Source organism: Juglans microcarpa x Juglans regia, chromosome 3D (assembly GCF_004785595.1).
Source record: "Juglans microcarpa x Juglans regia isolate MS1-56 chromosome 3D, Jm3101_v1.0, whole genome shotgun sequence".
NCBI classification, from domain to species: Eukaryota; Viridiplantae; Streptophyta; class Magnoliopsida; order Fagales; family Juglandaceae; genus Juglans; species Juglans microcarpa x Juglans regia.
This window is the reverse complement of record NC_054598.1, coordinates 16,129,444-16,201,532: the sequence shown is the minus strand read 5'-3', so window position 1 is coordinate 16,201,532 and position 72,089 is coordinate 16,129,444. Positions and strand designations below refer to the sequence as shown.

At 38.3% G+C, this 72,089-nt stretch overlaps 1 protein-coding gene and 1 long non-coding RNA gene across 3 annotated transcripts; one reads left to right on the top strand and one right to left on the bottom strand.

Moving 5' to 3' along the window:
• Positions 1–32,643: 32,643 nt before the first annotated feature.
• LOC121254036 lies at positions 32,644–33,984 on the top strand. The gene is made up of 2 exons (XR_005938553.1): positions 32,644–33,039; positions 33,138–33,984. It is a non-coding gene; the product is annotated as an uncharacterized LOC121254036 (long non-coding RNA).
• A 788-nt stretch (positions 33,985–34,772) lies between these two features.
• Positions 34,773–67,414, bottom strand: LOC121254873 (squamous cell carcinoma antigen recognized by T-cells 3-like). 2 transcript variants are annotated; one of them, XM_041155059.1, is made up of 16 exons: positions 67,065–67,414; positions 66,849–66,982; positions 66,483–66,540; positions 65,061–65,276; positions 56,895–57,170; positions 56,512–56,646; positions 56,305–56,430; positions 50,626–50,670; positions 50,366–50,473; positions 49,025–49,167; positions 48,807–48,930; positions 48,472–48,546; positions 47,517–47,864; positions 47,346–47,438; positions 36,155–36,311; positions 34,773–35,261 (listed from the first exon to the last, which is right to left on the bottom strand). In XM_041155059.1, the coding sequence occupies exons 1-16, from the start codon at positions 67,326–67,328 to the stop codon at positions 35,002–35,004; spliced, it is 2,562 nt and encodes an 853-aa protein (XP_041010993.1). In that variant the 5' UTR covers positions 67,329–67,414; the 3' UTR covers positions 34,773–35,001. The 2 variants fall into 2 exon arrangements, with proteins under 2 accessions (XP_041010993.1, XP_041010995.1); XM_041155061.1 differs by lacking the exon at positions 65,061–65,276.
• Positions 67,415–72,089: the final 4,675 nt, after the last annotated feature.

Below are 72,089 nucleotides of genomic sequence, written 5' to 3'. Positions count from 1 at the left end.
TGTTGTTCAACTCGAGCCTAAGAAAATTCTGGAAAGGAGAATGAAGAAGGTAGGGGGCCATGCTGCTACTAAGGTATTGATTAAATGGGTGGGTGCTGAGATGGAGGATAATTCTTGGGAGTTGTTATACAAGTTGAGGTTTGTCTATCCTCATTTGATAGGCACTGTTTTGTGATGGTCACGGATGCCTTGGGGCCAAGGCCAGGAAGAGGTGGAGATTGTCACGGGTGCTTGGGGGCTGGTCCTTGAAAAGAAGGAAAGGTTATAATGTGAAGAGAAGGGTGAAGGCTATGCTGGTTGACAGAGGTTGAATGAAACCAGGAGGGAATGAAGTAACGGTTGTAACTACCTTTAGAATAAAAAGGGAAGTTTGGTGTTTAAGTGATACGATGCGCATTGTAATAATAGGTATAGTGTCGTTTTGTTTGTAGAGTTGTGTGTTTTGAGGCCTTAAGTGAAACGGTGAGTTTTGCTTTAAGAGTTGTAATGTGCGTTTTACATTTTAGTCGTGGTCATTTTAGGGTCATCTTCATGCTCTGCGTGTATAAAAGCAGTGCAACTCGTGTGTAAAAGGCATTGATTGATCATTGGAGTTTAATACAATTTGGAGGTTGGGAATTCCTAGAAAATTTCTTGCCAAGATTCACAAATGGAATCTTGCATTTGAGAATAATTTTGTCTACTAGTATGAATTAGTCTTAAGTGAATTCTGTGCATTCAATTGCTGAGGATCCAGTAGTGTTCTTGCTAGCAGGTACATTACAAGCTCCGTCACGCTGAAGCTCCCTCTCCCACCAATACCTCAACCTTATCGAAGAAAATAATCCCACCACTCATGACACCAAGAGATTGAGGACGGATCAGAAAACTGAATGTGAATGGTCTCCCCTGCCCCAGAAAATAATAGAAAACAAGTTATGAAAAGTAATTCTTCGAACAGTGCTCAATCAGATACCACTACAGTCACTTATGCTCTTGGAAAACTTTAAATGGAGGATTTAAATCACCCACATGGTTCCATGTGTTTTGCGCAGTAATTGCTTGTCTGCCTCATCAAAATGAATGCAACCCATGTGCATCTGCTGCTTTTCCCCCATTCCCAGTCGACCCAAATACCCATTTTGACATATTTTCTAATATCTTGATACTAAAGTCCAATTTATAGAGATTGACATGATATTTTTCAAAAAATTTTGAAATGCGTATCTTTATAAAATAAAATTTATACATTTTTCTATCATTTTCATACATACTCATGCATTACATTGATAGTGATGAAACTTGAGCACCCGAGTGCCGCAGTTTGGTTATGCAACCCAAAACCAAATGTAGCATCTCGATAGATTCTGAGATGCAGGGGAAAACAAGGAATTAATCCAACTGGGGTGGGAGGATGGTGATGGACCACTTCAGAGATTACTCCATTTTGTAAATGAAATTCCCCTGTTGATTTCTTAGTTGGGGGAGGGAGAGGGAGAGGGAGCTTCGGCTTGAGGGAGCTTTAAACAGAAGACGATTTTGCAGGGGCTACCTTCTATCGGCGTCGAGCGCAGATGGGGGAGGGAGAGGGAGCTTTGGCTTTGTGCGTTTTTTTTTTTTTTTTTTTTTTTGGGCTTCATGCGTCTTGCAGATTGGGGAGGGAGAGGGGAGAAAGGAGGGGGAGACGTTTTGGCGTATATGCGGCTATAATGAGAATTTCTATAGAATGCCTACATGTCATTGTTTTATTGGTCGGTGTGTAAATGGGTTTCAAAACCATTCAGCCTGAAGCACAACTCTTATCCAAAAGAAAATGGATGGTGATTGAGCCACCGACAATCGGTACCGAATTGGGTGTTGACTTTCAATTTTTTTCTTTTTCTTTTTTGTTTTTTAGTCATTTATGTTAGTATTTTTAAAAAAAAAGTATAAAAAAATAATACACACAAATACTTTAAAAAAAAAATTGATACACTTTGTCAGAGTATCATTTTCCTAAAAAAAATGTATTTAGCTTTGGACATATATCAATAGAATGCTTAGGCTATCGAGGATCTTCCTTTTTTTTTTTAATTTAATGGTTAATGAAGTATTTTTTTAATTAATATGTGATTTTTTTAATTTTTAAGGAATTTAAAAAGAAGTTTAAAAGAAAAAACAAAAAAACTTGCTTACTCAGTGAGATCCTCAGTAGCTGTAGCAGCTTAAATATTATTATTGTCACTAAAAAATAAACAATAATAACACTAGGAGTCTTCCACGAGCTGTGTCACATCACTCAAAGCAGTAGTTGCTGAATTGTGGTCTATTTGTTAACTTTGCCTTCACACTGAACCTGGTGTGAAGGTTTTCTCATGATCTTTATTTGTTATATTAAGAAAAGTCATTTAATTAGTTGAGGTCCCTAGATTTGCATTTGATACCACAAAGGCAAGGTCGATGCAATTTTTTTGAGTTGCATGAAGATGTACAAACTAGTCGTGATAGACATGATATGATTTCTTTCATTGGGATTTGTAATTATCAATGTTTACCCATGGATGTATGTAATTTTTAATCATGGATGTAATCTACTACCATTAAGTTTTGAGTTAGGACACTTTTGTTATGCTCAGACGGTAAAAGATGCAAGGTAGATTTGAAGCCATTATTTTGCACAACTGAGGGGGTCGACCATTGGTGATCGTAAGGTGTGATGACTGTTTCGTTTTGCATTGCTCACTTTGGGGCCAGCTTTGTTGTTCCCGCATTGCTCATCTAGGGGCGAGAGTTGCTATTCCTCGGGTTTTTGTTTGGATGAGAGAACTGTTCCTTCCTTTCGATGCTCGCCTGAGCGGCAACGACATTTGCTCGATACTTGTCGATTTTTTTTCCAAAACCTTCACTTGTTATTTTATATTAATGTTAGTTTGATTAGAATTTTTGGCCCAATATTTGACTAGCTAGAGTCTTGAAGGGATCACTTGGGCCTAATAGCCTAGGCATCCAAGCCCAGTAGAGGCCCAAAGGGTCAGGTGGTCATTGACCAAGGAAGGGCAATTAGGGAATTAGAAAAAAAAACCCTAACTAGGGTTTAGGGCAATGTGGTGCCAACTTTAGGAAGGGTTGTTTTGCTCTTTCCCTAGGAATCCCATCATTTGAAACCTAGGGAAAATGCATTCTTGATAAGCACCTCGTTGCCACTTGGCAACCATGCATGAGGACTTCTAAAAGAAGCCAAAGGGAGAGAGGAGTATGGAAGGGTCGGCACATCTAGGGCACACGCCCCACTCACTCACTCACTCACTCACATGCCACTTGGCCCATATGCAAGTTCATTCTTTAGGTGCAATGAACCTAGACTCAAAAGTAGGAGAAAGGGAAGAGGCGCATGGGAAATACGCACAAGTTTCCAAGAGGCCTTAGGGTTTCGGCCAAGGGGCTTTATGCTTACCTAAGGGAGACCAACCAACACTTAGCCAAGTGTCATGCATGCTAAGTGTTGGGACTTTCTAGAAGAAGGTGATGATGAGGAAGATGAAGGGTTTGCATGGGAAAGGGGCACACCCACTCATCGAGATTCTAGAAGAATCCTTGTGGGAAGAGAGGAAGATAAAGGGACAGCAAAGGGGCACAAACACACACACGCCACTTGCCACATGGCAACCCAATCCTAGGATATGGTTTAGGGCATGAGCACTTCATGTGTCATAGAGTCTTTTGGTCTTCTAAAAAAACAATGATCAAAAGGGAAATAGAAGGTTTCGGCCAAGAAGAAAAAGGTCTTGCTGCATGGCGCCAATGCACAGAGGCTTTAGGTTTCTAATGTCATAAAAGAATGATAGGGGAGAGAGAGAGAGAGAGAGAGAGAGAGAGAGAGAGAGAGAGAGAGAGGGAAAACACGAAGTATATAAGGGCTTTCTTTTAGGGGTCGGTGCCTACACCCCCAAAGAAGACACCCAAAGGTCATTTTGGTATTTTGCATGAACTTCTCACCTCCATTTTCTCTCTAGCTCGTCCACCATAAAACAAGCATTTCTCTTCCATTTTCTCTCCAATCAAATGCTATCTATACTCTACAATCTCCACCCATACAACCATAGGGTGGAAAAGAGGAGCAAGGAGCTCACGTTGAGAGGAGACTTACACTATAACAACCACTACATCTCTACACATTCCTTTCATTGAAAGACATACGTTCACGGGGATTCTCTTAGCAAAGAAATAGTTCAGTTTGAGTGGAGGGAAGACACACTCCATCCTGAGGCTTGAAGGAGATTGGAGGATTTCATTTGATTATTTTTAAAACTATGAAGGAGTTAGGGTTTTCCTCAAGAGGAAGACAAAATCACCACTAGCATGTACACGTGAGCAAGAAACCTTCGAGGGGAAGAAAGACCCACAACCACCATTTGAGTCCAAGCTAGGGTTCCATTCTCTATAGGATTTCAGCCATAAGAGCAAAGATCACACACGGCTATGCCATCCCTCACATGTCATGACCAAGCCTTGTTAGGAAACATGAACAACATTTGGAGTAGGGCAACCTCTCCTAGGCCGAGTACTTGGAGAGTCATTCTAGCCATGGAATAGGTTTCACAGCCATAAGGGACTAAACCCTAAACAAGCCACACACACTCACATACTGGAACTAGGGTTTTGAGTTGCCACAAAGTCTAATGGTTTAAACTATATTTTCAGCTAGCTTGATCGTGATACTTGTATTTTGCTTTGGATGTTTGTATATGAGGTGTGAACTTTGCATTATTGTTGACATCATGTGATCCTTGAAATGTTTGTTATATCGATTGAATAAATGGAATCTATAATATGGCATGTTTTGTATTCGGTTTTAAGTGATGTTTGTCATGCTTACATGCTTGTAATGTTTCAGCCATGAATACTTGGATGATGAAGAAACTGTCTCTTGCCATGTTGAGCATCGATTGCCATTGCCCATGTTTCATGATATGTGAATTGCATGCTCTAATACTTTCAAGTCATAACGGTAAACGCTTTGGTGTGTGATTTGATAACATGTCATGATTACATAGTACACAACACCTACATATTCAAGTTGCTCATGAAAGTAAAGAGTCCTAAGTACATGTCACATGCATTTCGGGTTGTGCATTATTTTCAAAAGAAAAGTTTGTTACATGTTTTGTCATAATCTCAAATGCTAGGATGGGGGAAAGTCCTAGTGGAACTCCTTTATCCACTCTGGAGTGCATAACATTGGAAGTGGTAACCTCTGGGGTGGCGAAGCACAATCAGTGGACCTCATATGGGTTCTTTCTAAATGACACCAGAGCGAGGTAGCACCTAACGCTAGTGGATGCCATAATATGGATGCGGTGAAGGCAAAATACAAACTGCCACATAATGATAAGAACTCTGACGTAGTCACCATCAGTCAAGTGGGCCGAGAAGTGATGTCGTAACTAGCAGGGACGGAGAACTAAATCTTGAGTAAAGCCTAGGATAAAAATTGATTGTGAAAATACTTGTTATGGTTTGATTTCGTTGAGCTATAAGATTATGAATATATGACTATGACTTAAATAGTTGTTTTTCATGTCATTAATGTGATCTTTTACTACACTATTGTTTGTGAACATAGTATCGTCTTTAGATCTGATATTCATTCTTATATATGAAAACTGTGATTTGTAAAGGTAGAATAGATTGCAGAATTAAATTTGAGAAAGTAGATAAATATAATGTCATATTTTCCAATTAGAAATTTTGTGTTATAATTATTAATTATGTATATAGTTTGAATTGAAAAGTCAGAGTATTGAATCCGGTTGATGGAAGCTCGAAACTTTACTTGTCTTTTTATCCGTGTCCTAATCTCATTCTAATTGCGTTCTTTAGGTAGAATTTTCATATTCTTGTCATATTGTTATTTAATGTTTTTCCTTAAACTTGCATCTTGTAGTGTTTCTTCCACCGACTCCTTGTAGGTCGACACCTTGAACTATACTATAGCACCGCATAATAGTTTGGGCGTAATCAAACATGCTCTGTTCCGTGAGTGTAACATAGAGACGTGCTCTTTTGCTTGCTCCATGCGATGGTGGTTTTTGTTTTAGCCTAACGAGGTCGACGGTGCTATTGGTGGGTGTGATGCAGATCGACTTCAACATGGGGGTTTGCTTTGATTTCAAGGGAGGTGGTTTGCTGCAAAGAAATATAAAAAGGGCTTCTATACGTTCAATGCCGTCAGTTACAAACTGATAATGTGCATATCCATAATTCATGAAGAGGAAGAACGTGACGCGGGTTTATTCCACTACGTTCATTCTATTAATGAATAATAGATAAAATAATAATAATAAGAACAACAACAACAAGAAGAATAATAATAATAATAATAATAATAATAATAATAACAACAACAACAATAATAACGTCAATTAAAATTATTACTAATAGAATTTGATTAAATTCATAAAATAGTAATATATGTTAAAATAAAATAGTTTTGATAATATTTTAAAATTTAAATAAATAAATAATATATTGTCTAATTTAGGCTCAACATGACACAAACATAAATACATAATAGCTCATCAACATCTAATAACTTTAGCCCATTAAACCTAATTTAAACCCAATAAGATTATCTATATTCCAACCGTAGAAATATTGGTTTGGGTCATCACAAGAATGGATTTAGGGTTTTTGCCATAAGTAAGGGATGCTACTTGTCCTTCATGCACAAGAGTCCATTAAGTTCCCAACAGAGGAAACTGTTGAAGGAGGAAGGAAGAAGGGTTTAGGCCAAGGCAAGAAAGGGCCACTTGGTGCCCATACAAGGAGAATTTCTTGTGGCTTTTCATTTTTTCAGCAAAGGTAATGAGGAGAGAGAAGAAGGGGGAACAAGAGGGCATATATATGGGGCTATTAATGGTCGGTGCCCATACACAAGGAAGAGAGGGAGATCAAGAGTCATTTGAGTTTTCAGCTTTCTCTCATCCTCTCCAGTCTTTTCTCGCCAATCCTAAGAAGACAAATACCATTTTCTCTCCACCCAAACACCATTTTCGTGCATCCAAGGGAATGAAAGCTTCAAGGAACTTTTGTGGAGATTGGCAAGGTAAGGAAGTTCCACTTATTTCATTCTTTAGTTCACATCATGAAAGCACAAGAGGAGAGGAAGTTTTGAAAGTTTCGAGTATGGGGGAATGAGACTTGTGTTCGACCTAGAGAGGGTTACCATACTTAAACTCTATTGAGTTTTGCTCTTGCCTAGGATTTTTTTTCCTTTTCTAGAACCCAAATCTTTGATGGCAAAATGAATGCACTAAGATATATTCAGCCATTTGGGTCTCACACACACAAGTTTGTTGTTTTTATACTTTGAGCACCCACGGTCATTAGGGTTTTGTCATACAAAGGAAAGACTTGTCACACTTGGCCACTAGGGTTTAAACTAAGGGAAGGAGGGACTTAGTGACACTTGGCCCCTAAGATTTCTTGTTGTGTGTATGTGAGTGCAAATCAAAAGAAAAAGTCCATGAACAAGAGAGAAATCGTAAATAGATTAATGGCCCTTGAAAAACCTGTTAGGGCTAGATGTTTAAACCCTTAGCACACGATCACACGTTTGGAGGGGGGGATGTGCCCCATGAAACAGGGGGTTCGGATTCTAGTATTTTGATTGTCAAATTCTAGTACTTAGCACATACACTTTCAGCTTGCTTGATAGTTGGTATCTTTATGTTCGGAGCTTTGTAAGTTAGCATCTGACTTACTCTTGGATAATTTTTTTTTTTAAGAGTCGAGGTCACATGTCCAGTAGTGACCTCTACTCAATTTTATTAAAAGTCCTAACTTATGGCGGATGAATACCATGAAACATAAAATCTCAAGACATAGAACAATACCGATTAAACTTACAAAAACTTCCGAAACTAAAAATTAACCAAACCAAACAAAACCACCAAAAAATCAACAAAACTCTCAAGAAAATACCCTGCAATAGCCCAGTCAACGACTCATCCATGCCATAAAATCCCTCCTAGCCTGCCTCACCTCTTCTCGCAAGAAAATCCACTGCTTGATTTCCCTCTCGAAATTGATGAACTACTTGATAGGATAAACCTTCAAGCTTGTGAAGTAGCTCATCCCAGTAGTCCCATAAATACCATAACGTACAATGATGAGCACTAAGCCAATCTACTATCACCTTCGAATCACTTTCCAAAACAATTCGACAACCACCCAATTGCTTTCACATTTTCACACCGTGTAAGAGGGCATGCATCTCGGCCTCAGTGTTAGTTCCAACACCAAAATGTTCTGAAAATGCACCAATTAGCACTCCTCGATGATCTCACACCACTTCACCACCACCACACGTACCTGGATTACCCCTACAACTACCATTCACATTTAATTTCCACCATCCAGCAGGTGGCTTTTGCCAAGCTATGAGCCGAGCATGTCTACCAGGGCGCCAACACAATAGGATGGCCAATTCCCGTAAGCATAAATCATAAAATGAATCAAGAGCGTTGTTGTCATCGATCACTATAGCTCCCATCAAACTTCGGACATATCTCCAAACGCCCACCACATTATCTTGAATCCCTTCCATCCTTGCTCTACATTGTCTTCTCCATAGACACCAAGTCAAAATGCTAGGGAGTAAGCCAATAAGAAGGCCCTTCTGCATAGACCTCTTTGCACACGAAAACCATGTTGTTACTCGACTCCACCAAGTTCCCGTTTGCATACATGGGACACCCAGTGCTACCACATCCATCCTCCACACTTGTTGAGCAACCTTACCAATTGCGAGAACATGATCCAAAGTTTCCATGTGCGGCACCCCACAACAATCACATTTCGAGGCTAGATGAACCCCATGGCTACGAATTTGGTCATCAACTGAGAGGCACCTAAACCTCGCCCTCCACATGCACACCGAGAACTTCCCAGGCAGTTAGTTGCTTATTCCAAATCCAATCCATCCAAGGGGACTGCTCTTCCTTAACCCGTATTAGCTCCCATGCACTAGCTAAAGAGAACTAGCCATTCGGGTTTGGCATCCAAATCTGAACATCCTCGCCCGTTCTACCAGCACAAACTTTCCTTACAACCTCATCAGCCAACTCTTCACCCACCCAATGCACCAGTAACTCGAAATCCCATTGGTTACCAAGCCAAACATCAATGATCTTCAAAAGAGGTTGGTCAATTGAAGTAACCAGGTCACACAGCGGCCAATCTTGCACCCATCTATCAAGCCAGACCGATGCCTGCCCTCCTTCTCCTTCACTTTTGAATGTGCACAAACCTCTGAAAAAACAAAGACAACTGATCTCCATAATCGAGTGCTTGCACTCGTAGGAACCACCAACGACAAATGCCTTCCCTTTTCCATATTTGTGCAGTATAAACCAAACCCACAAAGAACTTTTTGACTAAAGAGACCATGCCAGCTTCATATGCATGGCGCACTGCATCTCTGAGAAACTCCTCAATCCCAAACCTCCTTCACTAGTTGGTTTGCTGATCAGAGACCAAGCACACCATTTTGTCTTGCTTTGCCTCCATATTCACCCTAGAAAAAAGTGGAAAGCATAGTATTTAGCTTGGAGAGAACCACCTTTGGTACATCCATGACAACAAGAAGGTGAGAAGCCATGCTAGTTTGAACATGCCTTAACAAAACCATCCGACCCCCTTGTGATAATAATCTAGCCTTCCAAGCAGCAACTTTTACTCTGACTTTGGCCACCAGCGTATTCAAATGACAAGCCTTCAACCTCCCATCCACCAATGGAGCCCCCAGATAAGTCACAAGAAAATGGCCCTCCCTAAAACCAGTGCTCCTTAAAAACCAACGACGCCTTGCTACACTAACATATGGAGCAATAAAAAGTGCAGATTTAGCATTACTAATCCATTGCCCAAACCATTTTTCATTCACAGCAAATGTCTTCATTAAATTCTACATCGATCTCTTCGTCCCGTTTAAAAAAAAACTTGGACATCATCTGCATATGGCAAAAGTGAAATCATTGGAGCCCCCCTCGAGTGGTAGAATTTTCCAATGCATCCGTTCTCAAATTTCTGTCGAAGGAGACCAGATAATACTTCTTGCATCAAAATAAATAGATATGGTGATAGAGGATCACCCTGTCGAAGCCCTCTGTTTGACTTAAAAAACACTTTTATATGAGGCATTCATCATTATCGAATACCATGGAGAACACGCATAAATGAACCAGTCGACAAAAATTTGAGAAAAACCAAAACCCGTAAGCACTTGGAATAAAAAATCTCATTGCACCCAATCATACGCTTTCGCCATGTCAATTTTGACCATGACATTCCCTCCCCGGGTCTTCTTTTTCAAGTTATGCACCATCTCATGAGCAAGGGATATATTTTCAAAGATACTGCGCCCTGGGATGAACGCCCCTTGTTCAGGAGAAATCAGCTGCGTCAAAATACCCGTCAACCGTGATACAATGATTTTTTAGAAGATCTTGGAAGCCATTGAACAAAGACTTATAGGGCGGAATTTCTCAAAGCTTTTCGGATTCGGCACCTTCGGAATCAAAACAATGTAAGAGGAGGCATAGAATAATGGGAGCTCAGTGCCACTAAAAAAATCCCTTGCCACTTCTAGAACATCATTTTTAACTGTAGACCAACATGAGATATAGAAAGACGATCCAAACTCGTCAAGACTCGGGCTACTTTGCTGCAGAATGGAAAATACTGTTGCATGCATTTCCTCTTCCGTGGGCAACCTACACAACTCATCATTTTCAAGCAATGACACGTCCGAAGTCAGTAAGGCATGCAAATCAGGCACTTCCATTTCCGTGTCCTCCGAAAGAAACCCTCAAAAGTACTCCACAGCACCTGTATGTATTGCTTATGGAGAGCTTAGCATCGTCCCATCCTCAAGGACCATCTGCGTGATGGCTAAGCTCTGTCATCTCTGATTCACCACCGCATGAAAAAAATTTGAATTCTTATCCCCCTCCTTTAACCACTCCTTCGCTATTTGAGCCACTCGGACTTCTTCTCTCTTTTCCCACACCTCAAGCTCCATCTTGGAAATAAGATACTCAAACTCAATGTCCTCCGAGTAATTCAACTGCAGCTAGGATTCCAAGCCTTCCAGCCTATCTTCCAGCTCTTTTATATTCTGATCAACCCACCCAAACACAGCTAAATTCCATGCTCGAAGTGCAATCTTGGTACGCTTAAGTTTAGCAGCCAGTTTCACCATACCCGACCCATATACAAGTCTATCCCATACTTCCTTCACACAACTTTGAAATGAATCATGCAAACACCAATGTCACATGATATGATCAGTTTCTACCCTGAACAATTGATTCTTCATGATATGCTCAAATGATGCTTGCTGGGATTTTGGTTTAAGTGGCATGCTTAGAGCCTTGATGTATTGCTAAATGCCATATTGATTCATCATGTATTATATCCATGTATATGTATTCAAGTGTTCTAATTATTTCAAGCCATTCACATGGTGCATTCTCGGTATATTGAGTACTAACACATGACATCGTCACATGAAAAGTTGCATGGTTTCATCACAAGTTACATGTCAAATGTTTTCGGGTTGTGTATTAAAAGAAAAGATTTTTGTTACGAATACAATGCTAGGTGGGGGAATATCCTATTGGAACTCCCTTTTTTACTCCGGAGTGCTTAATTTAGAGTGGTAACTCCTGAGTTGTTGAAGTACAGTCAATGGATTTCAAATGAGTTCTTTTTAAGGATTCCAGAACGAAGTAGTTGTACCTAACAATAGTGGGGCCAACACATTGTAAATATGGTGAAGGCATTACGATCTACTTGAGCATCTCGATATATGGACGTACTCACACCCGGTCAAAGGGTTAGTAATGTGATGTGGTAACTAATAGGGAGCCCACAGTTCATAAGAGTAGCCATGAGGTGTTCATACCTTGTTATATAGAATAAGTGTGTAAGTGTTTAAGAATGAAATGGTTACATTGTTACATTGCTATATGGTTACATGGTTACAAGTTCAGTGTTTTTGAAAAAGGAATCTAGATGTGAGAAAAAAGTGTTTTGTCAAAATTGCAAGTTCATGCTCATGCATTCATACTCATGTTTACCTTATACATGCTTACATTATCTTTATGTATTTTTTTGGTTAACTTGTTGAGATTTCAAGAAATCTCACTATGGCAGTTTCCACTGCCATTCTTAATCAGAATAGTAGAAGTTGTGACAAGACCCAAAGATAGTGATGGGAAAATGCAAGCGCAATGAGACCCCCAAAGTTAAGGAAGCCCTGAAGAGTCCCGAGAGACCTGCAGACCCTTCACTAGTAAAGCAGCTCGAGGCAGTCTAAAAGTTTATTTGTGAAGTTTTAATTTTTTTTTTTAGGATATCCAGAAAATCATGGAAAAAAAAGGATTTCTAGGCTATAGCATTGTTAATGTGATGGAAACAATGTAGGATATATTTTGAGGGGTCAAGGTTTAGGACCCTATTTTAATGGATGATTAAACAATTACTTTTGGGATTAATAGTTTCTATTTTAATACCATACTAAATTGCTCAAACCTTTACTAGTTTTGAATATTTTCGCTGCGATTATTGCATACTACTAAAAACATGGTAGGTGCATTGCATATGAACTGTAATATTTGATGAATGTGTAACTTTAAGTTGCATGTCTCAATACTTCAGACAACATCCAATCCCAAGCGGGGTATGGGGGCATCGCATCAAGTCTCTACGAAGGCTTAAAGGAATGGACAAATGGAATAAGAAGACAGACAAATGACACACTTTACTAACTGGTTTTAACCAAATACAATTGACAAGCCCTCCCAATAAAAGTGAAAGCTGAGCTTCGAAGACAATGCTAACATACCCTTAGTGACCCTAATGCACATCCAAAGTGCAGGCTAAGCTTCACAACCAATGCTAATATGACCTTGTGATCAATGTGCATCCAAAAGGTCAAGCCTAGTCAAGTGCAAGTTGAGCTTCAGCAACCAAAGTACAGGCTAAGATTCAGACTCTTCTAGTTGACAAAGGCACTTGCCGAGCAACAAATCACATGCCAGGCAGCAAAGGCCTCCCGAGCTACAAGGCTCTTTTGATCTACATTTCTTGCCTGAGAAGCAAAAGCCTCCCAAGCTACAAGGGTCTTTCGATCGACATTTCTCACCAGAGTAACAAAGGCTTCCCGAGTGACAATGCTTTTTCGAGCAACAAGACACACACCGGGCAACAAAGGCCTCCCAAGCTACAAAGTTGTTCTGATTGACAAAGCTCTTCTGCACAATTATGTTCTCCCAAGCAATAGGGCACATGATCAAACAACAAAGGCCTCCCGAGCTACAAAGCTCTTCTGAGCAGCAATACTTACCCGAGCAACAAAGGAACTTGTCAAGCAACAATATACAAGGCACACCCATGCAACAACTATCTTCTCGAGTAACCAAACTCTCACATGCTGCAAAGTCCTCCCAATCAATAAAGGACCGCCCCGGGCAACCATGCTATCAGAACAACAATGCTCTTCCCAAGAAACAACTATCTTCCCAATTGAAAAAGCGCTCCGAGCAACAATAGACCACATCGAGCAACTATGCTCTTTGAGCGACAATGCTCTCCCTAGCAACAAAAGCCACCTCGAGCAGCAAGCTCTTCCGAGCAAAAAAGTTCTCCCGTGCAACAAGCTCTCCCAAGCAACAAATATCTTCCCAAGCAACAACTATATTCCTAAGCGAAAAAGCTGTCTCAAGGCCAAAAAATGGCACCTCAGCTGCCTATCTTCACCTAAAGAAGTCGCATTAGAGAGCTTGCTTGGGCTTGCTGGGTCTTCATGATCACTAAGCCAGGGTCACCCTTAGACCTCACTTGGGCACCTTTAGCCCTCGCTGTTCCCCTCAAAAAAGAAATAGATAATGGAAAATCCCAATAACTGGTCATCTCTGAGCCACACTTGGACACTCTAGACGAAATAGGTGACTGAGGTTAATGCATGCACATGCGATCAAGGTTAACACTTGTGCCTCAGCAAAGCGATTGAGCTATCCTTTCACTACCTCAGTGAGAAATGTTAGCGTATGCACAAGTGATAAGGGCTAACACTCGCACAAGGAAATCTGGCACCCCTAGAATCAAGCACTTGACCTCCACGTAAAACTAGCAATCAAGGCTAGTGCACATGCATGCGATAGGGACTAATTAGCACTCGCACCACCAACAATTGATATTAACACATGTGGATGCAACCAGGGTTAACACTTGAACAAAAAGGCAGGCTACCACAAGAGTCAAGCACTCGAGCTCCCGTGAAATAGGTGACTGAGGTTAACGCACACGCATTGTAAAGTCCCGATCCCGGAGGTCCAGAGAGTTAGCTCTTGTAACCTAAATCCAACTTCCATAACATACTTAAAATACTCCAATATTCCCAAAAAGTACAAATCCATTTATTCAAACTAAAATATATGTTCCTCTACCAGGACACCAAAAAATACCTTAATGAGATAATTTAAAAAAACAAACTCCATAAATATTTAGAAATATCTAGGACTCCAAATATCAAATAACATAACATCATAAACTTATTAAATAAGACTCTCCAATAAACTTGTACCCTCTGTCACTTATTCCTTTATGATCATCAAACCTTACTCTTGATGATGGAAACCAAGTTGGGCCTACTCTTAAAGATCATTTGCAAATTCCAGATGGGCCAATTACAAGATCAAAGGCCAAGAAGATCAAGGAAGCAATGCACAGATTGGTGCAATCCACTTAGGATGAAGCTAGCAAGAGCCCAACACTCAAGATGGGTTTGAAAGAAGGAGAACCAGTTTTGATCCACTTGATTCAAGCTGTGGAAGACATGACTTAGAGATAGGGCCTATTGTTATTGGAGACTTCAAATTTTGTTAAACGATTTATTTTATTAGTTTAGAATAAGTGGGTTTGAAGATGTCCGGCCCACACGTCTTATTTTCAATGAACTAGGATTTTCAAGAAGGCCTTATATTTTGGCCAAGGTCTTATTTGGAAAGTTACTTTTTAGGAATTAGGGTTTCAAGAGGTACTGTAGCATTACTTTAGCCATACTGTAGCCGCGGGTACTGTAGCACGACATTGTTCATCAGGGCATTTTGGGTAAAAATGAGTTTTATTTTGGCTAGGGTTTTAATTAGATTTAGTTTAAATACTCCTTGTAGCCTCATTTGAAGGTTAGACAATATTGAATGTTATTTGTGAGTTGAGTTTTCTCCTCTTGTTCTTGAGTGAACTCTTGAACTTATCAAAGGTAAATCACAACCTTTGTGGCGTTCCTCCTTTGTAATCTAGGTTCTTGAGACGGGTTCTTCAATGGGTCTAGATTTTGATATAATCTAGGTTCTTGAAACGAGTTCTCATCGAGTCTAGGTTTTTCCATCCATTGACTTGAATTTGGCTTTCTTGGGGAGTTTTCAAATTGATTGTGGGTTCAAGGGATTTCATTCCCACGGGTTCATATCACTTGACTTCTAGTTGGTTCATCAAAATTATCTGAAACATATTGTAAAGATAAGGGGTGAGTTATCAACAACTCTGTAAGTAGAGAATATATACTAGTGTATAAACATGAGCATTTATAGAGATCGGGATGCAGAACAAAACTATTTTCTCATCAAAATATCAGAGCGAAAATTCGAAAATAATTTCATTTAAAAATATCCTTTGGCATAGAATAAATGATTATCATTATCATCAGAATATTGTATCAGAATAGAGGCCATGTATAACCCCTGTTGTAGGGTTGTGCATCTGCGAATACCCAAGCAAAACATAAATCACTATGTCACCAAGGAGTGCATTCAAAACAGAGACCACTACTATAACCCGTGGTAGGGCCGTATCGACTATTATTATCTGTGGTTGCGCCGTATCCACCATTATAACCCGTGGCAGGCCCATAACTGAACAGAGTGGAAACAGAATCAAATTTAGAATCAAAGAGTCATGCCAAAGATTTTCAAAAATCACATCTTATCTAAACAGAGTATTGAACAAAATCATATCATCTTCATAATCAAAGCAGATCCATAGCATATTTACATAATTATGCACAAGTTTTCATATTTGCTCTTTTTGCATAGGTCAGAAATAAAATGTCAAAAATAAGTTCATGTCTACACCAGTCATGACAAAAATGCATTCTCTTTCATCAGAGTTCAATGTGTAATGAAGAATAAATAGCTAAGGTTATTTTCACATTTCTTTTCAAAATATACGATACACATTTTCGTAAATCTGCCTCAGTTTATTTTAATTTTATGCAAAGTCTAGTATAGGAACCCCGCTTACCTGGACTTCTTAACTTTTTTCAGAATCTTTCTCAAAAATGTCGAACAATAATTAATCGCCACCTATAAAATAATCACGTAATTCTCTTAAATTTCTAATTAATCACGTATTTCGATATTTAAGCCTAAACTTCTAAAATAACCTATGTAATTCCTCAAAATCTAAAATTATAAATCATCACTTTTCGAAATCATCAATGTTGATTTAATCGAATTCGTACCGAATAAGAGATTTAATCGAACAAGTAATAAGACAATTACGGAACTCAATAAAAAGTAATATTTAACATATCTAATATGCCAACAACGTGTTATAAATTAACAGAATACTTAGACCACTTTTTTTTTTAAAAAGCTTATAAAATACACCATGAAAAACTCCTCTCTTAAAAAATAGGTTACTTCCTTGAGTTAACAATATTATTAAAAATAGTATCTACACAAAATAATATTTTATGAGACTTAAAACAAAACCCATTTAAACATAACCCAAAAACACCTCTCATCCGAAAACATAAATCTAGGAACTACACTAAGGGTAAACAGGTAAGTACCCAACTATTAGGTTAAAAGTTTCCATATATATAGTATATATATTATGTACGTATATATAACATATAAGAATAAACCAGACGAACAAACACACAGGATTAACACCCAGTATGCAGCGGCAGGGACTTACCCAAGGGAAACCGAGGCACGTTTGGAGAGGTAAGGCGCGACGGGGCTGGCTGGAGAGACCGAGGTGGTGCGGCAGAAGAGCAGGAGTGCAGCAGAGACTCTATCGAGCTAGGCTGATGATATGAACCCGCAGGAATGAAATCCCTTGAACCCACAATCAATTTGAAAACTCCCCAAGAAAGCCAAATTCAAGTCAATGGATGGAAAAACCTAGACCCGATGAGAACTCGTTTCAAGAACCTAGATTATATCAAAATCTAGACCCGTTGAAGAACCCGTCTCAAGAACCTAGATTACAAAGGAAGAACGCCACAAAGGTTGTGATTTATCTTTGATAAGTTTAAGACTTCAATCAAGAACAAGAGGAAAAACCTCAACTCACAAATAATATTCAATATTGTCTAACCTTCAAATGAGGCTACAAGGAGTATTTAAACTAAACCTAATTAAAATCCTAGCCAAAATAAAGCCCCTTTTTACCCAAAATGCCCTAATGAACAGTGTCACGCTACAGTACTCGCGGCTACAGTACGGCTATAGTACCTCTTGAAACCCTAATTCTTAAAAAGTAACTTTCCAAATAAGCCATCGGCCAAAATACAAGGCCTTCTTGAAAACCCTAGTTCATTGAAAATAAGACGTGTGGGCCAGGCATCTTCAAGCCCACTTATTCTAAACTAATAAAATAAATCATTTAACCAAATTTGAAGTCTCCAATAACAATAGGCCCTATCTCTAAGTCATGTCTTCCACAGCTTGAATCAAGTGGATCAAAGCTGGTTCTCCTTCTTTCAAGCCCATCTTGAGTGTTGAGCTCTTGCTAGCTTCATCCCAAGTGGATTGCACCAATCCGTGCATTGCTTCCTTGATCTTCTTGGCCCTTGATCTTGTAATTGGCCCATCTGGAATTTGCAAATGATCTTTAAGAGTAGGCCCAACTTGGCTTCCATCATTCCCACTCTCCTCAAAAGGATTCGACCTCGAATCTTCACCTACATCAAAAGGAGAAAAATCAGAAACATTGAAAGTAGCAGAAACATTATACTCACCTGGAAGATCCACTTTATATGCATTGTCATTAATTTTCTCAAGAACTTGGAAAGGTCCATCTCCTCGAGGATGCAACTTCGTCCTTCTTTGGGCTGGGAATCTTTCTTTGTGCATGTGAACTCAAACCCAATCTCCCAGTTCAAAGATGACACGCCTTCACCCTTTATTGGCTTGGGAAGCAACCCTTTCATTCTTTTGGGCAATTTGAAGTCATACCCTCTCATGAAGTGACTTCACCAACTCCGCCTTCTTTTGTCCATCCAAGCTACTCCTGCTATCAACAGGTAAAGGTATCAAATCCAAAGGAGTAAGCGGATTAAATCCATAAACAATTTCAAAAGGCGAATATGAAGTAGTAGTATGCATGGTCCGATTATATGCAAACTCTATAAATGGCAGACAATACTCCTAAGTTTTTAACTTCTTCTGAACAACAGTGCGTAAAAGCTGAGTTAAAGTCCTATTAACTACTTCAGTCTGACCATCAGTCTGTGGATGACAAGTAGTGGAAAATAAGAGCTTAGTACCCAATTTCCCCTACAACACCTTCCAAAAGTAGCTAAGGAATTTAACATCCCTATCAGAAACAATACTCCTAGGTACACCATGGAGTCGCAATATCTCTCTAAAAAACAAGTCAGCTATGTTTGTGGCATCATCAGTTTTATGGCATGGAATGAAATGTGCCATCTTACTAAATCTATCCACAACCACAAAAATAGAATCTCTACCCCTTTTTGTCCTAGGCAGCCCCAAAACAAAGTCCATAGATATGTCTACCCATGGCTCACTAGGAACGGGTAAGGGTGTATACAAAACCTTAGATTTGGCCTTTCTACATGTAATGCACATTCCACAAATACGATTAACATCTCTCTTCATCTTAGGCCAAAAGAAATGTTCATGCAAAATGTCTAAAGTTTTCTTGACACCAAAGTGTCCCATTAATCCCCCACCATGTGCCTCACGCACCAATAACTCATGCATAGAACAACTTGGCACACAAAGTTTGCTTTCCTTAAATAAATAACCATCATGCTTGTAAAACTTACCAAATGCCGCTTTATCACATGCCATATACACATCAGAAAAGTCAGCGTCATCGGCATACATTTCTTTCACATATTCAAACTCAAGCATTTTAGCACTCATAGAAGTAAGAAGTACATACCTCCGGGATAGAGCATCAGCAATAATGTTTTCCTTACCTTGCTTGTAACGGATGACATAGGGAAAGGTCTCAATGTATTCCATCCATCTAGCATGCCTTTTATTCAACTTACCTTAACCCTTGAGATGCTTCAATGATTCATGATCGGTGTGGATTACAAATTCCTTTGGCCATAGGTAGTGCTGCCAAGTCTCTAATGCATGAACAAGAGCATAAAGCTCTTTATCATAAGTAGGGTACTTCAGGGATGCCCCACTTAGCTTTTCACTGAAGAAGGCTATGGGTCACCTATCCTGCATCAAAACAGCTCCAATCCCTATTCCTGAGGCATCACATTCAATCTCAAAAGCTTTGTTAAAATCAGGTAATGCTAACACAGGTGAAGAGCACAACCTTTCTTCAATAGTGGCAAAAGCATTCTCTTGATTAGCCCCCCACTGAAACCCAACATTCTTTTTAATTACCTCAATGAGTGGTGCAGCAATAGTGCTAAAGTCTTTAACAAAACGCCGATAAAAGCTAGCTAAGTCATGAAAGCTTCTTACCTCAGTGATGCTTTTTGGCATTGGCCATTCCTTGATGGCCTTGACTTTCTCTTCATCCACCTCAATACCTTTTGTACTAACAACATAACCAAGAAAAACAACTTTATCCATGCAAAAGGCACATTTCTTGAAATTAGCATACAACTTTTCACATCTCAACACATCAAACACATATCTCAAATGCTCAATATGTTCATTTAAGTCCTTGTTGTACACTAAGATATCATCAAAGTACACAACCACAAACTTGCCTATGAATGCACGTTGGACATGGTTCATTAATCTCATGAAAGTACTGGGCGCATTTTTAAGTCCAAATGGCATAACCAACCATTCATAAAACCCATACTTAGTCTTAAAAGTAGTTTTCCATTCATCACCCTCTTTCATTCTAATTTGATGGTACCCACTTTTAAGATCAATTTTACTGAAAATACATGAGCCATGCAATTCATCAAGCATATCATCCAATCTAGGAAGGGGATGGTGATACTTTACCGTGATATTGTTGACCGCCCTGCAATCAACGCACATCCACGTCCCATCCTTCTTTGGCACTAGTAGCACTGGTACTGCACAAGGGCTCATGCTCTCCCTCACGTACCCCTTGCCCATCAAATCCTCAACTTGCCTTTGAAGCTCCTTTGTCTCCTCTGGATTATTCCTATAGGCTAGTCGGTTTGGAATGGTAGCCCCGGGCACAAAATCAATCTGGTAAACCGAGAGAGATGCTCCCCCCGTGAGGGGTTGCTACGGGCTGAGGTGGCCTATGAGTGTCCAACGTCCTTTTCCGTGCAGGTGGTGACAGCTTAGAGCGACTGGCGAGGTACGATTGTCCGGTGGTAATAACTCTCTGTTTTGAGTGAGAAAAACCGAGATATGGTGCTCTGCTTTTTGGTGGTGCAAACAAAGGTGGCGTTATACACGAACAGGGTGGTGGCATACGACTGGAGTGGTGGTTTGCTGGGCAGCTTCTATGGCAGCGCTGCTGTCTTCGCGCTGCACTGCAGTGCAGTGGGTGATCTATGCAGCGGCGCCACAGAATATACCGTGTTGCGTTACGGGCTTGGCTCGTTTGTGGCAGTGGTTGGGGGTGCTGCACGGCTGTGCTGTGGGGGAGGGTTCACGGTGTAGAGGAGAAGTGGGTTACAGAAGGGAAGAGGTTGGGCAATGGGGCTATGCAGTGTGCGTGAAATGTGTAACGCAATATATATATAGTAAAACAAAAACAAAAAAAACACTAGGAAGGAACAAAGGGAGAAAACTGCAAGAAAGACGTGCATGGGGAGAAAACAGGTGCGAGGCATGCATGGCACGGAGACTAAAGGGATTTTTACGGCTTGCGTTTTGGACGGGGCTTTTTCCTTAAAAAAAAATTGGATCTCGATTCGACCTCTAAAAATATTATAACTTGTCCTACTAATTTTCAATCCAATAAAAATTCACCTAATCCAACGTATTTAAAGATTTAAACCTACTCAGCAAACCCAAAAATTATTCGATATCCATCATAAATAAAATATAAAATATTTGGGCTCGTAGTCTATCCCAACAATAATTGCAAATTTCAAGTGGGCTTTTCCTAAAAAAATTCGAACGCAAATTCCTTGCTTGGCCTGGGCGTTACATCCTCCCCCCCTTAAAAAAATTTCATCCTCGAAATTTGTTGCACTTAAGCAAGGTGTTTTCACGCTTAATTTAATCCACCACAATCATGTCGAACCTAACATTCGAAAATTCTAACTTTCCCAAGTTTTGTGCCCAGTGCCTTAAATATCTCCTAATCCTCTTACCTTCCATAATCACACACTTATTGTCAATCGTCGTACACCTCAAGGTCTAGTTCGAGAGAAAAAAAAAATGAACTTCTACAATGAAATTAAAGCCTAATAACAATCCCACATATTTTTTTTTTTAGCTAAACCTCACAAATGACTAAAAGAGAACTCCCAAAAAAAAAATATTACACATACTAACTCGTCAAACACCTAAAGCTAAAGCCTTGTAGATTTAAACTATTGGGTTTAATCCCTTTCAAAAACCTCTTCAACCAAACTTCAATATTCTAAACTATACCACTAGAAAAGTTTCATGCAAGCATGATTAATCCCAACTCAACTAAAACCAGGAAAAAAAAAAAAGAAACTTTCAAGGAGAAAAAAAAGTGGGATACTTGTGATCGCATTGTTATCATTCTCAGCATCTTCAGCTGTTAATGCAAACACTCGAGCTGGTCCCATTTACGTTGATTGTTTCCCTGTGTCGTCTGTCGGGGACCTGGAGGGTGTTGGACTTATTCTTGTCGTCTGATAGTAATGGGCATTCTCTAATGAAATGGCCAGTCTTTCGACATTGAAAACATAACCCATTTTCCTTTCTACACTCCCCAGTGTGTACGTGGTTACAAAACTTGCAGGGGTTATTTGATTGATATCCCTACACCTATCTCTGACTTGAGTTGCTACCTTCGTTTCTCTTCTTCCATGGCCTTTGATCCATACTAGAGGATCCATGTGGAGTAGCTCTCTTTCTCTATTCCTGCAACTCAGTGCTTCTCTTAAAATTTTGCTCCACTAGCATCGCTTTATGTACCAAGTCTGAAAAGTTTTGACTTTGTAGAACCATAACCCGTTCATAGATCCTGGGATTTAAACCCTCTTCAAACCTCCAGGTTTTCTTCTCTTCGTTGGGAATCAAATATGAGGCGAAGCGAGACAACTCTACAAATTTTGCAGCATACTGGTGTACCGTCATGGTCCCTTGCACCAAGTTAATAAACTCTCAGGCTCTAGCTTCCCGTTCTGCTTTCAGAAAAAAGCGGTCGAAGAAGTTTTGCTTAAAGTGAGGCCAGCTTACTTCTCCAGTTCCACCAGCTTCTCTGATGGCCTTCTCAGAGTTCCACCATCTCTTCGCTTCTTCAATCAATTTAAAAGCTGCAAACAAACTTTCTGTTGATCGGTGCACTCCAAAGCACTGAATATCTCTTCGATGTCCTTAATCCAATCCTCAGCTGCATTGGAATCGCCTCTTCAATCAAAGGTGGGAGGATGAGTGCGATTAAATTGCTCGAACGTGTAGCCCCTCTCATTGTTGTTTTCGTTCAAACCTTCAAGGTTTTGAACTCGACGATGAGCAGCCATCCTGAGATCTTAAACTCGGTTAAACATTCTAAGGAAAGAAAACAAAATATAAATACCAGTTAAAATATTTAAAACAAGTTAAAAATAAATAAATGAATCAATAAAACTTGAACTCGTTTTACCCATTCTTAGCCATATCATTAACCAACTCATATAGTTCTTCCTACCATCTATAATCGTAAACCTGACATCGCTCTAAACTCCTGTACGTCTTTAGAATCTAAATGAATCAATAAACCCGCGGGAATGGAATCCCTTAAACCCACAATCAATTTGAAAACTCACCAAGAAAGCCAAAATCAAGTCAATGGATGAAGAATCTAGACTCGATGAGAACTAGTTTCAAGAACCTATATTATACTAAAATCTAGACCCATTGAAGACAAGTCTTAAGAACCCAGATTATAAGGAGAATCACCACAAAGGTTGTGATTTACCTTTGATAAGTTCAAAAGTTCAATCAAGAACAAGAAGAGTAAAACTCAACTCACAATGAATAAATTCATCAAATTTCATAAACTTCTTAAAATGAGGCAATAAAGAGTATTTAAACCAAAACCTAATTAAGACCCTAGCCAAAATAAAGTCGCAACTTCCAAAAATACCCTAGTGAATAGTGCCGCGTCTACAGTACAACGCTACAGTAACTCGGCTACAGTATTTTTGAAACCCTATTTCGCTACAATACTTCTTAAAACCCTAGTTTAACAAAACTAATAAATTTTCCAACATGCCCTTGAATAAACCCCCCTTAAGTCTTTCTCATAATTAAACTCAATAATTCTAAACTAATAAAATAAGTCGTTTAAATTAATTAAACAAGTTGAAACCTTTCAAGAGCCCAAACCCTTTAAGTCTTGTCGTTGCCCTCTTCCATAGCTTATCAAATAAGTCAAAATTAGATCTTCATCCTTCAAGTCCATCTTGAGTGTTGGAGTCTTGCTAGGTTCATCCCAAGTGCATTGTGACAATCCTTGCATTGCCTCTTTGTTCTTCTTATCTCTTGACCTTGTAATTGACTTATCTGGAACTTCAAAAAGATCTTTAAGTCTAGGCCCACTTTGGTTCCCATCACCTATAGTCCTCAAAGTAGCTTGTCGGATCTAACATCCCTAAACCTCAAAATCCCAAAACACAATCATAAAGTCAGCAAGTGCTGAGGTTATTTTCACATTTCTTTTCAAAACATATTATGCATATTTTCGTAAATCAATCTCAATTCATTTTCATTTTATGCAAAAGTCTAGTATAGAAACCTCACTTACCTAAACTTCTTAGCTTTTTCAAAATCTTCCACAAAAATGTTGAACAATAATTCATCGTCACCTATAAAATAATCACGTAATTCTCGTAAATTTTTAATTAATCACTTATTTCGATATTTAAGCCTAAGCTTCTAAAATAACCTATTTAATTCCAAAAAACCTAAAATTATAAATCATCACTTTCTAAAATCATCAATGTTGATTTAATCGAATTCGTACCGAATAAGAGATTTAATCGAACAAGTAATAAGACAATTACGGAACTCAATAAAAAGTAATATTTAACATATCTAATATACCAACATCGTGTTATAAATTAACAGAATACTTAGACTACTTTTTTAAAAAAAATCTTATAAAATACGCCATGAAAAACTTCTCTCTTAAAAAATAGGTTACTTCCTTGAGTTAACAATATTATTAAAAATATTATCTACACAAAATAATATTTTATGAGACTTAAAACAAAACCCATTTAAAAATAACCCAAAAAGACCTTGTATATATAACTTATAAGAATAAACCAGACGAGCAAACACACGGGATTAACACCCAATATGCGGCGGCAAGGGCTTACCCAAGGGAAACCGAGGCACGCTTGGAGGGGTAAGGCGCTACGGGGCTGGCTAGAGGGACCGAGGTGGCACGGCAGAAGAGCAAGAGTGCGGTGGAGACTCCTCCGAGCTGGGCTGAGCACGAGAGAGAAAGAGAGGGAGTGGTGAGCGAGAGAGAGGGTGGAAAGAAAGGAGCAAGTAAACCGAGAGAGATGCTCATCGTGAGGGGTTGCTACGGGCTGAGGTGACCTGTGGGTATCTGGCATCCTTTTCCGTGTAGGTGGTGACAACTTAGAGCGGCTGGCGAGGTACGGTTGTCCGGTGGTAAGAACTCTCTGTTTTGAGTGAGGAAAACAGAGATATGGTGCTTTGCTTTTCGGTGGTGCAAACAAAGGTGGTGTTATACACAGAGAGGGTGGTGGCATACGACTGGAGTGGTGCTTTGCTGGGCGGCTTCTATGGCAACACTGCTGTCTTCGCACTACACTGCAGTGCAGTGGGTGATCTGTGCAGCGGCGCCACGGGATATACCGTGTTGTGTTACGGGCTTGGCACGTTTGTGGCAATGGTTAGGGGTGCTGCATGGCTGTGCTGTGGGGGAGGGCTCACGGTGTAGAGGTGAAGTGGGCTACGGAGGGGAAAAGGCGTGCATGGCATGGAGACTAAAGGCATTTTCACAGCTTGCGTTCTGGACGGGGCTTTTTTCTTAAAAAAAAATTGGATCTCGATTCAACCTCTAAAAATATTATAACTTGTCCCACTAATTTTCAGTCCAATAAAAATTTCACCTAATCCAACGTATTTAAAGATTTAAACCTATTCGGCAAACCCAAAAATTATTCGATATCCATCAAAAATAAAATATAAAAAATTTGGGCTCGTAGTCTATCCCAACAATAATTGCAAATTTCAAGTTGGCTTTTCATAAAAAATTCGGACTCGAAGTGTTACATGCATGTGATCGAGGTTAACACTTGCACCTCAACAAAGTGGTTGAGTGATAATCCCACTACTTCAATGAGAAATATTAGGAAATGCACATGCGACCGGGATTAACACTCACGCAGTCGAAGAGTCAAGCACTCGTGCCTCTCGTAAAACTAACGATCAGGGCTAACGCATCCGCATGTGACCATAACACTTGCACAAAATCTTGGCTGCCCCAAGAGTCAAGCACTTAGGCTCCCACAAAACAAGCGACCAAGGTTAACACACGCACATAAGACCGAGGTTAACACTTGCGCCTCAGCAAGTGGTCAACCAATCCTCTCATTACCTCAGTGAGAATTGTTATTGCATGCACATGCGGTCAAGGCTAACACTCTTTCCATAACTGCAGCCAGCGGGTTATCTCCTAGAACAAGCCTCTAATCTCCATCACCACCTCGTGAGGGTTGCCTTCGAGAATGAGTTGAAGGACTCGGCAACTGCATGAGATGGACCCAAGGGGTCAACAGGCTCCCTTACCGCTTAGCGCAAGTTACAACAACTAAACTCAAAGTTTAATGTCCAAACAACAACATCAATGTGAAATCACCAAGGGGGAGCAAGAAATTCACTAGCAACAATGAAACCAAAGACGGTCACCAAATATGAAAAATGTGCTTTCTGCGCTCTTCGCTCACAAACGATAAACTATTATGCTCAAATATCAGTTAAATACCCACACAAACAAAAATCTTAGAGGCCAATCCTCATGTCGTTACAAGGAATTTATAGGCCCATTCTCACTTGGCTTTACAAGGAATTTTTAAGTCTCCTCGAGGTCTGCCCTCGAGACCTTCGTTGTATCGCACAACAATAGAAAATCCAGGGCAAGTACCCATACTTTATTTTTCTATATTTTTTTGTAGACAATCTCTACCATGTTTGTCCAACACTAGGTCTTCTTCTTGGAAAAACCGACCTTAAGAATTACGAGCATATGTTGGACATGAAATGAACTGGAGTCCATCCCACTGATAACCCATTACTAAGGTTAAAAGTAAAGTTAACTGGTGAAAGTAATACAAGTCAAGTAGGGCTCAGCTACTCCAAAGAATTAATGAGAGCTCTATAAATGGAAGGGACCACTACAAATATAACGGAACAAATAACTCTACAAAGAAGGTTCTACAATCTTGAAAGACTCTCTTTCTAAGGGAGGCATCTTCCTAACCTCCCTAAAATCCTATTTGTATTCAATACTATGAGAGGCGATGAGAGACTGAAAAAAAATCACCCAAGTATAGTGGATTTCTCCCCTAAATGATCCGTGGATATAGGCTTTTACGCCAAATCACGTAAACCTCTGTGTTTCTTTCTTTACTTACAATTTGTATGCTTTATTTGCTATTTATTATCAGAATGCACCATATCAACACCCAAGCCTTTATCGGCAACCATTCGACCGTATTGTGGAGCTCTGCCCCGTCAGAAAAAATGCATCAAAATATAAAGCTTTTTATATGCATCAATATATGCATATACATATATATATAAAGCTTTTTATCCACTCCGCTGTTCATTCACCCACTTGACATGAGCACTGAGCAGTACTGATGCATTTTAGCACTCTTGAGGCTCAAGGTCAAGCAAACTGACCTCTCTTACTCGGATCCCTTCCATAGACTATATTGTTCCCTTTGGTTCTGACAGCTTTCAGAGTATGCATACACAATTCCAAAGCTTGCAAGGCATCAAAATTTATCATAAACAAACAAAAATGGAGCCACACAAACATATATACATATACATATACATATACATGTATGCATATATATATATATATATGTGTGTGTGTGTGTGTGTGTGTGTGTGTGTGTGTGTTTTATTTTTGTTGCGTATAACTTTTTTTTTTTTTATGGCGCATGCCAATTTAAGGCTGGCAATTGATTGAGTTTTAGCTAACTACTTGTGTTTCATCCAACCAACACTTAAAAATCTTTTTTTATTATTTTCTAATCAAGTATATATTATAGAATAAACTTAATTACAAAATGTTCAAGGTGGATCATTTTTACTATCAATAAATAAAAAGTATCTAGGGAGATTATCTAAAGATATGCAACCAAAAGCTTGATTGGTTGCTGCCCATTGCACCACTGAGTGCACACATCGATTTTGAGATCAATGGATTTTGGCTACTTTCCATATTTGATGATGGCGGAAGATTTGTTGAAAATTTACAATGATGGAAGAGATTTGCCAAAATCTGGATGGGTTCGAGCTTTTAATGGTTGTGATAATAGATTGGGCACCGCCTTCAATTACTGCTAAATTTTGTTGATGTTGTGATACCATTTTGGAAGCTAGAAGTGTCATTGAAGCTTCGGCTACCAGAAGGTTTGTCATTTGAATTTTTTCTGTTCTAATCTCTAGGATGTCCCCGTCGTGGTCCCTGCGTATCGTTGATGCTACTAAGAACTCATTTCTAACTGCAACGTCGAAGGAAAAGCTTTGATAATTTGGTGGTAGAGGTTTCCACACCTCTTGCTTTTTTTTTTTTTTTTTGTTTCTCTTCCCATGCTTTCTTGTATTCTTCATAGATCTGGTTCAAATGATTTTTTGTCGTCTCAATGGATAGGGAAGCATGGTTATGAACTATATCGTTTCGTTTCCTCCAGATAAAACCCGTTATAATTACCGCGAATAGTTGGAAGTGGTGTTTTTCCATGTCCCATAGTCATAACTCCTGTTCTGGGTATAAGATCACCTTTATCCAATCTGAAGTGGAGCATATGGGTAGATTTGCTAAATTTAATGGCTAGGGACTTTGTTGCCATAGTATCCGATTTATTGGGCACTCTATGAAAAAATCTAGCAAGGTTTCTTCTGCCTAATTGCACAGTAGACATTCTTCAGAGCCAAGTCGGAGAATGATTGCGCTCAATCTTGATTTGGAGGAGAGAATGTTCCAGAGTAATTTCCAAAGTAGCAACATGTGACAATCATGGATTCTTAGACTCCATAGGGGTTTGAAGAGGGCCAGTGTGGGAATTTGTTGAGCTGAGTCTTAGGTACTGATCGTTATGTGGTAAGTTGTTTTAACCGGGAATTTCTCATTGTGGTCCACAAAATATCTTTTCTTGTCTCTAAGAGATTGTCGGCAATAGAATTTTTTGAATTTTTGCTATGCTTTCTTGGTCGAATAGATTTGCATTTTTGGCATATTCCAAGACCATGGGTTTTCTATGATTATATCTCTTAAACCTTTAAGGAATGGTGGATTTGATCCATTCCTTGGATCGGATTTGGTTTGAAAGTTTCCATTAAGGGAATCCACAGTTCTGACCAGATATTAACTGAAAGTCCATTATTGATTTGGTAGCATCTTCCTTTTCTGAGTAAGTCTCTTGTCTGGAGAAAACCTTTCCATAGGTAGGAGTCTAATGATTTTGGAGTTGTATTCCAAAAATTCGAGTCTTTAAGATATTTCTCCGAGAGAATTGAGCGTCAGAGACCATTTTGTCTTTCACTTATTTTCCATCATATCTTTGCTAATAAATTTTGATTCATTTTTTTCCATCAGTCTGAGTTCGATCTCTCCTGATTTTTTTGGTTTGCAAATTGATTTCCATGATTTTAGAGTCAAGTTGTGGGTTTTGTCTTTTGGGAATCCCCAGCAAAAATTTTTGAAACCCACCAAAAATTTTTGAAACAAGTGTTGAAAGCCTTGCATACTGATTTTGGGAGTTGAAAAGAGGTCATATGGTAAGATGGGTGGTGCTTACTACTGATTTGATCAGCATTGTTCTCCCTACTTGTGATAAAAGCTTTGATTTCTAACCTTCCAGTTTTTTTTCCCACTTTACTCAGCATTTCTTTATAGTTTTCTTTTTTGTTCTTACTAAAGGAAGTTGGCAAGCCCAAATATTTCATTCTTGCCGAAGATACTTTGTAAGGAAGCCATTGAGTGATGGTTGACTTGGTTGCTAGACATGTATTCCTTGTGATGAAGATGGAGGATTTTCTCAAGTTTATTTTTTGCCCCGACCACTGTTGATACTTTGTAAAGCTTTCAAAGATAACTTGAGCATTTCTTTTCATGGCTTTCGCTAAAATGATTGTGTCATCCGCAAAGAGTAAGTGCGAGATGTGTGGACTATTTCTACTGATTTTTATTCCTTCAAGGGTACCTTGCGCTTCAGCTTCTAACAGAATTCTTGATAATGTCTCTGTGACTAGTATGAAATGAAAGGGCGACATCGGGTCACCTTATCTTAGTCCTCTTTGTGCCTTAAAGAAACCTCTTGGGGAGCCGTTCATAATGATGGAGAAGGCTGCAGTTGTTACACACACTTTTATTAGATTTATCTATCCTTGACTATATCCCAATACTTTCATTACCATAAAGAGAAATTCCTATTCAATAAGGTCGAAAGCCTTCTCCATGTCGAGCTTTATGGCCATTTAACCCTTTTTTCCTGTTTTTCTTTTGAGGTAGTGGAATAACTCATGGGCAATTATGGTATTTTCTTTTATATTGTGGCCTGGCACAAAAGTTGTCTAAAGGGGAGAGATAACATTAGCTAGTGCAGCTTTAAAGCGATTGGTCAATATTTTGGTAATGATTTTATAGTTAACATTTGTGAGACTGATTGGGCTGTATTGGCTTGGGAAATTTGGACTTTAGTTTTTGGGATGAGAACTATATTGGTGTGGTTCATATGCTTGAAGAGTTTCCTACTTCTAAAAAAATTATTCACTAATTGGATGACCTCTTTTTTTATGATGCTCCAATAATATCTATAAAAGAGGGCCATCATACTGTTTGGACCTTGCGCTTTGCGATTTGGAATTTGTTTTAAAGCTCCAAAGATTTCTTCTTTCATTTGGCATCGCATTGAGTAATTCATTGTCTTGGTCTGAAACTGTCTTCTCAAAAAGATTTTCTAGTTGCGGATTGGATGAAATATATATTGATCTAAAGTGATTAATAAATGAAGAATCAATAACAAGTAGGTCCATTGACCAGTTACCTAGTCCCAGTTTCATGGAGTCTATAGCATTTCTTCTTCTTCGGATTGTTGTTGAGAGATAGTAGAATTTTTTGTTGAGATCATTGGAAGTGAGCCAGGTAATTCTTGATTTTTGACGCCATAATATTTCTTCATTTTCTCTTTGCTTGTGGAGTCTGTGTTGCAGGAACCTTTCTTTTTCTTGGTTATGGGAAGTCATGGGGCAACTTTGTACTTCAAATAACTCTCTAAGTCTTGAATGTTATTCTGAATTCACCCGAAGTGATTTTTGTTCCATAGTTTGAGGGCATTTTTTGTTTATTTGATTTTCTTGCAGAGTACGTAGGCCAGGTTGCCCTGGTAAATTGTACTCTATGCCTCTTTGATTATGTTATGGCTAAGTGGCTCATGAATCCAAAACTCTTCAAATTTAAAAGATGAGGCTCGTTGATGCTTTGTTGTTGTGTGTAGCAAGAGTGGATTGTGGTATGATGCTAATGAAACTAAGTGTTGCAGTGTTGCATCCGAGAATAATAATCTCCATTTTTTATTTGTTATTACTCAATCTAGTCATTCCTTAATGAGCTCCTTTCTGTGTCTGTTATTAGACCACATGAATTTTAGACCTGTGAAACCGATGTCAATGAGGCCCTTTTTTTCCATTAGAGCTTTGAGGCTTCCGTTTTGGTTAAAGGGGATCAGGTGCCCACCATTCTGATTGGTTTAGGAGATCATTAAAGTCACCCATACATACCCAGGGGCCCGAAAATGCTTGGTGAATTGAGTCCAGGTGACTCCAGAAATTTGCTTTGTAATTCCATTGGGTTGGCGCATAGACATAGGTAATTAACCATAGATGATGTGGAGGATCTGAGTAAACTAAAACTGAAATAGCACGGACACCACATAAGTAGAGGCCCCCTTTTTTACATGAAGCAGAAAAATTAACAAAATGGTGGAAACCTATATTATTTACAATAGATATGATGTGTTCATCTGACACCAAAGTTTACGTCTTGGTTATAAGTCCTAATATTAGCCCTTAAATTTCTGATTGCCTTGGGTTAGGGTTAGACCCCTGCAATTCCAAGGCATTGTCTTCATTCAGCGAGGGGAGGCATTTTGAAGCTTCTCTCTGGCTTGTTTGGACTTTTTTGTAAGAGGTGGTGATGGTCTACTGTATGGTGACATACGGGCTTTCCCTTTGAGTTTTTTTTTTCTTTTCCCATGGAGCCTAACTGCATTTACAACAGAATAAGAGCCAAAGATGACTCTTTTGATGGTGGTTCATTGGTTGTGGCATTTTCATTGGTTTGGTTCTCTGACTTCTCCAAGCGTTGAGAGTTTCTCTTTGGTGGTTGAGGGGAGTCTGGGGAGGCTGAGTTACTTGTCCTTTTGGATGGGAGGATGGCTGGGTATGTTGTCTTTGCTTGGGTAGGGGGAGGTGCAAAGGCATGTGGTCAATGGGGTTATGTGCTAAGGGCGAGGGGGTTATCGTGAAATGCATGGTTGTGGGGGGTGGAGCCGAGGGCGATGGTAAGATTGGAAGGGTGGCTGAGGTGAGGTTAGGTGGTGGGCTTTGAATATTTTCATGTGGGTTGGGTTTATTGGCTAAAGCGGGGTTAGTGTTGTGTGGACTAGGTTTGGTGATGGGATGTGGGGGAGATAGGTATGTGGGTTGTAGGGGATTTGGGTTGGGTTGCTGGGTTTGAGTGGAGGATCGGATTGGGTGGGCTTAATTGATGGATTGGATTGGCTGGGCTTGGAAGATGAGTCAACCTGGCTTTCTAGTAATGGAGGGGGGTGAGCTCAATAGACATAAGGTTATGGGCCTTCTGGAGAAAAGGTTTTCATCTTGCTGGCCTATAAAGAGAGGCATTTGTTTAACAAAAGAAGAGGGTAGTGATTTGGGCTCACCTAGATGGGCTGAGGAAGTCGTGTCCCCGTATTTGGCTTGCTACACTTTAAAGCCCTGCATTGCCGAATAAATTTGTCTCCACTATGCTTTCCACGGTGTGTGCTTCCTAGCCGACAAGGAGGCAATCGATGATGTGAAACAAGATATTCTTTGCGGCGCCGCTACCATCTTTTCATCAATCTTGATCCCCGTTCTAGTTGATGAAAGGGAGATATTGCTTCAGATTGATGAGCTCTGTTGATTTGAGATGGTTGTTGGTTCAACTATGAAAAAATTGATGTTTGCTGGTGGTGAATTGAATGCATTCGATTCACTGTAGCTAAACAATGGAAGAAAGTTGGATGGCGCCGTCTAAGTGGAGTTTGATGCTTGTTGTTGGGTTGTCAACGAAGGAGGAAATAATTGGAGGAGTTCCAGAGTCTCCTCTGTGAAAGGATCGTTGTCGCAGCTGGTGGGTATATCTTGGTTTAGAAGTGATATTTGAAAATTCCTTTGTTGTTGATTGTTTGTAATTTGTAGTTCTTTCCCCTTTATGTTTCTGTCTTGAAGCATGGATGATTGGGTGTTGTATTCCAACTGGTCTACTTCTGACTCATGACTACCTTTTGTTTGATGAAATGTCTGAGTAGAGTTTGGGCTTGAGAATTCTGCTCTGAGCCATGGTTCGTAGTTGAGTTTTGTGGGAGGGGTTTTTTGATAGTTGCAGAAGATTTGGGATTGACCCAATCTTCCACATGCGTAGCAAAAGTCAAATAATCTTTCATATTTTAAGGAGACCCAGGTTTTGTGATTCCCAAATCGTGGCAGCCTGAATCCTTGTTGAAGGGGTTTTGTGACATCGATCTCAACCTTAATTCTAATGGATTTTCTGTAGGCCATACCGTAAATAGGATCCTCCTCAACTTTAATCAAATTGTCCATGGATTTGGATTTCTTAAAGTCAGGTGGTCTAAAGGTAGTCAATGGATTTGGACATTGAACATTGAGAGCCTAAGACTAATCTCTTTAAGTGTAGCTCTAGGGGACCAAGGCTTGAGGATTAGGAGATGACCTTTAAAGTTCCAAGGTGCTTGGTTAAGCACTCTTAGTTTGTCATGGGGAGACCGAAAGGTGAAAAGGAACTTGTTGGTTTTCAAATCTTCAATAAGGAATCCCTGGATGAAGTTTCACATTGCCTTGATACTTGAGTGGATTGCAAATTTGTTGAGAGGTCTATCTGCAACCAATCTGCCTACCAATACAGAATCTGATATGGCTTTTGCTATTTCTAGTGCATGTTCAAGATTTAAGTCTTGCCGTGAGAGAGCCTCTATCTGTGAGATGAGGGAATCCAAATCCATTACTTTGTTTCTAGTGATGAATTGTATGCTATGAAGGGTTGACTGAATTCTAGATTCTGGATTCTTGTGTTATTTTGTGATGTCGAAAATGAAGGCACTACAGAGTGCAGAGGAACTCTAGTGAGAGAGTTGGGTTCTCTATCCATTCGATACTTAAAAATCTTTTTCACCGAACGGTGGGTCTCTCTGCACTATAAATAAGCATTTTACAAAAACTATCATTTTAAAATATAATTATATAAATGATTTTGTGTGATTACTGATCCATTTCACGCTACAAGTGGACCACTGCGATGGAGAAAGCTCAGCTGTTACCCCGCTTACCCGGTAGATAAGATTCAGCTCCGTTAGTATCAGTGTATCACGTGTGCTTCTTGTTTTCGTTTCTTCTTTATTTCCCTTCGCTTATGGGTCACTGCTTCCCATTCGACTTATTTGGGTCTCACCCACCCTTTTTCTTAAAAAATAATCGTAAATCTACGTGATTAGCTGGACTACCTAAAACTTATTAGATATAAACAATTACTCCATGAAATTTAACAAAATCATATTTTTAACACATTATACAATAAATAAGGCCCTCGAAATATTGTAATGTTTTAAGCAACTTAATTTTCAATTCTCACCACCTTTGTTTTACTCGTGAAAAGAATGACCAACTATTCATATAACGTACAGTTTAGATATTACATTGAGATGAAAATTAAAAGTTAAATAAAATATTATTAAAATATTATTTTTTAATATTATGATTGTTTTGAGATTTGAAAAAATTGAATTATTTATTATATTTTGTGTAAAAATTTAAGAATGTTATAATGATGAGATGAGATGAAATACTCACTATCCAAACAGGGCCTAAGTTTAATTTAATAAAAATTTGGTGAAATAGTTGATGATGTTGCTTCTCTCTAGTTGGAGGTTTCTTTCACAAGTTTGCTATTGTACCCACTCTCCAAGTCCAAGACATGGACAACAATTTCATGCCCTTGCTAACTCCATTGAGCAACTGCAGAAAGTGGTAAAAATCCAAATTGTTCACTTAGCTAAATTTGTGACGCCTGGAACAAACCCTACTTTTTAATGAACATTTTCCTGAACTCATCATTAGACTTGGGTTTTTCATCTCCCTCAGTTTCTGGTTTGTTTGCAGACCAACCAAGTGGTTTAACATTTCTTGGTACTGCAAATGTGTTCTTCCCCGTAATCTCGATATTGACATTTCCACGTCTACGACTAGCAGATTGTGGTGCCCGACTAGCTTCCTTGGAGGTTTCAGCAAATGCATTCAGAGCAGATCCCCCAGTAGCATCGATTTGATTAGCAGCATCAACTGCCCATTTTTAGCTTAATGAAGTCAGGGGAGACGGCTAAAAAAATAAGAGCATAGCGAATAATAGATTATAGGATAGAAGTGAATACATAAGGCCAAACTAAATACAGGACACCAATGAGGAAAGGGAGACCCAACAATCAGATCATCACAACATTTCTAAGAAATATATAAAAGTCCGAACTGTAGTGCAGAGATGCAAGTTTTGTTAGACAAGTAGAGAGATGCAAAAATATTTACCTAATTTTTTGGTACATAAGCCATAAATTATAGTTATGCAAGTTATGGAGGTCTAACAAAAATTATAAGAATTGGAGGCCAAGTTCGACATCAAAAAGTTCAAACAACAAAATGAAGTTCACAAAACATATAACTTAAACACGATATGTCAACATCATATGTCTAGTCCAAATGTTAAAATATATTCATTATATGGAGTTAAAGAACTTTAACAACCCTCCTTCCTAGATACACTACAAACTCTATTCATCCCTGTTCTCAACCCTGCAAAAATTTTCTACATCTTTCATAATTTTTCAATTACAAATAATTTGATATGCTACTACTTTTACCATATTAACATAAATATCTTGCCCCACTGGTCCGTCTGATATTGGATAGTTGGACATTTCCATATTAAAGCAACTAATGCAAGCAATACACAACCTTTGTTATGAAGTATAAAAAACTGGGCAACTATTGAAATTGGCACAAAGTTATGTGAGCACTGCAAGGCACCTGACATTTTTTATCTGTGTTGCCGAGCAACCACTTGGACAACCATAGAATTTCACACAAAGTATTGCAAGCACACCACACAAGTCCACACACGCAAGCATGTTTTCCCTAACGTGCATGCACAAAGTAAACAAAAATAAAATCCATTAGCCTACCATGCTCCATTTGACTTTCATGGCCAGATAAATCTTTTCTGCTTTTCCTTGGATTTGAACGAGCAATGCTAAGCCTCTTTCCAAGTAACATTTGTTTGTTCTTTGCTACAGCAACAGCAAGGTGTGCATCATCGGAGAAATCCACGTAGGCTAGTCCCTTTACAAAACAATTTACGTAAATTTAAACACCACATTAAAATTTGAAGATCACCATGCTGTTGTGGATACAAGGTTTTTTTTTTTAAAAAAAAAAAAAGAATGCTAAATGTGCACCACCATTAAAGAGATCTTAATCCGATTTTAAACAGCATATTAAGTCTTGTATTCTGCACCAGGGGCAAAGCCCTTGGAGGGGTTATTAAGAGGGGGTGCTATGCTCCTGGTTACATGGAAATAATCACATAGCGCATCCTTAGGGGGCTCCCCCCCCCCCCCCCCCCCCCCCCCCCAAAAAAAAAAAAAAACTGGCCAACTCAGGCTGGCTTGTACAGTCCATTAGTTTGATTCTATCACCACAAATTCAATTGAAAAGATAGTTTTAATAAGTCCATTAAATGAAACTGGACCAAATACAGTGGATCAAACGCCAATGATTTACTCAATCCATGTGATGTGGACACATTAACGGGTCTGGGGTTTAATCGGGTATATAAGTGTGTGCATTGTTTTTTTTTTTTTTTTTTTTGGCTTTTGTGAAAGATATGAAAAAACACTTTTCTCTCCGTACACATGGAAAAAATATGTAGTTTTTTTCTATTGTCTGGTTGGTTATTTATTAATGGAGTAATTAATATTCACTGTTAGTATGATGGGATTCAAAAGAGAGATTGTGATTGAGTCTAAACTTTTCGTACTTGTGAAAGAAGGATTTCAGTTTGTGAAAGAAGGATTTCTGATAAGAATCACAGAGAGAGGATGGAAAGGAGAGAGAACTTTATTCATGGGTAAAAAAATAGTGCAATGGCTTGGAGGAGCTGTGGAGGAATGCTTGAGTGGGGAAAAGAAGGATTTTTATACAGCTACTAGGGAAGGATACCGCAGTTTTATAGCACAGAAGTGTTCAAATAGTCAAGGGCAATATATAATGGTGGTCGAGTATTGTGAGGGAGGAAGAAGTTTCCTGTTGGTACCTGAAGGTGAAGGGGGGAAGGGATGGAGGAGAGTAAGGGAGGCTCTGTTGGAGTACCCACTGGAAGGGAGAAACAGAGAGGGGTTGCATGGAGGATCTCGGTCATACAAGGAAGCCCTTGTGCAGGTGGTGCCGCTTCATGAACAAGGTGGTGGAGAAGGTGGTGCAAGGTTTGATGACAGAAAGCTGCATAGAGCCCTTCTGGGTGTACACAATGGGGGCTATGGCTGGGAGTTTGTCAGCAGCGATGATGAGGACGTGAGGCGTGTTCTGTTGGACATGCAGGGACAAATGAGGCAGCTGCAGATGAAAATGGATGAGGTGCTGAGGAGTGTTGGGTCTAAAAAGGAAAATCAAGGGGGAGAACATTGGGGAAAGGGGCTGTCTGCATCTGAAGGGCCTTCTGAGGCCCATGGGAAGAACCAGAAGCAGCCCATGGGTAATCCATTGGGGGTTGGGCCTCAGCCCAGGAAACAAGTTGGGCCTCAGCCCAAAGCCCAGTACGTAAGGAAGGCTGGCCCTAGGGTTGGTTCCAGCGACGGGAGGTCTGCCACCACGTTGCGATGCATGCTTCCAATTGAGGTGCAGCCGGCGGCAACACAAAGGATGCCGGCGATGCCGGTGGTGGCCTCCGATGAAGGCCAGCCGGTGTTGAAAAAGATCAGCGAACCTAGGTTGGTTTCCCCTATATGCACGGTGGAGGTCTTCGAGGAAGGGGATGATGGCGGTGGCCAGAAGATGCCGGTGTAATGGCTCTCTCTTTTTAGAAAAGTTTATAGAAGACTTTGTCGTGGGTGAGTTTCTGAAGAAGCAGTGGGTAGCAGTAGTAAGTATTGGGCTTAATAGCTATTTGAAGGATAACGGTTATTTGAAGAATGAAACGGTGCGTTGCATTTAAGTCTGAAGAAGGAAACGGCTACTTGAAGCAGTGCATTGTGTTTAATGATACGGGGCATTTTGGCAATTGTAAATAGCCGTTGTTTTTAGTTGATTAGTTGAATTAAACGGCTGCGTTTTACTGTGTAGCCTTATTATAAATAACAAACTCTTGTAAATGGAAGGGGAAAGAAACTATGAGGTGAATTTTCATTGTTGTAAGGAGTTTGGAGATTACTCGAAAATCTCTCTCAGGAAATCAAAAGTAGATTTCTTGGTTTGATCTTGTGTTCTTTCTATTTTTTGTTTTATTGCCTTATTGTTCTTGTTCCTGCACATTACTGGAAAGTTAATTCAGAAAGACTATAACAAGTGGTATCTAGAGTTGACGAGCCATGGAGGACGAACTATTTTTCAAGCAGCAACAAGAGGCCTTGCAGCGGCAGGTAAACGCTAATGAAAAGAGTCTTCAGGGGTTTAATAACAGCTTTAACAACTTGATAGATATGATGCTTCATTGGGTGGTAAGGCAAAACAATATTACTAATCCGTACGATTTTATGAAAAAATTAGTGAGATTAAATGTTAGGAAACGGAGGTCAGTAGTTGTTGAATACCAGGTGGACGAAGAAGAATCTAAGTCTGTTGTTGAGTGTTCTGGAGGAAATGTCGCAGTTAGTGAAGACTTAGGCTCAAAAAATAGTGGAAGAGAAGGAAGCAATTACGGCTTCAATCGACGATTCACAACCATTGATAGGAAAGGAAGATGTAGTGTTGCAGGGAATTAGTACTGGCACTGTTGATGTGCTGATGCGAGACAAATGGCTTAAACCTGATTTTGTAAATGGTCAAGGGTGGTTCTTACAACTAGTGGGGGTAGAACAAGAGGTAGCACCTGAGTCCACTCCTGAGATCATTACTAAGTTACTGAACGCATACCCAAGGGTTTTTTCTGAACCAATGGGCTTACCACCTAATAGGGCTTTTAACCATCCTATTAATCTTAAAGAAGGGGCAAACCCTATTTCTGTTAGGCCATATAGATATCCCCATTACCAGAAGGCAGAAATTGAGAAGAATGTTCAAGAATTGTTGGTTTCTGGGGTGGTGAGACCCAGCCAAAGTCCTTTCTCATCATCTGTTTTACTAGTAAAAAAAGTTGATGGTACTTGGAGGATGTGCATTGATTATCGTGCACTCAATCAAGTAACTATCAAAGATAAATTTCCAATACCTGTCATTGATGAGTTGTTAGATGAACTCTTTGGTGCACAAGTGTTTTCTAAGTTGGATTTGAGAGCTGGGTATCACCAAATCAGAGTAAGAGAGCAAGACATTCCCAAGACAGCTTTTAGAACTCATGAAGGGCACCATGAGTTCTTGGTAATGCCCTTTGGGCTTACCAATGCACCAGCAACTTTCCAAGGGCTGATGGATGACATATTCAAGCCCTTTTTGAGGAGGTTTGTATTAGTTTTCTTCGATGACATACTGGTCTATAGCAGAAATATAGAAGAGCGTGTTCATCATTTGAAATCTGTTTTGCAAGTATTAGAGCAACACACCTTGTATGCTAAGATGTCAAAGTGTAAATTTGGGGCCTCTGAAATCAAATACTTGGGCCACATCATCTCAGGTAAGGGGGTACAAGCTGACCCTTCCAAGACTTTAGCCATGGTGCAGTGGCCTAGCCCCAAAACTTTGAAATCCTTAAGAGGGTTTTTGGGTCTTACAAGCTACTACAGAAAATTCATAAGACATTATGGATCCATTGCAGCCCCATTGACCTCCTTGTTAAAAAAGAACTCATTTCATTGGGATGAAACAGCTGCAGTTGCCTTTGAAGCTTTGGAAAAAGCTGTCAGCAATCCTCCAGTTTTAAATTTACCAGATTTTTCCAAAACATTCATTATTGAATGTGATGCTTCAGGCATTGGGATGGGAGCTATCCTTATGCAAGAGGGCCACCCAATTGCCTTCTACAGCAAGGCCTTGAAAGGTAAAGCCTTATTGTTGTCCACTTATGAGAGAGAGTTGTTAGCTCTTGTCTCTGCAGTGACTCGATGGAGGCCTTACTTGCTTGGCCATACTTTCAAGGTGAAGACTGGCCAACAAGCTTTAAAGTATTTGATTGAGCAAAAGGTAGGGACTGGGGCAGAACAAAAATGGATCTCCAAGTTGATTGGATATGATTTTACAGTTGTTTGTAAGAAAGGCAAGGAAAATGTTGTAACTGATGCACTTTCTAGAAGAAATGAAGAAGAGTTAGCCATGGTTGCGTTAATATCTTTCCCTACACCTTTGTGGATAGAGGAACTTAAGAATAGTTATTCCTTGTGTCCCAAAACTTCTGAGATTCTATCTAAGTTACAACAAGGGCAAGAGGGTCCTAAACACTATTCTTTGCAGCAAGGGTTATTATTAAGGAAGGGAAGATTGGTTGTGATACCATCTTCACCTTTCCAGGCAAAAATTTTGCAATTCATTCAAAACAACCTACAGGCAGGCCATGTAGGCTACCATAGAACTCTTAAAAAGGCTAGGTTGGATTTCTTTTGGGAAGGCATGAGGCGAGATATTAAGAAACTGGTGCAAGAGTGTGAAATCTATTAAGTTAATAAACATGAAAATGTGCAATATCCTGGCTTACTACAACCATTACCTGTTTCAGATCTTCCTTGGCATGATATCTCTATAGATTTTGTGGAAGGGTTGCCATCATCCAATGGCTATTCTATGGTGTTTGTGGTTATTGACAGGTTAACAAAGTTTGCTCATTTCTTTCCTTTATCACATCCTTACACAGCCACTAAGGTTGCACAAGTTTTCTTTTCTGGAGTTTTTAAACTCTATGGATTGCCTAAATCTATAGTCTCGGATAGAGATCCAGTTTTTACCAGCTCCTTTTGGAGGCAATTGTTTCTTTTGCAGGGTACTTCATTGGATTTTAGCTCAGCCTACCATCCACAATCAAATGGACAAACTGAGGCATTGAATAAAAGCTTGGAAACTTATCTGAGATGCTATGCTGGACAGAAGCCTAAAGAATGGTCTGCCTGGTTGTCCATGGCTGAGTGGTGTTATAACACTACAACTCACTCTACTACAACTATTACTCCATTTGAAGCTCTTTAGGGATATTCCCCACCTAAGTTGCTGTCTTATGTGCCTTGTACTACTCGTAATCAAGCTATGGATCTCCAGTTGAAGTCTAGAGAGGAGATTTTATCCTTGTTGAAGGAAAACATTCATAAGGCTCAACACAGAATGAAGTTCTATGCTGACAAGAGAAGGTCTGAGAGGAGTTTTCAAGTTGGTGACTGGGTGTTTTTGAGATTACAGCCCTATAGACAAAAATCAGTTTCTTTGAGGCATAATATGAAACTTGCTCCTCGCTTTAAGGGACCTTTACAGGTTTTGGAAAAGATAGGATCTGTTGCTTATAAGTTACAGTTGTCATCTTCTTCTTCCATACATCCTGTGTTCCATGTGTCATGTTTAAAAAAGAAACTGGGTCAAGGCATTGGTCCACTGCCAACTCTTCCCCCAACTGATGCAGCTGGACAGATTCAACCAAAGCCTGAATTAATTTTAGAGAGGAGAATGAAGAAACAAGGTAATCAATCTATTACTGAGGTCCTTATCAAGTGGTTGGGAGCTCCAGTTGAGGACAGTTCTTGGGAATCCTTATCGAACCTGAGAGGCCTTTATCCACACCTAGTGGGTAAGGTTCTCTAAAAGAAATTTTTTTTTTTACTAATAATGTCTTGTGGACAAGAGTCTTAAGGGAGGCGGAATGTAATGGCTCTCTCTTTTTAGAAAAGTTTATAGAAGACTTTGTCGTGGGTGAGTTTTTGAAGAAGCAGTGGGTAGCAGTAGTAAGTATTGGGCTTAACGGCTATTTGAAGGATAACGGTTATTTGAAGAATGAAATGGTGTGTTGCGTTTAAGTCTGAAGAAGGAAACGGCTACTTGAAGCGGTGCGTTGTGTTTAATGATACGGGGCGTTTTGGCAATTGTAAATAGCCGTTGTTTTTAGTTGATTAGTTGAATTAAATGGCTGCGTTTTACTGTGTAGCCTTAGTATAAATAACAGACTCTTGTAAATGGAAGGGGACGGGAAAAAGAAACTACGAAGTGAATTTTCATTGTTGTAAGGAGTTTGGAGATTACTCGAAAATCTCTCTCAGGAAATCAAAAGTAGATTTCTTGGTTTGATCTTGTGTTCTTTCTGTTTTCTGTTTTATTGCCTTATTGTACTTGTTCCTGCACATTACTGGGAAGTTAATTCAGAAAGACCATTACAGCCGGCGGTGACACAGAAGACACCGATATGCATAGGTGAGGATGGCGGTAGCTAGAAGTTTCCGGCAGCATCACAGAAGACGCCGATATGCACGAGTAGGGGCCAGAAGTTGCCGACAGTGACACAGAAGATGCCGATATGCACGGTGGAGATGCAGAAAGTGACCGGCGAGCCCATTATGGATTCTCTGACTCTGTTGGGGGGTCATAAATCGCCGTTATGCACAGTTAATGCCGAGATGCACACTATGAACTTACCCGCACAGTTATGTGATGATTTTGAGATCGATAAAGAGGAAGGGTTGGGCTTAGATGGTTTATCACATCCCGATAGTGAGCAAGCCACTATGTTTAATGATATTTCGTTGGTGGAGGAGACTAGAGTCTCTCTCAGGCTCTAAGTGGACAGCTTGGGCTTGAGGATTTTTCGTTGATGGAGGAGACTCAAGGTCTGCTGATGGACTGCAGGGGGGTGATCCAGTTCCCTTGAGTTACATGCTGCCAGTTCATTATAATGTATTAGATTGGGTATTTCATAAGGTAAAAGAGTTACAAAAATGTGTGGGGTTGGAGTGTGAAGGCTATGAGGAGCAATTTATGGTGTTGCTTACAGCCATTGAAGTGGGACACCAAATGCACATAAAAGATGGATCAAAAAAGCAGCGTGAGTTGAAAAGATTGACTTGGTCTATGAACTCTGAGGGTAGCTCCAGAAGGGGTAGGTCAAAAGGGAAAGGGCTAGCTTTCTCTCAATGAAACCCAAAATAATATCATGGAATGTTCGCGGACTTAATGAGGCTAATAAGCGTCTTCAAGTAAGAAACTTGCTTCAGGAGTGGAAGGCGGACATTGTTTGTTTACAAGAGACTAAGATGAAAATGATTGATGGGAAAATTGTGCGAAATTTATGAAGTCGTGTTCATGTGGATTAGGTGTATATGACCTCTATTGGGGCCTCAGGAAGTGTCTTGTTGATGTGGGATAGACAAGTGGTGGAGAAAATGGAGGAGTTTATAGGGTTGTACTTGGGGGCACGCTCATTCAAGAGTGTATAAGATAATTTCTTGTGGGCTTTTGAAGGTGTCTATGGTCCTAACTTAGACAACAACAGAAGATTATTGTGGGAAGAATTAGCTGGAGTATATAGCTGGTGGAACCTCCCTTGGTGTATTGGAGGAGACTTGAATGTTACAAGATATCCAAGTGAGTGTTTGGGGAATAGAAGAATGAGGCCAACAATGTCAGAATTCTCGGAATATATCTTGGATTGAACTTGGTGGATTTGCCTCTATCAGGGGGTTCAGCCACGTGGTCCAACAATCAAACTTGGTCTCGTTTGGATCATTTCTTAATATCACTAGAATGGGAAAGTCACTTTTCGGATGTATGGCAAAAGCAAATGCATCGTCTTTGCTCGGATTATTAGCCTATGATGCTTGATTGTGGGGGTCTCTGAAGAAGGCAACAGTATTTCAAATTTGAAAACATGTGACTGACATCAGAAGGCTTTGTAGAGAGGGTGAGACAATGGTGGTCCTCGTACGAGTTTCAGGGTACCCCCAGCTTCATCTTAGCGGGTAAATTGAAAGCTCTAAAAAAGAATCTGAAGCTTTGGAATATGCAGAGTTTTGGAGATATAGGGGAGAGCAAGAAAAGCAAATTGATGGAGATCCAAGAGTTTGAGAGGTTACAAGAGACTCGGCCTCTTTCACAGGATGAGTTAGCACAAATGACTGTTGGTTGCAGACTTGGAAAGAATTATATTATTAGAAGAGACGTCATGGCATCAAAAATCAAGAGCCTTGTGGTTAAAGGAAGGTGATCGAAGTACCAAGTTTTTCCATAGAATTGCAAACTCCCATCGGAGAGAATAATATTGAGATGCTAAAATCGATGGTGTGGAAAGTAAGGAAGAGCAGGTTATCCACGATCATGTAGTAGATTTTTTTGAACAGCTTTTAACCGAGTGGGAGGGATGGCGACCTACCCTTGATGGTCTTGCTTTCGAAGCCATTGAGCCGAATGATGTATCCCGGATGGAGAGGGCTTTTAAGGAGGCAGAGGTTTTCGATGTAGCGAGGAAAATGGGTAAAGATAAGGCACCGGGGCCTGATGGTTTCTCTATGGGCTTCTTTCAAACTTATTGGGAAGTGATAAAAGAAGATCTTATGCGGGTGTTTCAGGAGCTATTCTCGGTCAGAAAATTTAAGAAAAGCCTTAACACCACTTTTATTGCTTTGATACCAAAGAAGGTGGGGGCTTAAGGTGTTTCCAAAGTTTAGTAAACAAGGTATATAAGATTATTTCCAAAGTGTTGGCAAACCTTCTAAGTGAGGTTGTAGGGAATATCATTACAAAACCCCAAAATGCTTTTGTAAAAGGGAGACAGCTTCTTGATGCAGTCCTTATCGCCAATGAATGTCTAGATAGTAGATTGAAGGCTGGCACAACATGGATCATTTGCAAGCTAGACATGGAGAAGGCATATGATCACATTAACTAGGATTTCATTCTCTACCTTCTTGGGAGGTGTGGTTTTGGGGAGAAGTGGCGGTCATGGATTCGTTGGTGCATATCAACGGTGAAATTCTCAATGCTGATAAATGGCAGCCCAATTGGTTTTTTTCATAGCACACAAGGCCTAAGACAAGGAGATCCGTTGTCGCCATTTTTGTTTGTTATTGTGATGGAGGCGCTTAGTAGGATGACCTCGGCTTTGGTTTATAATGGTTTCGTGGATGGTTTTTCGATAGGAACCATGGAGAGGAGAATCATTAACATATCTCACTTGTTGTTTACAGATGATACACTTATCTCTTTTGTGAGACTAATCAAAATCAGATTCGTGCATTGAAAGCCCTGCTTCTTTGTTTTGAAGCTATCTCTGAGTTGAAGATAAATTTCGACAAATCAGAGATGGTGCCTATTGGAGGTGTTCCTAATCTACAACAGCTGGCCAACACGTTGGGGTGTAAGATAACCACTCTTCCTATGACTTACCTAGGCCTTCCGTTGGGGGCTCCTTCGAGAGCGTCTTCTTTATGGGACAGTGGTGGAGAAAGTAGAGCGTAGATTAAAGGGATGGAAAATGATGTATTTGTCAAAAGGTGGTAGAATTACGTTGATTAAAAGCACTTTATCTAACCTACCAACTTATTTCTTATCATTGTTCCCTATACCTGCAAGTGTGACGGTTCGAATTGAGAAACTCCAACATGATTTCTTGTGGAGCGGAATGGGGGAGGAGTTTAAGTTTCACCTAGTCAAGTGGGAGAAGGTATGCCGCCCATTTCTAATGGTAGTTTGGGCATTAGAAGTTTGAGAATCTTTAATTGAGCGCTACTTGGCAAGTGGCTGTGGAGATATCATAAAGAACCAAAAGCCCTATGGAAATTGGTGATTGAGAGCAAATATGGAGGCTTATGGAGGGGATGGTGCATTAAAGAAGTAAGGGGGACGTATGGAGTGGGTTTGTGGAAACACATTAGAAGAGGATGGGAGGTCTTGACTAGACATACTAGATTACATTTGGGTGAGGGCTCCAGGATTAAATTCTAGAGAGATGGTGTGACAACAGCACTCTACAAGAGATATTCCCTTCACTGTTCAATATTGCTAGTGCTAAAGATGTCTCAGTGACAGAAGTCATGGAGATAGCAGGGGGGCAAATCTGTTGGAACATCACCTTTAGTAGGGCAACACAAGATTGGGAAATGAGCAGTTTTGAAGATTTTTACAGCCTTTTGTACTCCATAAAACTGAGCATTCAGCAAGAAGATTTAATGTGGTGGATACCCGATGGTAAAGGGGTATTCTTGGTTCGCTCTTTTTATAAGGCTCTCACACAAGAACCCAAAACTCAATTTCCATGAAGAAGGCTTTGGAGACATAAGGCGCCTCCCAAAGCAGCTTTTTTTGTGTGGACAACCTCATTGGGGAAGATTCTCACAACCGACAACTTAAGGAAACGAAAGGTAATTATTGTAGATTGGTGTTGCATGTGTAGAGTAGGGGAGAGTCTGCAAACCATCTTCTACAACATTGTGAGACAACTTGGGTATTATGGATTGAGGTGTTCAGAAGATTAGACTTGTCTTGGGTTATGCTAGAGACTGTAGTGGAAATGCTGGCCAGCTAGATAAATTTAAGAGGCATGCAACATATTAGAAGATGATCCCTATATGCATTATGTGGCATTTATGGCAGGAGCGTAATAAAACGACATTTGAGGATAAGGAGAGGTTGCAAGAGGAACTGAAAGATTTATTCTTTAGAACACTCTGTACTTGGGCCATTGATATTGACTTCAATGGCATGGACCTTCATGATTTTCTTGTCTATAATGCGCCTACATAGTGAAGGGCATGCTCTTGTTTATTGTATATGGCTATGCCTATTCTTTGATCAATAAAATTTGTTTACTTACCAAAAAAAAAGTGTTTGCATGGTCCCCAGGTTTCCTCATAAAAACTAAAAAGAATATATCCTATGTACTTGGGCTATACCCTTGGCATTTTCTTAATGAAGTATTCGATTACTTATTTAAAAAGGAGCAAATTTTTATCCCAAAACCTTTATATTCTAAAGCATCTACCCTACCTTCCAACTTACCATTAATGATCACTTCAGCATTATGAAAAAATATTAACATACACAAAGAACCTCATGCTTGCTTGATGGAATAAACTCAGCCACAAACAATGCAAAGAGATAATGGGTTAATACTAATTTTTTACGCCAAACCATGATTAAAGTAAACTCGCTCGTGATACCTCTGTAACCAAAAGCACTAGATTGAAAGGTGCATTTGCAGATTCAAAGCACATAAAGCCACACAAGAAAAATGCAAAACACAAAAAGGTAAAACAATGAGAGACATACCCTTGATTTTCCAGTGAACTTGTCATGCAGTATACGGATATCATGTACTCCACCAACATCACTGAAGAAGTTACGCAGATCTTCACAGTTTGCCTGCAAAAGTTGAACCATCAATAGCAGTGCACTGGTCCAAGATCAAGAAGAAAAGGAGGGGGGAGAATTTGTACTTGCCTTAAGGTTAATGTTTGATATGAATGCAGTGCACTGATCCTTGTATACTTTAGTTTTTCCAGTCATAGCATCTTTCATCTGTTGTTCAATTCTGCTATTTTCTTTCTCAACCTTGGCATTGATTTCTTTCACTTTATTTGGCCCGACTAAGTTTGAGTCTTGGGCTTTATCCTTCCCATACATAGCTGCATCTTTTTGCCTCTTTGCAGGAGACTGTTCTTTAATTATGTCTGAACCTGGCTTTCTCTTTTCATGAGCATCCTTCTTAAGAGGATTTTCCCTTTTGACTATTGATTTGCATTCCTGGTGTAACCTATATAACTGTAGCTCTTCCAGACGAGGGGTAACCTAAGACAGCAAATGAGAGAAAATTGTATAGCAAGAAGAGAACTCCACAGAGAGACCTATAATTTGAAAACAACAAAGGATTGACATGCGGGTTCAATGCTTCAGATATAGCCCAGATACAAAGAACTCAAACACAAAACAGGATCCATTTTGCAAAATGTGCTAGTTTAAAAGCAGAGTACGTAACCAACCAAGGGAAAGAGAAACTCTTCAAACAGTTCTCTTCAATGAAGAAAGAATCAAAATATATTTTTCAGTTCTTTAACACATCCAATTACCTTCAATATACCCAAGCTAAAGGTTCTAAGATGTTCCAGTTTCAACCCAAGAAAGGATAACTGCTTTTTCAACCAACTGAAGTGGAAAATCCCATTCAGAAGGCATACCACAATGGAAGCTGTCAATCTGTTAGGCATAAAGAATTAAGAGATTCTTTATTCTATCAAAATAAAGTAATGTGCCCTCATGAAAATTTCAGTGTAATTTGCTTTTCTTTAAGGCATTTTTAACTTAGATATACATTAATAACATTACTTCCTAACCCGAAAACAATGGCCAACACCATGTATAACATGGTACCAATAAACAGCAGCAGAGAGGAATTTACCTTTTGTACAGCATGGTCAAAATCTTCCAGTGTACCAAATTGCCTTTCAAAGCGTAACCACGAACGGCAGATGTCCTGAACGATTCTGTTTTTTAGGAAGGAGAGATATCATCTAATCCAAAATATATTACAAGAGTTGGCCAACAACAAAGCATTATTCTTTGAATACTGCTCACTATTTTTTTATGGTAATACTGCTCACTATTCGATTTTTGTATTTATGTAAAAATCTGCTACTGATATTCATGAAGATCAAAATCCATATTTAAATAGAGGAGCTGGCAAACAAACTAAGCAAAAAAGTTATGCAAAAGGTTTCTATAAAAAAATGATACCTCTGAACCAGTCCCAGGGAATCTTTTACTGTAGCATCTCTTATAGAGGGACCTGGCCTCATTAATATGGCCCAATTCAATTTCCATTGCTATATAACCCTGCCAGGCTTCCAACATTGAACCACTGTGAAAACAAGCAGCAGGTTGATAGAAATGTTAAGAAAAACAGGAAAAAAAAGCTGACAGAAACTATATGGCAGAAAAAGAAATAGTTAAACCAGATCCTGAGCAAACTCTCCCACACTCCACGAGCTGCAACTAAATCTGTACCCAGGCTTAGCTCTAAACGGGCCCAATAACCATGCAAATGCACCAAACCATCCATGTTCTTCAAGTGCTCTAACAAGTAATCCGACGCATTCTGGAAGTAATAAACCAAAAGAACTTAAGGAAATTTCGATGAAAAAATCAACCTTATTACTTTTAAACAAATAGATAACCATAATTGAAAATCTCACTCTTCAAAATATCTGGTTATCTATATATCTACACATGCACACACTCTCTTAAAGTTTAATGAAGGCCAAAACCGTAAAACTTTGGTCGGTTAGTTATACAAACTACAATGAGGACCAACAGCCAAACCAAGAAGATCTTCTATTTTTTTTTTTTTTTTTTTAAGTAAGAAGATCAGTCAAAAATCTAACACTTTCAAGAGTCTTGAGTGGAATATTCAATTCATACAGATGAATATTTTGGATATAGCCGGTTGATTTCCGTAATTTGTGACTTTATGCTTAATTACCCGGGGTTGTGTCTAATGAAAACATATTCTTCCTGTTCGAGTAAAGAAAATAACAACAATTAATCGGTCAAGTCAACTTCAGCAACAACTTCTTCAATTAATTACTCTCAAATATCTATTTACAAAAATGATATTCGTAAGCCTTTTAGAAAAATGACATCAAATGATTGGAAACATTTTTTATTATAAGTAAATTTAATTTTATGAAAACAAGTAAACCAGGGCGTTGCCCAAGTACAAAGGAGTATACAAAAGAGGTACACCTAAACAAATGATTGGAACCTAGTAATCATTACCCTTCCAATATTTGATGCAACTTCAGACCGTGATGAAAGGACTTTGTTCCTTTGGGCAACCACTATAGATTTTAACGAGCTAACCTTTCATGGTTTTCTTTTGTCTTTTTCTATTTCCATTTAGGAGTTTTTCTTGTACAAGTCTTGTATACTCGGTCAATGCCCTTTGCATTTTCTAATGATAAAATTTATGGTACTTATAAAACGCTCATAAATAGCATTTTCTCATGAAATTATTGTCTAGTATGAATAATCAGATGATTACTTAAGTGATTGAATACAAACAGATTACAACATTGATAAAAGCACTTCACATCATATTTTAAGTCTTTTTTCTCGGTAGTGACCATCAAATAACAAAGATTTGAACTCTAACACCATCCTACTGCATCATGCCCACCCTCACTCAGCAGACCAAAAGATACCAACACAGTCATCAAGGCAACTAGAACTCCCAATATTCAAATTTTACCAAATCAGGCGTGAAAAAAATTGAAGAGCAAAAAATATAATAATACCTGAAAGGTTTCCCTTATTAATGAATAATTTAATACATCCTCTACTTCAGCAGTAAATAAAAGTCTTCGTCTTAGGCCATCTACTCGAGTGAGGAACAGATCCAGGTACTGAATAAAAGGTCCAGTAAATAGAATAGTCAGCACACAGATGTATGCAAGCATGTATGAATATGTAAATGTGCATGTAGTTATCCATGAACAACAAATTACACGAAAATGTGAAGGTTAACCTATAATAAATAATTAGACGTTACCCACACCTCGTCAATGGTAGAAAAGGTGCATTGCAGCGACTTCCCAAATACCTGAAATCAATGAGAAAATTGTGCCTGAGATTGTTTATTCCCCGATAAGTAAGATAACTGAATAACTTGAGAACAGGATGTGGAAACTCTACATGTGGCATAATGGACTTGAGGGTACTATAATTTTTAAAATCTACTGTCAAGCTTAAATTTTTTTTAAGGCCTCTCTTTGTTTTTTTACCAGTAAATAATAATTTTGTTGACAAGACCTAAGCATAGCCCAAGTACATGGGACATAAACAAGAGCAACACCTAGGCCTGATTGACTAGGGATGCAAGGAATTCATCGATATTCAGACCATTGAAGTCCAGTACAATCGACCAATAGAGTAAAGTGTTAAGAAAGAAAATTCTAAGCTCATCCATTGACCGCTCACAATCTCTCTTTGTAATAAGAGGAGAGACAATAACAATACTAAGGTTAATGACACGTGGAGAAATAGGCATAGGAAAAGAAGAAAGAATAGGAAGAGATATCTTCATATACTTATTGGGAATATTCAGCTTATCAAAATAACCAAAAGGCAAAGGGAAAGCAAAAGCAAAAGCAGTAGACATACAATAACATTGCATGACGAGGAAAGCTAAGTCTGCATAAATGTGAAGGGTAAAAAATCCTTTCAGGTGGGAAATTCATTGTTTGGACTCTCTTTAGGGGCAGTTTTAAGAGTTTAGACCAAATTTTTAACCCCAATGAATGATGCTTACAATGACTCAAAATTGCCCAAGTCTTGAGGTATACCCTGGAGTTACAATTAGTAAAAAGCCCCATCAACACTAGGCCAGTTACACAGCCCACATGCACACACACACGCACACGCGCACACAATCACTCAGTAACATAAGACATAAAAACCTAAACATGGGGGCCTATAGTGACATTAGACCCTAGAAAAGTTACATACAAAACACGTATTAGACGGCCATAAGAGTCACCAAAAACACAAGTGCATGGTTGCTGGAAATTTCTGCCCGTGCACCCTCCATTATTCATAAGGCTAAATATGAAGAAAAAGGCAGCAGTTCTAATGACTCAAGTCAGTGATATTTGGTGACTTTTTTAAAAGACTTATCAATCATAGAAGAGATAAGAAAGTGAAGTTATGTTTAGCACATTAAGATGCACAGAAACAAGTCAAGCGTTTACTACATAGGTAGCAAGTCAATCTACTAGGTATTATGAGAGTAGTTATGAACAAAAAGATTATCTTCTTTAAAAATGAAAGTCAAGCAACGGGAAATCAGATCTGCATCTCTTACAAAATCATGATAAAAGGACTCGAAACATTAGCATGAGTAAAAAGGAATATTGGTAATGGATATGAACTTTTTCCTTGAGTTGCAAAAGAAGTCTTAATATTTTGCAAGCTAAGGAAATAAGGTAAGTAATGATGTTATGCCTTTAACAATTATTGGAAAATATTCCATTTGGAAAGAGTTCTTCAACTTATATGCCATATTGACCTTTCACATAGTCATCAAAAGATATTTACCTATAATGTAAACCCTTTTTTTTTTTTTTTTTTTTGATAAGAGATAAATATTATATATATGAATGAAATAGGCATAGCCCATGTATACAGAAGAACGCCTAAATACAATCTACATGCGATAATTTAAGAACAAGAATTCATGAACATTGTCCCCCTGCAATACAATAGCTAAAAGCCAAGACAATAAAGTGTGGAACAGAAAATTCTTCAACTCAGCCAATGTGCGTTCCTTATCTTCAAAACAACGCGCATTCCTTTCTGTCCAAATACACCAAATGATGCACAACGAAATCATCTTCCACACCACTGCCACTTGTTGACAACCTTGCATCTTCCTCCAACAACCCAACAAATCCACCACCCTCATAGGCATAACCCAAGCAACCTCAACCCTTTGAAAGATCTCATCCCACAACACCCTTGTTACCTCACAGTGTAGTAAGAGATGATCCACCGATTCTCCATTCATTTTACACATGTAGCACCAATCCATGATTGCACATCCTCTCTTCCTCAAATTGTCCATGGTCAAGATCTTCCCTAGCGACACCATATCTAGCGTCAATAATTTCCTTCCACAATGATCCTCCTCCAAGTGATATCTCCAAAGCCATTTTCCCAATAGAGCTTTATTAAAAGTTCTCAAGTTACACACTCTCAATCCCTCATTCACAACTGAGGCACAAACTGTTTTCCATCTAACCAGATGAAATTTCTTCTCCTCACCCATGCCTCCCCATAAGAAAGCCCCAAATAATTTCTCCATCCTGTTTACCACCCCTGCTGGCATAGGAAACAAATATAAAAAGTATGTGGGGAGGTTAGTGAGAGTACTCTTAATAAGAGTGAGACGGCCCCCTTTTGATAAATACACCCGTTTCCAACCAGTCAACCTTTTCCCTATATTCTCCACCACCCCATCCCAAATAGCTCTATTCTTAAAAGTTGCACCCAATGGAAGGCCCAGATATTCCATAGGGAAAGAAGACACCTTACAATCCAGAAGGCTTGCTAAACTGAGAATATTAGGAACCGCAGCCACAGGAACCATCTCAGACTTGCCAAGGTTCACCTTGAGCCCTGACACTGCTTCAAAGCAAAGTAGCAATGCTTGTAGAGTTTGGATTTGACTATTATCCGCTTCGCAAAAGATAAAGTATCATCTGCAAAAAGAAGATGTGAGATGATAGTAGGGCCACCAGAGCCATTGCCCACCTGAAAACCAGCTAAAAACCCTCCCCCAACAGCAGCCTGCACCATCCTACTTAGAGCCTCCATGACTATAACAAATAAAAGTGGAGATAGAGGATCTCCCTGCCGCAATCCCCGTGAACTATCAAAATATCCAACAAGTGTGCCATTGACTAGAACTGAGAACCGGGCTGTTGAAATACAATAACGCATCCATGAAATCCACCTAACCCCAAAGCCACACCTTTCAAGCATGTATAAGAGGAATTCCCAGTTCACATGATCATACGCATTCTCCATGTCAAGCTTGCAAAGAACACCTAAGCCTCCCTCCCGAAGTCTGTGGTCCAAGCACTCATTTGCAATGAGTACCGAATCAAGAATTTGTCTACCCCGAATAAAGGCGTTCTAGGACTTGGAAATAATATGCTCCAACACCGGGCTAAGCCGGTTGGCAAGGACCTTAGCAATAATCTTGTACACGCTACTAACCAGGCTTATTGGACGAAAGTCCTCAATAGTCGCACCGTGTTTCTTAGGAATGAGAGCAATAAAGGTCACATTAAGGGATCTTTCAAACTTTTGGAAAGAGTGAAATTCACTAAAAACCTGCATTACATCAACTTTCACAATGTCCTAACAAGTTTGAAAGAAACCCATAGAGAAACCATTCGGACCCGGTGCTTTATCCTTAGCCATACCAGAGATGACCTTGTAAATCTCTTCTTCAGCAAAAGGTCTCTCCAGAACACTCGCACTCTGCGAGTCAATTGCCTCAAAAGGCAAGGCATCAAGCTTCGGCCTCCAAGAAGCCGATTCTGTGAGAAGGGTCTCATAATAGCGTACTATATGGTTTTCTAGCTCGGGAGGAGAAGAAATCACCTGAGAGCCTAATTGAAGTGCCTTAATAGCATTATTACGCCGATGTGAATTAGCCACTTTGTGATGTGAGAAGGGTCTCATAATAGCATACTATATGGTTTTCTAGCTCGGGAGAAGAAATCACCTGAGAGCCTAATTGAAGTGCCTTAATAGCATTATTACGCCGATGTGAATTAGCCACTTTGTGAAAGAACTTAGTGCACCTATCTCCTTCTTTCAACCAAAGGGCTCTGGATTTTTTATGCCATGAAGTCTCCTCTAACAACAGAACTATTTCCAAGTTTGCCATAACCATGCCCTTCCTCAAAACCACCTCCTCCAAGGTATCTCCCAATAATTCTTTGCCCTCTAGCTCTTGCAATTCCTCCAGCAATGTAAACCCATTTTTATGCACCTTCTATATGATGTCATGAAACCTAGCATCCAAAGGATTTAATGATATGCATGTGCCACTTGAAAGTGATGAACATGTTTATGTGGTGAATGCTTTTGATGTGGAAGGTATTATTATTCTCATGTTATGAAAATTATGAGAAAATATATTATGAGTGAAATAGTGTTTAATGTTTTAATTTGGCCATAGGATGATGCTTAGTACCGATTCTATGGGTAGATGTGCAAGCAACACTAAAGGAAGGTGAGAATGTGTGGACCATCAAGATGTTTGCATTCAAGGCTGTGGGATTAATGCACAACCATGCACACAAGGGTTAGAGTGTGTGGACCACTACGCATGTAAAAAGTTTCCAAATAGATGCTTTATGATATGTATGCTATACTCAGGCCTCGTTTGTTTTCGTAGATGAGATGAGATGAGATGAAATGAGATGAGTTGAAATTAAAGTTAAAAGTTGAATAAAATATTGTTAGAATATATTTTTTTAATATTATTTTTGTTTTGAGATTTGAAAAGGTTGAATTGTTTATTTTATTTTGTGTGAAAATTTAAAAAAATTATAATGATTAGATGAGATGAGTTGAGAGGAATTGTGAAAACAAACGAGGCCTTAATGTATTTAATAATGTTTTCACAAGGAAAAACCATATTTAAAATATTTTACTATATAATGCATGATTTACTGTGTATTTGATTCACTTTTGTGTTTATGTTTTAAATGTCCCAAGTAATGATGATGAGGATGAGTTGCCAAGCCAGAACCAGAAGCGAAGACCATAACCTAGTCGAGCTTAAAAAAAGTGTTCAACACATAGTTGTTAGGTTTTGGCTCGTGTTGGCATGGTGACATTGAGGATATTTGTTTACTTTGAGTTTATTTAATTTTGATACATTCCACGCTGTTGTATAAGGATATTTTACGTTAGGTCTTGAGTTAGTAATGCTATGGATCTCTTAATAGCTAGCACCATGTAATGGTATGACATGGCATCCCTAGCGCCATGGGAAGGAGGTGCTACAACTAGAGCATTTATACTATATTATCAATCCCAGGGAAAAGTGAAGAACCTCAAAAGAATTATGCTTAAGTAATCTCTCGGGCCAAAATGAGTTTTCTTTAATTAACTAAGTCTTCTTCTATTTAAAGCTTTGAGGCAAAACCTGACAGTTCATAAAAATTTCAAGGATTTCAAATGTACGATTGAATTGCATTTAAGAACTAATGCATTTCAAATCTTAGGTACATATAAAAGGCATGTCACTTTCCCCCCAAAGGTCCAAAAAGGAAAACAAAAATAAAAACGAAAAACTATAGAAATTAGAATTCACTCTAGCCCTACTTTTGTTTTTTTTGGCTAGGATGCCCTACAGATTAAATCCATTAACTACAAGAAAGTTGTTGTAACATGATTATATGTATTTCTTTGGTTTGTAGCTTTTAAAAAAATGGAAAATAAGGAAAATCTGTAATTGAGGCTTGGAAAGACAAATGCAACTTTAAACATAAAGAGTTGCATTTGTATCTTAATCACCAGAGACGATTTTCCTTATTAACCACATTAATAAATAAGGTTTGATTACAACACTTGCTAATCATAATAGATCAAAAAGTTAAAAAGAATTCCAATCAAAGAACAACCACACCTATAAAAGGTACCAACTGATACATACAGAGGCTAATTCTTTCTCAGAAGCATTGCCACGTTCCAAGCAGAGCAAATATCGAACCCAAAGTTCCCCAACCCAGGGACAATTCTTTGTGGCCCTGCAATAAACCTCTCTAACAATATTGGCTCCCTGAAGAAAAAGAAATACATAAGGGCTTGGATTGCAAGTATCTTGGGGAAAACCTGAGAGTAAGAAATTAAGGGGGAAAACCTTAAAGGTTTTGTCCAAATAGCGAGTATAATCAAGCCAGAGGTCACTTGATATAGGGAAGTCAGCAATAGCGCGTTCATACAGAACTTGTACCCGGGCTGGGTCTCCACAAGACCGTTCAAATTCCAAGTAGATCTGCAAAATATCTGTTTAGGACCACCTAAAAAAATGATACCGCTGTAGCACAAACAAAAGAAGGCTAAAAATGACAAGAAGTTAAAACAAGATATCTAAAAAGAATACTCTGAATGACAGCAAGTTAAAATAAGATATCAAAACTATATATTTACCTTTTTCGATAGGTAAAAAAGTAACATATAATTTCAAAACTATACATTCCTTCATCACATGCAAGTAAAATGCTGATTTTGAATGCCATATACCATGTATTGTTGAAGTTTTTCTGACTCAGACATATCCTGCCTCAAAATCTGTTCTTCAAGATGAACACGGGCATTATACCCTTCTAAGGCTCTCTGGTAAGCGGAGGCAATGTGAGAAGGCACCCCATCCAAGTCACTAGATTCAACACCAAGATCATTTCTTTGTTCCATCTCCCAAGCCCTATACGCCTGAAGTGTTGACCTCATGTTAACAAGAGGAACAGATAACTGACGGTGGAATATAGTTCGTATGCGCTGAACCTGCTTTTCTTTTGCCTACACATAAGAAAACCTGTTATGTATAGATTTCAGCGCAAAAAATAATGTTATTTTTTGCAATACAGTAGATTTCCCAGTCAATGCCACTGATATGTAGATTTATCAAATCAATAGAAGACACTATTGTCATTTGAGCATTTAGATTAACCCACGATTTAGACTTAGGCCTCGTTTTCACAACTATTCTCAACTCATCTCATCTTATCCCATCTAATCATTACAACTTTTCCAAATTCCCACACAAAATAAAATCAACAATTCAACTTTTTCAAATCCCAAAACAAAAATAATATTAAAAGAATATATTCTAACAATATTTTATTTAACTTTCAACTTTCATCTCAATTCATCTTATCTCATCTATGAAAACAAACAAGGCTTAAAGCACATGCATGACACCCACTCACTAGATGTAAAATGTTTTAAACATAGTGTAACTCAAAAACCAGATTTTTATTGAATGAGAAATTTCAGCATATAGAGCATAAACATGATCAATCATTCAATAAGCCATGATTTCTTGCATATTGACCTACATGTTTGATTAGTTCACTGTTGTATGATACACACACAGCAGCTAGAGACTAGGAAGGAAAATGTTTTAAACCATGTGCATATCCAAGACATGATACACAGTTATTTGAAAGATTTATCAAAATTCTCTAAAGTTTTAAAAAGGGGTTACTGTTAACAACCCCAAATGACTATAAAAGTCACATTTGAGCATGTTAACATCTGTTTTTACAAAAAGCTCATGTATTCCTTGAAATGCATAAAAAAAGTGCTGCTGCAGCAACCCCAAGTGGACCAAACAGCCACTGTTTTGAGATTTACAAGCATTCTAACTTACCAAAAATCATAAAGGCATGTCTACAAATACATATATACACATCACATAATTAAACTTAAGAGTAGAATGCATGACCCATGGTCAGTTTTTGCTCACTGCCATTAGGTAGACAGCAAGCTACTTTATGGAGTATAGGCTCATACTTTAGTCAATTAGTAAGGATTTTAGAAGAGATTTGACATGGAATATGTGTGTGACTTAATATGTGCTTGATTGACGTGATTAGTTGGTTCTCAAAGTTAAGGAGATAAGGTAAGTGGAATGATCATAACCTTTATGTGTGCTGTAATTATTCTGTTTTGCATTAAGAAGTGTTGTTTACCTATGCTATGTATAGCCATGTTCAATGATAGCCCCTTTTTATGAGCCCTTGATAAATTACGAGAATGTACTTGTGGATGCAATTATGTATGATACACTGATCTGATTTTTGTTTTGAATAGATGCCATGTCACGAAATTCACTCTTATGTATATTATGCTCATTGATTGTCACAAATGGATGTCATGTCACGACAACAATGCTTATGTTAATATAGCATGTCTAGTGCCATGCCAAGCATATAAATATGACATGCCATGAACATTGAAGTCAATATGTTCACATACATCATGTAAGATAAGAAAGAAGTCACGTGATGTAACGACCTGATCCAATATTATTAGGGATAGTATGGATAATTTTATTGGGTTTAAATTAAGTCTTTTTAAAGCCCTTTAAGATTTAGGGGATGAGTTTTGGATGGTATTAATAGGCTAATATTTTTGGGAAGGCCAGTTGAGATCTATTGGATATTTTGGACAAGTGGAATTTCTCTAGTTTATTCATCACGTCAATAGTGATGATTTGTTAGACAACCTGATGGCTTGGCCTATAATTTTTAAGGAGCCTCTTGACATGTGGCTGATGTGACTGGAATAGTATTAAATAGGCCCAAGCCATTAGTGAATAGCCTAACAAGCAACCCACAATAGAGCTCTCTCTCAATATGGTTACTATTCTACAGTCCTCTTCATCTTAAAATTTCTTAAACCAACAACATATAAAATCCTTGCTTCTCCTTCGGGAAAATCCAAGCCAGACTTATGAAACCAGGAGCAAGCCACACATCACCTTTCTCACGCATCACCTTTCTCACATTGCCTGTAAGTTCTTCCTCCCCCTTTGATTTTTCTTCTTTCAAAGCATAAATCGCTACACTGCCCAGCCAATACTGTGTTGAACGCCATCCTTTCAAACATCAATAACCCAGCATCGGTTGCGTCACCAGCAACCAAACCGAGAGAAACTATGCAAAGCCCTTGTCCCCACGATCTCAACTCCAAGCCCTTCGTCGAACAGAAAAATCAGGTGGCCGCTGCAACTTCTGCTCAGCCACTGAAGCTCAGAACACCTGCACGTACACAACCACACCAGGAACCAGCCCTCTTCCTCCACGCCAACAACCTCCCCGGGCCCATATCACCACCACCGAAAAGCCCCTATTCCAAGCAACAAAAACAAAGCACCACCCAAGATGTGTGGTCTGAAACCAAGACTGCCAAAGAAGCCAACTCTGCCACCTACATGCACAGACAACACCACCTGGGCATTCCCCACCTTCAGACGTGTAACATACGGGTCTAAATTTAGGGTTTAAAACTAGTATTTTACTTATTCAATTATCGGTATTTTAAATTCTTTATATTTATTTATTTATTTTAGATTTTTTTTTTTTGTGATAACAGATAGATCGATTGAGTGTTTCCTTTCCTTTTTAAAACTTCGAATATGCTATCCACTTAGTCCCCATGCTAGTTTCGGTTTCCAGAGTTTGGGCAACTCCAATCAAACCTTTCAAACTCTCTCAGAAGCGGTATCCACGTGAGAATAGGTTCCTAAAATTTAAGCAATTTCAAAACTCAACCAATCTCTCCACGTCGCTTCCTCCCATCGCCTATAAAAAGACCCTCAAGCCTCTGTGATTCACACAGTGTTAAATCAAGAGAAACAACACTCCCGCTTAAACCTTACCTCTGCCCAACCATCGTCGTCCACCCCGGGACGTCAGAGCCCTACCCACGGCGCCAGAAAACGCCGGCCAACTCAACCCCGTCGAACCCACCCCTCAGGGACCCCCCAGTCTCGTCGCCGGTCGCTTTTAGCCACCTAGAGCCGCCGACGCACTCTGCTCTCCCTCGTGAGCATCGCGCAGCCCTCTTTCTCCCGTAACGCACTACAAGTTGGAAATCAGGAAGCAGCGCTAAGAGGTAAATAGTATGATCGTACAAATGCACGCGTACTGTGAATATGATTGTTCTTATTGTTATGTATACATATTATTGTTATGTATAAAAAAAAAAAAATGTGATGTGCTTATGATTGCTAACTACGCTACACTAAGAGGCAAGTCAAGGTTAGTTTACTTTACAATCTTGATGAAATATGAGATTATACTTGAGTGAATGAATTTATTGTTGATTGATTTAATGTTACTAAATTCACATGAAAGACATGAAATGTTGAAGTTGTAGTTCAAAGTCAAGTATGCCATGTAATAGTCAGATTATGCAAGCCATGTCCATGAAATGCTTAGATTGTACATATACCATGTTTGTGTAATACTTAAACCATGTATGCCATGTTCAAGTAATACCTGGATCATGTATGCCTTAGATCGTCTTAGAACCTTCATAGCATGTTATGTAATATCACGTTATACTATGCCATGCTAAATTATACAAGAGTATGCCATGCTAAATCATACGAGAATATGCCATGTACAAAGATATGCCATGCTAAATCATACAAGAATATGTCATGTACAAGAATATGCCATGCCATGTCATGTTACGCTATACCATGTACAAGATTATGCCATGTTAGAGATGTTCATGAAGCAAATCCCATGCATTAAGAAAGATAAGAAATGTAACGGTACCACGGACTCAAGCGTGGTTCACCACAAGTTTAGTGAAACACGGACTCAAGCGTGTTTCACTTCATGATATGCAAGTTTAGTGAAACACGGACTCAAGCGTGTTTCCCTCCATGATATGCAAGTTTAGTGAAACACGGACTCAAGCGTGTTTCACTCCATGTTATGCAAGTTAAGTGAAACACGGACTCAAGCGTGTTTCACTCCATGTTATGCAAGTTAAGTGAAACACGGACTCAAGCGTGTTTCACTCTATGTTATGCAAGTTAAGTGAAACACGGACTCAAGCGTGTTTCACTCCATGTTAATACAAGATAACTTGGACGTTATGCATTCACAATGACATGTTTTGATTATATATGCTCCCGCTTATGTTAATAATGAAAATGTGTGCCATGTAAATCTGTGACGATATATGTATGTAAAGTCTTCCAGAAAATCATGTTACGTATTTGATTGAAATCCATGAAGTTGTGTGCACGTTCGTAAGGGTATCCTAGAGATGAATTGTATGTTAGGCAAGGACCATATTTTTACGATACGACGTACTACTTACTGAGTATTCAACTCATTATTTTTGTGTGTTTCTTGTTTCTTCCATGTCTGATTCTCGCAGATGATGTCTATGATGATGAAGAGCGGAATGGCCAGGAGTAGATCTAGTACCAAGACTTAGGGCTGAATAAGTGATTTTATCACCAGAATTAGATTTCTTTTATGTCATGCATAGGATTAGTTATGTTTCGTTATATTTCGTTCAGTTTCCAAAACAATCATGTTCAGTTCAGTTTTAATGTTTTGATGAATTTCAATAAATGAGGTAATTCAGGATATGAATCTCTCTACCGGGCATTATGTTTTAAATGTTGGTAATATCTCTATCCTAAGGGAATGGGGTGTTACAAGACGCTAGTCGTGAACCACACTCCCCCCCCCCCCATCTCATGGTTGCCCTACGTAACAATTGATATTTTCTCTCTTGGTTAGTCTCTCTCTCTCTCTCTCTCTCTCGCTCCCTCTCTCTCAAGTCCTCTCTCTATCTCTCAGTTCTCCCTCATATCACGCACTCTCTTATGTCTCCCTCTCACAGCACCTCTCACTTTTTCTCTCACATTAGTTCTCTCTCTATCTCTGTCGGTTACGGGTTTAGCATAATATTAGAAGATCACAGGCTGGCCACATAGTTTATAGAGGTCACATGTTCATACTTGGATTGCATCACAGCTGTGCTTGTTTTGGTTTTATGGTCTTCACATGTTTATGGGCCACAGATTGGTGAAATTCATGTTATAGGTTGGGTATTATGGATCTAATCTATGAGGCACAGGTTGTGTTTATGAGAGCGTTAGGCCACGAGTGGATATCATGGACTTAATATGTGGATATTTTGGGGTCAAGAACATGTGTTATGCATGGACAAGATCATAAGACCAATTTATGGAGTTAATATGCTTTTAGGATTTATCGTGTAATTTTCTGGAGAAATTATGTGAAAATCAAAGTATTTAAGGAGTGATGATATTTTAGGTTTAAGGGAATTTTAGGATTTTTAGAAAATATAAGTATTTGAATATTTCGTGTTTTAATTACAAAGTATGTGTTTGATTAGAAATTGAGGTAGTTTACGTGCCTATTTTATACGGTAATCAGCTTCACCCCGGAAATATTGTATTAGCGCTACGAGGTAAGTACTATGATCATACCCTTACATGTGTGTATGGTAAACAGCGGGGTTTTTATAAAAGTATTATGTATGCAGGCCCTTACCATTGAAAGCCCCTTTTTACGTAACCAAGTCATGAAGGAAATGAGTTTTGACTGCCATGGGAATGAATGTTCCTCCTCAACTCATTGGGTTAGGCCTGGGTCAAATGCTAAAGCCCCCCCCCCCCCCCCCCCCTCTTCCCTCCCTAGCTAGGTCCTCTCTTCACAACAGCAAGGCACTTGGCAAAAGGGCCCAACCCACAAATCATGCTAGCAGAAAGGGAATGCATCGCGCGGGAAATGGGTGCAAGGGGATAGACGGGACGTGCCTCCATGACACTAGCTTGTCATAATCAGCATTAAAGGACCCATGCCGGCAAGTGAACGGGAGACCTAGGCAGCCCTCGATTCTCTGACGATGGGAGCAAGAAGTGACTACACGATCACCAACAGTCGAAACACCACCCGAGAAGCTACACCGCATTAATGGCGCCATCACAAGCACCGCACCACATTAAAGGCCAAGACTAGGGCAACTATGAATGTGACACAAACCCCTGACACTCAGTACAAGAATGTTCCCCCGAAGTATAAAAGCCATGCTCAAGGTACAAATAAGGCTCTCTAAACTCTATTATTCTCCGACAACTCCCTAACACAAGAAGACTGACTTTGGCATCGGAGATTACCCAGACCGCCACCGAGCCATCTTCATCTCTGTGTCTGCAGGAAGGAAGACCTTGATCCGGGTTACCGGAACCTTGCCCAAGCATACGAAACACGACATTAACAGCCATGATATGTCATGATTTATGTATAAATTTCAAATTAGTTACATGACACATGCATCAAAATATTTATGAAAATTCATGATTTTATGTAAAGAGTTATGTATCAAAATATTTATAAAAACCATGATTTTATGTGAAGAGTTCAGCATCAAATATTTATGAAAAGTCATGATTTTATGTGAGGTAACATGTATCACGACATTTTATGAAAGATCACGATCTCATTTTAAATCTATGACTATGATATGATAAGAAAATATATGACAAGAAAATATACATGTATGATTATGATGAGGTATGGCTGTTAAGATATGGAACAACTTATGTTATGATATGAAGACGGCGCCATATGTTTAAGGGGCATATTGCATTGTCAGGATGTACACGCTGGTAATGCACCCAGTGTGTCTTCCTTATGTATGGATTCCACAACTCACGGCCACGGGCGGAATCAAAATCTATTAAGATTCGCTAATCCTAACTCACAGGGATCAACAGTGGGTACTGGCCTATAACAAGTGAAAGATGAGTTAAGGCATTTCATGCAGAGTTCAGGTTCACATTCATATTAATTACGCTTGTAACTATGAGTATGCATGTTTTCCAACAAATCCTATGTTAGTATTATGTTTACTGTATGATGTGTTACTTATTGAGTATTAAACTCATTCTTGTATGTTTTTATGTTTCAACCTCCCCAAGTGAGGATCTTTAGATCTTTACAAGGAGGGAATTGCAGAATAGGGCTTAGCCCGGGGAGATGAGATAGAGACCTAGACAGCTTATGACATGCTCAGTTTTATCATTTTCAGTTTTAATAAGTTATTTTGTTAAGCACATGAAACTTGATGGATTTTAATAAGTCTTATGCAAACTCTCTTTAGATTTTAAGTATTTTAATCAAGAATGACTTGGATTATTTTATGGAATCTTTTGTATATGGTGCTTCGTTAAGAAGAAAAATTTTGAAGTCAAGGTTAGTAGGACACTAGTTCCTCGATATTTCTAAAACTGACTTTATTTATAACCCTAGGGGAATGGGGGTGTTACACGTGAGTGATAAGTAAGATTTAATGCCAATCAATTATGTATGGTATGCTGATCTGGTTGTTTGTTTTGATCAAAGTAGGTAGGTAAGTTGGAAAGAGTACTTTTGATCAAAGTAACCCTTCCCACCTTTAGATGGATACATCCTTTTTCCAACTAGCCAACCATCTCTCAGAAAACATTTTTTTTATAAGTAAAAAAAATATATAAGCTTCTGTTTTTTAATTTTTAATTTTTTGCTTCCAAAGATAATATTTCTTCATACGTAAAGATAATATTTCTTCATACGTGTAATGGTTGTGTCATGAGAAAATACCACCAGGTTGTAAAACATTTTCGGTTCTCCCACTTCTAAAAGCAAGGATAACACATAACATAAAAACTCCACAAAGTGTACAAGAACCGAAGATGAAGGGCTGGAACATTGCCACTCGGATATTGAACAACATATTTAAAATGAAGGCCTGGGGCATTGCCACTCAGATATTGAACAACATATTTAAAATGCTCATTAGATTGTTCTGCTCAATAAGAATATAAACCAACAACATAAAACAGGTTACTTAACAAGTTCTGACCTGAATTTCAGATGGATCAATAGTTTGAAAAATAGTTTGCTCAAATTCCCTATATGCCTCCCATATTTTAATGCCTTCAGCAACATGCAAACCAGCTGCTGTGAGAGCACTCTCAAACAGATTTCTTGCCTTTGAAATATCAGCAGACGAGCAGTCACGCACCATTTCCTCAGATTTGAGAACAAAACTCAAGTACTCACACCATAGGGAGACAGACTGCATAAGAAAACATTTTAGGCAATTGTCTCAATCTTCAAGCAATAACTCCATCCACATGGATGCAAAACATCGGGTTAATAATTCTTCCAGGTTTCCACTATCAAAATCTAGGGAAACTGCCACAACAGAATCATTGATCTAAATTTTCACATGTAAAATCTTAAAAGTAATTTTTTCCACAAAAAAAGGATCGTTTTCAAACTTATTCAATTTTTTTTTTATGACAAGGAATCTCGAAGACCATGCAAACACATTATGTCTTTTATGCAGTTAAACCCCGGACCCGTGTAAATGCGTCCTCATCACATAGATCAGGTCAATCGTCGATCTTTCACCAATGGAACATTGTCTTAGAAATTGTTTGCACCCAAAGTTTCAAACCTTAGTGGAGGCAGCATACTGCCAAGACCAAAGCCCTTGCCAATTGACTCATCACCTAGGGGTTGTTTTCAAATTCATTCAATTAAAATGCAGAAGTGCCAAAGCCCTGATACTAGGCATGGAAAATTTTAGTTGTACATTGGCTCATGACCATAAAGACAAAAGAAGGTAAATGCATCAGACTACAAACATAAATTGCTATCCAATATCCTGCTCTTGTCGTTTCAGATAATTGAGTTTTCTTTTCCCCTATCTTTGATTCTTTTCCCATCATGGGAAGTGAACAAGTTTTTATATAGTTCAGAAATAAGAGTATCAGAGTTTTCGAAAGACAACTAACATCCCAGGAAACAATTTCAAGCCATCAGAGCAACATTACAAATGTGCTACATGTTCCTGTGTAATACAGAGTAATTTAACTAAGAAAACTTTATGGCATATGATGTTACAGTCAACTTTTCTCTCACTGAGAGCAGTTTGCACCTAAGGGGATATGAACATGATAGGATATAACAAGTGCATTATCATGAGGTCACTATGCTTTTAACCTATGAATGATGCATAACAAAAATTTTGGTAAGTTTTCTTTTTTGGAGTAAATAAAGAATTTATCAATAATAACAATATGTGAAGCCCACATACATGGGCCGTGATAAGTTTTTTATAATATCAAAGAAAAAAATGTAAACAGGGAAATGGTCAAAGGAAGCCAATGAGAAACTGGGCTCAATGTGTCGCAAGACCTGTAAATAGTATGTACGGGTAATGACGCGGAACAAAATAAGAGTACAAAAGACTGTGTTATTAAAATCCAAAACAAACCAGATAATCGAGCACCCCTCGCTGGTAAAGCTTCTCAATTGCATGAACAGCCTCCGGCCTGCAAAGTCAGTATAAAGAATTGCAACAAATTAAACCAAGAGTTATACTAAAAAGTAAAATCGTGTGAAATTGTAAATAAGAAGGAAACCAAACTAATCTAATTTCATGATTTCCGCTAAACTAACGCCCAATGACATTGTTAATACTTGTTCGCCCAAAGACACGCGGAATACTTCAAAAGGCAGCATTTGATACTGCATATATGGTTCTTTTCCTCACTTCTTCTTCCAAGAGAAAACCCATGGTACACTTGAAGATGGACCAAAAGCAACAGTAATTCCCAAAATAAAACGTATAGAATGATACCCAGTGCCAATAGATGCTTCATCTTTAGCCCATTCCTGCCACATAGTAGGTGTCAATGGAAAGAGCTCGCTCATAGCTTCCCTTGCTAGTCTCAGCTTCTCAATGGCACCCATTTTCCGCAGAAGCCTTATGTACTGAGAAGAACCAAAATTAGATAATATACATATTCGCTTTCTTTTGGTGCGTTTTCTAAGCAACAAAACAGATCATTCATACCTGTACATGAGCTTCGTAGTTGCAAGGTTTAGAGGAAAGCTCCGCCTCCAAAGTTTGAAGCTGAAGGTTCTGTTCGGCTTCGTCTTCGGAGTCAGAATCAGACCCCGACTCGCACTCGGAGTCAGGCCCATCTGAACCAGGAGAGGTAGGGTTTTGGGCCGCCCCCGGCATGGGTGGGTTTCCGTTAACAATTGTTTCTTGATGTTGCTCAGAATTTGGTGGTATTGAATTGGTTTCTCCTTCCAGGCTTAGGATTTCCTCCATCGGAATTACGCCACAAACTCTCGTCGCTATTGTCTAGGAAATGCGGTCGAGTACATGTGATCCGGAGTATAATAGGTCCGGTTTAGTTTTATTTTGTATATTTTTTAAAATAAATTTAGAGAATGAAATGAAATGAGAATTTTGTTAAGAATAATAAAATAATTTATGAATAATAGTAAAATAGTGAGATGAGATAAGATGATTTTAGATAAAAGTTAAAAATTAAATAACGTATTTTTAGAATATTATTTTTTAATATTATTATTGTTTTAAGATTTAAAAAAGTTGAATTATTTATTATATTTTATGTGAAAATTTGAAAAAGTTGTAATAAAAAGATGAAATAAGATGAAATCGTTTTTATATCCAGCATAATGTTTTAAGGAATTTTGGAAAAGAAGAGAGAAAAAATTGAATAAAAAATATTATAAAGTTCAAATATTATTAGAATATAGTTTTTTAATATTATTTTTATTTGGAGATTTAAAAAAATTGAATTGTTTTATTTTTTATTTGAAAGTTTGGGAAAGTTGCAATGATTAGTTTGAAAGTATTTGTATTTAAGTGATGTGGGAAAGAGATATGATGTGATAAAATGAGAATTTTGGAATGGAAACATTTTACAAACAAGCCCTTAGAATCGAACCGATATACACCAATTTTAAAAATTTAATAATCAATACTAGACAGATTCAATAACGAAACTAGAACTTTTAATTTTTTTCGGTTTTACAAATTATCTATATTAATAATAATATAATGTTTACATATATTAAAATATTAGTCTATTTATATTATAGTATAAATATATAAAAAGTCTAGAACTTATATAGACTATAGTTAAATTTAATATTATACTAGTATGTGTTAATTTTATATTATAAATTAAAATTTATATGTTATATCAGGTGATATATTAAAAATTATAAGATTAGTTTTTAATGTTATATCACATATTAAGTTTATATTAATAACTTAATATTAATGTTTATATTTAATATTAAAATTTTATATTATATTAATTTTATATTATAAATTAAAATTTATATGTTATATCAGATGATATATTAAAAATTATAAGATTAATTTTATGTTATATCACATGTTATATTAATTTTATGTTAAAAGATTACTAGACTTGAATAATAAGATTAAAATTTCATGTTATATTAATTAGCAATTTAGCATATAATATATATAATATAATGTAAAAATATTATATATAATATAAAAATTATAAATATATATACCGGTCCGATTCGGTTTAAACCGATTTTTAAAGTATGAAAATTGATACCGCACCGGTTTAGGACCTATTTTGATTCTTAAGAACCGGTACCGCACCAAACTGTTTACAAACTAGTTTAGGGCAATACCACCAGTTCGGTTCAGTCCGATCCGATCGAATCCAACCAATTTTTTAATGTTTTTTTTACACCCTTACTCGTGGACCGGACATACTAGTATAAGTCCTTCTACATCAATTATGTTACACCTCCTAAGTCATATCCAAGGTTGACTCCTTTAACATGAAATCCATATTAATTAAGAGCTTAAATATAAAAATCTTCTAAAATCAAATGTCTCAAAAATTCTTGAAGGAAAATAAATTAAACATTGACAAAATTCTTCTTAACTCATACTAATCCACTTATGCCACCTGGCATACCAACTCAATAAGTATTAAAATGTATTAGCATGTAAACATGAGTCAATTACAAAATACATAAACAAACCGTCTCAAAAAAATGGAAGTGGTATTTTCACAAACATTTCATTACAATAATAATATAGACAAAAGATATGTGTCATAAGCATAACTGAAATAATATAACATAAAAGAGGTCATGTTTACCCTCATGGCAAGGTTGTGCAAATCCCGACGCCCAATCAAGCAGCAAAAGAAGTGAAATATCCCCCTTTTAAACTCTGTGTTTCAAGTGTACACACAAAAAAGACCAACACAAAAACCAATTTATCTCCGAAGTTAGTGCACTAAAAAATAAAAATGTTAGTATCAACATAATAATAGAGGCCACCATTTTACACCCGCAGTAAGAATAGAATAGAAGCAGAAATCAAATATAATGCCAGAGACTTTTCAAATGCAATATCATATCATAATAGAATAGTAAGCAGATAAATATCATAAAATCTTATAAAGATTTCAGACTTCATATTCACTTATTATGCAATTGCGAACAGAGTACCAAAACTTTGCACATGTCTACATAAGTCATGACACAAAATGATCGAGGCTGTTTTTATGACAAAATATGCAGGTTTTTCATAAAATCAACTTCAATCAGTTTTTAGGCAAAGACTAGCATAGGAGCACGTTTACCTGAACTTTTTAGCATCTCTGAATTTCCCCACAATAGTGTCAAGTGAATATCGATCATCACCTAAACATAATTACCACGATCCTGAGTTAACAGAGTTGAACACTGTTTTTAAGAAATAAAACAGATCATACCTAAACTCCCATCAGAATCTCCAATCACTTGGATTACATTTAAAGGCCAATTCACCTAGAGGTATTCTATTCCCAAGCCTCTACACCACACATTACTTATATGGCATAATTTAATTTGAAAGATAAATTTTAAAATCTAAATTTTACAAATCAAATCTTATCATTTGAATTTCAAATTATGTCATGTAAGCAGTGTGTATTGTAGACATTTTGGAATAACCGTACTCATTCACCTATTACCCAAATTTAGCAAACACCATCTATCCAATTCACTATTTTCCGAGTACCTTCACTTGACCCAAAGATAACGGACTAATTGAAAATGTGAATTTTAAGAGTTTGGCTAACATTAGGTGACGAAATTGATAGATATCATCTTGAGTTTAAATTATGTGAGTTGTTGAATATAAAATATTTCGAGTTTGTAATTAATTGTTTCAGATAAGTCAAAACATGTAATTTCGAGTTTCAAATTCTTATCTTATCCATTGAAGAGTCTGAATTTGAAAATGCTACAAGGTTATGGAGATAGTTTCCTATTGTTAGCAAATTGTTAGCAAACATTTAGCAGAATTTCACTAGGATTTGGAAACTGCTTCCAGAAATATATTTAAACTGTCATACTAATTAGGAACAGTGGAGATTCAATTCTGGAGATTTTGAGAGCACTTCTAGTGCTTATTTTGGTGAGAAAACTTTATTGAGAAATTTTCATATTATTTCTCTCAAAAAGTGTAATCGTGGTCCGAGGTTTAGATAGTGTGATCGTTTCAGTCATTGGAGTTCCAGTATAGGAGTAAATATTGGAAGATCGTCAGAGGTTTTGACTACTACTGTGGTAAAGACACGTTTCTCTGGTCAAGTAAGACTCTCAATTGACAAATGTTTTATAATTGAAACACTTGATTGTAAAATATTTTCAAATAGTGGATTGACGTTTCTGGGTAGGATGCCTTGTAGGGTTTTACTTTTAAAGAGTTCTCTAAAGAGTTTTCCTTTGTTACCAATTTTTGTGTATGCAATTGATTTATTTTATGTTAATGGTATTCTTATTGAATAATTGCATGAATATTAATTAAAAAATTGATTGATAGAATTGGTAGAATTTCGGAAGTTTTACTATATAGGGATATTTAGGAAACTTCAATTGGCATCAGAGCATGGTTTACTCACTTGAGTGTGTGATAAGTATCCCTATAGATCATGTCATCATCATTATTAGCTCCTCCACAATTTGATAGAGACAACTATGCTAATTGGAAAGTTCGAATGAAGGCCTTTCTCAAATCTCAAAATGAACATTTGTAGTATTTAGTGGGAAAATGGTGGACTAAGCCTGAGACAAGCCTGGACACTTGGTCTAAAGATGATATCAACAATTACAATTGAAATAAAAAATGGCTTAATACAATTTTCATGACTCTCTCTCGAAACATTTAAAAACATCTCCATGTGTGAGATTGCTAAAGAAGTTTGAGATATTTTGGAGGTTATGCATGAAGGCATAAAAATTGTCAAAAATTCAAAACTTCAAATGCTAACCTCAAAATTTGAAGAGATTAAAATGTTAGAAGATGAGACATTTAATGAATTTTATGTTAAACTTAATGATATTGTGAATTACTAGTTTAATCTTGGAGAGAAGGTGGAAGATTCAAGAGTCGTGAAAAAGATCTTAAGGTCCTTATCTAAAGATTTTGCCCTAAAGTCACAACAATTGAGGAAATCAAGGATTTAGATGCAATCAAAGTTGAAAGGCGAAGCTGAAAAGAAGAATAAAGAAGAATAAGATAAGAAGGACATAGTAAAGTGTCATGAGTGCTCCGACTATGGTCACATTAGAGTAGAGTGTCCAAATATTAAGAAAAACAAGAGAAAAGTATTGAATGTCACACTTAGTGATAGTTCAGAATATGAAAATTCTGTTTCATCGTCTGATGATGAAAGTTTATTTATAGCATTCACCACTATTGTTGAAGAATTCCCAGAGGTTGTACTAGCTAAATTTGAAAGTGGATTTAATGATGATGACTCAGAGGTAGCAATTGTAGATATTGATCATGAGCTAAGCATACAAGATGCCTATAACGATTTTTGTGAAGAAGTTGTCAAACTAAAAAAGCTTAGCAAGAAACTGTACAATAAACTCATAGCAGTAGAACACGAAAAGAATAATCTCTCTGAAGCACTCAAAATTTCTGAAGTTGAGATTTCAAGGCTAAAGACTCAAAAGGATGCCTTAGACAAGTTCTAGGCTAACCGTCTAGGACAGTGAATCCTTGCCT

Bases quoted from the DNA above. Each gene is read 5' to 3' on its own strand.
- LOC121254873 (XM_041155059.1), bottom strand. From the start codon at position 67,328: ATGGAGGAAATCCTAAGCCTGGAAGGAGAAACCAATTCAATACCACCA. The intron at 66,541-66,848 runs GTATCATTCTAT...CTGACTTTGCAG, and splicing joins GAAGCATCTATTGGCACTGG to GCCGGAGGCTGTTCATGCAA. The intron at 56,647-56,894 runs GTATATGGCATT...GATATTTTGCAG, and splicing joins AAAAACTTCAACAATACATG to ATCTACTTGGAATTTGAACG.